The 60,948-nt window shown below is 36.3% G+C and overlaps 6 protein-coding genes across 8 annotated transcripts; 1 reads left to right on the plus strand and 5 right to left on the minus strand.

Annotated features, from left to right (window-relative positions):
• Positions 1-3,047: 3,047 nt before the first annotated feature.
• LOC122291504 (tropinone reductase homolog At1g07440-like) lies at positions 3,048-6,149 on the minus strand. The gene is made up of 5 exons (XM_043099237.1): positions 5,844-6,149; positions 5,405-5,612; positions 3,867-4,083; positions 3,626-3,732; positions 3,048-3,461 (listed from the first exon to the last, which is right to left on the minus strand). The coding sequence occupies exons 1-5, from the start codon at positions 5,918-5,920 to the stop codon at positions 3,285-3,287; spliced, it is 786 nt and encodes a 261-aa protein (XP_042955171.1). The 5' UTR covers positions 5,921-6,149; the 3' UTR covers positions 3,048-3,284.
• Positions 6,150-14,999: 8,850 nt separating this feature from the next.
• LOC122291506 (tropinone reductase homolog At5g06060-like) lies at positions 15,000-17,226 on the minus strand. The gene is made up of 5 exons (XM_043099238.1): positions 17,015-17,226; positions 16,625-16,832; positions 15,934-16,150; positions 15,700-15,806; positions 15,000-15,331 (listed from the first exon to the last, which is right to left on the minus strand). Exons 1-5 carry the CDS (start codon positions 17,083-17,085, stop codon positions 15,158-15,160), a joined length of 777 nt encoding a protein of 258 aa, XP_042955172.1. The 5' UTR covers positions 17,086-17,226; the 3' UTR covers positions 15,000-15,157.
• Positions 17,227-37,316: 20,090 nt separating this feature from the next.
• On the plus strand, positions 37,317-38,137 carry LOC122290815 (transcriptional regulator TAC1-like). The gene has a single exon (XM_043098478.1). The coding sequence runs from the start codon at positions 37,419-37,421 to the stop codon at positions 38,031-38,033; it is 615 nt and encodes a 204-aa protein (XP_042954412.1). The 5' UTR covers positions 37,317-37,418; the 3' UTR covers positions 38,034-38,137.
• Positions 38,138-43,744: 5,607 nt separating this feature from the next.
• Positions 43,745-46,261, minus strand: LOC122291630. The gene is made up of 3 exons (XM_043099442.1): positions 45,273-46,261; positions 44,295-44,858; positions 43,745-43,954 (listed from the first exon to the last, which is right to left on the minus strand). The coding sequence occupies exons 1-3, from the start codon at positions 46,200-46,202 to the stop codon at positions 43,850-43,852; spliced, it is 1,599 nt and encodes a 532-aa protein (XP_042955376.1). The 5' UTR covers positions 46,203-46,261; the 3' UTR covers positions 43,745-43,849.
• Positions 46,262-48,319: 2,058 nt separating this feature from the next.
• Positions 48,320-52,542, minus strand: LOC122292942 (protein PLASTID TRANSCRIPTIONALLY ACTIVE 16, chloroplastic). Its single transcript, XM_043101516.1, has 6 exons — positions 52,407-52,542; positions 50,370-51,260; positions 49,620-50,072; positions 49,414-49,482; positions 49,223-49,281; positions 48,320-49,112 (listed from the first exon to the last, which is right to left on the minus strand). Exons 2-6 carry the CDS (start codon positions 50,787-50,789, stop codon positions 48,578-48,580), a joined length of 1,536 nt encoding a protein of 511 aa, XP_042957450.1. The 5' UTR covers positions 50,790-51,260; positions 52,407-52,542; the 3' UTR covers positions 48,320-48,577.
• Positions 52,543-53,131: 589 nt separating this feature from the next.
• LOC122292941 (serine/arginine repetitive matrix protein 1) lies at positions 53,132-58,496 on the minus strand. 3 transcript variants are annotated; one of them, XM_043101512.1, is made up of 13 exons: positions 58,309-58,496; positions 58,035-58,124; positions 57,741-57,863; positions 57,286-57,453; positions 57,107-57,193; positions 56,836-56,966; positions 56,170-56,217; positions 56,022-56,078; positions 55,054-55,842; positions 54,574-54,762; positions 54,351-54,488; positions 54,045-54,245; positions 53,132-53,949 (listed from the first exon to the last, which is right to left on the minus strand). In XM_043101512.1, exons 1-13 carry the CDS (start codon positions 58,327-58,329, stop codon positions 53,322-53,324), a joined length of 2,670 nt encoding a protein of 889 aa, XP_042957446.1. In that variant the 5' UTR covers positions 58,330-58,496; the 3' UTR covers positions 53,132-53,321. The 3 variants fall into 3 exon arrangements, with proteins under 3 accessions (XP_042957446.1, XP_042957447.1, XP_042957448.1); XM_043101513.1 differs by having other exon boundaries at positions 55,054-55,836; positions 58,309-58,495; XM_043101514.1 differs by lacking the exons at positions 57,286-57,453; positions 57,741-57,863; positions 58,035-58,124; positions 58,309-58,496 and having other exon boundaries at positions 56,836-57,017.
• Positions 58,497-60,948: the final 2,452 nt, after the last annotated feature.

Below are 60,948 nucleotides of genomic sequence, written 5' to 3' on the forward strand. Positions count from 1 at the left end.
ATTTTGTTGTCGCTCATTTCTACCTACCACGTCCTAGACATGACATTCTTTGAGATTCCCTAGCCATAGGATCGGAGGGGGTCGTCGACGCCACGGTTCCGCATCACACGTTGCCCTCTTTCCTAGCATGTTTTCATGTGGGCTGAGGTTATCTTTCCCTCGTCCTATTCATGAAGTTTTGGGCTATCTCGAGCTGGCTCCCTCCCAACTTCATCCGAGTGCTTGGAAGATTCTAATAAACAGTTGTATCCTGTGGTGGCACGCGCTGTTGAAATCTGACCCGCAACATATCTACATGACCTACCGCGAGTTCCTCATGACCCACAATGTTAAAAGGGGTGCCGGGGATATTTGTAGCTTCAGGGCAATAGATGCCCTTATCACGTTGGAGCCACGATATCACAAAATTAAATATTGGACCAACAAATTTCCTTTGTGTTTAGCCGGGATGGGAATTTCCCATCGGGCAAATTAACCGTGCTGAGTTTCCCATCAAGGCCTAGTGGGGCATTGCATTGTTCCCAGTGACAAGGCTGTGTGGCCGACGGCCACTCTCAAGGAGTTATACCATATAGCCATTGTCAAGAAGTGGGTGGAAAAACATCCCTTCGCTACCCACTCGGAGGTTCTTTTAGGGAAGGAGAACATTGTAGTGCATCTTCCTCCTATCGGTTACACAATTCATCCAACTGTGACAATTCCATCCAGCCGCCAGTGGCTTCACCAAGGAAGCATTCCCCAAGCCTTACCCTTGAAGGTAAGAAGAAGAATTCTCGCACAGAGAAAGCCAAAGTCGATAGTGACCCTAAGCCCCCTTCTTGACCTCCTCTGGGTCAATTGTTAAGGGTGGTTGACGTTCAGCGGCTAAGGTCCGTGACGCCTGCCCTGAGTTCAATTTCTCAAGTGTTTGCCACTGGTCCTACACATAGGCAGTTGGAGGAAAACCTTGTTGGCCTTAGTGTACCGACCAAAGTTTTGAATACCATACCGGAGGTTGTACAGGTCAAGGCACTGAAACGAAATATTTCGGTACCAGTAACGTTTCGGAATAGTCTATATATGTATAAATTATATATATATGCACATAAACTATATTCTAAAATAATAATAAAATAAGTCATAAACTCAATAATACTACTTCTCAATACAAGTCTTAAGTTTTAACACAATACACATACTTGTAAAATTAAATAAGTCCAAATCCAATTAATAAAATAAAAGCACTCATCTTGAGATCAAATAAAAAATAATAGTGCCAACTACAATAAATAATAAAAATATTGATTAAGATCACATAAAATAATAATACAATTATGAACTTTCAAGCAAAGAAAAATGATTAAAAGACATAATATATTTTTATTATTTTATTTAGAATAGAAAATATTCATATCTATTTTAAATTAATTAAAAAAATTAAAACACTATTTTCAATATGAGGTCAGACATGCCATAACGTCCACTTATCTTTTTTACTTTTCTTTTCGTAAATTGAGGTGCAATGCCAGTAACGTAACAGTCCGAAAATGCCCTTGCCATTTTAACAAAATCACAAAAATGTCCAAATGACTCCAGTCCACCCCTATTATACGTACTAGCCGAAATTAGCGGCCATTTCGGCCGAAATCTGACATATTGGCCAGTACAAGTTGAAACATACCGATACAGTCGATATTTTAATTGATATAAAACAGACCCATTCTATATACTAATTAGGGTTCTGGTACGCTATATTTCGACCGTACCGACTGGTACGATACGAAATTTAAAACACTAGTACCTGCTGCTCCTTTAGCTATTGTTTTAGTCGTTGAGCTTGTGTCAATCGTTGATCCATAACATAATAAATATAATTATAATTAATTATTTTTTAATGAGTTAGTTACATAATCCACATTAAAGAGTTTATTTCATTTTAATTTAATTAATTTTTTATTAATTTATCTACAAAATAAAGAAAATAAGAAAGAAAATGTTTCTAACTCATGTGGACTCTCGGATAGGTAGCTAATGATCTGGTCTGATCCTTAGATCTAATCGATCTAGTCTAATCTAGAAAACTGATAGACCAAAATTTTTGTGATCTAATATTGGACCGAATTGGAATGGACCGATTACACCCAAATTAAATATGGAAAACCAGCATTTCTTTGTTTAATATAGAAAAAAAAAAAAAAAACAAAAAGCACTATTCTTTTAAAAAACTTCAACATAGATTGCAATTTTCCGTATAAATATAAAATAATAAGAAAAAGAAATGTATTGTGCAGGACACAGCCAATAAGTTCCTTATCAAAGAACTCGACTATAAATTTTGTTTTGTCCAAAATCAACCCCAATTTCAATCAAGTTTCCCATATTTAAAAAGTAATATATACATATATATATATATATATATATAGTTTTTCTTATTGATATTATATAATGTTAAGATATAAAAGAAATAATAAAGTTTACTTATTTTTATTAGTTAAAACTTTTGAGACAAGTGATGATTTAACATAATATCATAAAAAAATGTCTCATATACAAACTCTAACTCTATATATTTTTTAATTTAATTAAATATTCTACTTGTTGAACTATATTACTAAAGGAGAGTCTAGCCCACACATTAAGAGAATATTAAGATATAAAATAAATAATAAAATTTATATATTCTCATCAATTTAAATTTTTAAAATGACTAGTGGTGATTTAACCTACTACATTGGCAACAGAAGAAATGAAAATAATTAATTATACAGTTTTGCTATATATTAGAGATGAAGGGGAACAAGGCGTTGAAGCCATCGAAATCCAGGCAAGATGCGGTGGGGGACACATGAACTCACCCACATTTTTTCATGTTAAGAATGCAATATCCTTCAAGGCAGGTGAAATAATAGGATTCAGATCCCCTCAAATTTTTACTCGAACTCACGCAAATTCATGAACATGCGTTTTTTTCATTTATTTTTGTAGTCTCAAGAATGAATTTGATACAAGAAGGATGGCCGGATCATACGACATTAGACAAGAAACCAGCAACCCCAAAACCAAACACATTATAAACGTTTCTTTTGTTTTTTCTTTTATTAAGGTAGATGATATCATTTAGTAGATCTCACTTTTGGCCGAAAAAGACCAGTTACAGACAAAAACTTGAAAGTTACAAAAAATGGCAGAACTAAACATGAAACTAGACACAAACATGCTAGGTGGAGCAACTTGAATATGGAAATGTTTTATTTAGTTCCTGCATATATAATTGAGTAGGGAATTGGGTCTCCGGCTCTTCACTATTATATGGAGAATCCATTCACAGTCATCCCTCCATCCAAGTAAATGACCTGCCCAGTTATGTAAGAGGCTGCTGGCAGGCAGAGAAAAGCTACCATGGATGAAACCTCCTCTGGCTCTCCAGGTCGTCTAAGAGGTGTCCGGAAATTTACCAGTTCCAAAAGCTTTCCTTTAAGATCCTGCAATGCTCATTACAAGTACTAATGTCAAGGATCTATTTAATCACGATATTTAAGAACTATACGAGAATTTTAAAGATTGGTGATTCGAACGTGTTAAGCAATTCAATGATTAAAGATGCAACTAGTCCCAAATTCAGAAAACAACCGGAAAGACTGTTTACATTTTCAACTAAAGGAGTTCTAGTGGCCCAAGGTGCAACGCAATTGCTCCTGATATTATCTCTTGCCCACTCGCAAGCCAAACTTTTTGTAAGCTGGTTTACAGCTCCTGCACAAATCAACACAATTCCAAGTACACTTAATAATCCTAGTGATTGCAGCTCAAACTTTCTTCTGCACCCCCGAGATTAGTCAGGGACTTCATTCGGGACACCCAGTGCCAGTAAAAATAATGATAAATACCTTTGCTTGCTTCATAAACAGATCCAGTGCTTATAGACACATGTCCTCCAACAGAAGAAATGAAAACAATGCTTCCACAACCTGATGCTTTCAGCAGAGGATGTGCAAGTTGGCTCATGTGGTAAGAAGATTCGAGGTTTGTTGTGACAACGAATGAGAAATCCTCCGCTGTCGTGTCTACGGTTGGTTTCTTTATGTTGGTTCCCACATTGTTTATCTAATTACACCAAACAAAAAAAAACAGTTAGGAGGACAGAACCGCCCCAAGGAAAAGCTAGCTTAGTTGTAAACTTTTAATAAAATCTTTTTATGAGAATAAAAATATAAAAAGAATCTAATATAGCCACTATTGTGTACTCCTTAGACACTCTATTTATGTAATTGGTCAAAACAGTTATTTTATATTAAAAAAATTGATGTAGCCAGTGGAGTGGGTAAGGAATACGTAAAAGTGACTACACATAGAATTTTTGCTAAAAAAATCAACCTAGGAAAAATCCCTAGTGCCAATTGCAATAATTTAGAAAATTAAGGAATTTGATTGAAAAAATAATAAAAAAATGTAGGACAAAATTAAAACAAGTTGGAAATTAGAGTACCATAGGCCCAAAAGTATATTTAACAAAAAAAAAAATGGACTCTTATCTTGGCCAAGTTAATTAAAAAAAAAAAAGAAAAAAGGACAAAAAATCATATATCTATATATACTACTAGAAAAATGCTTGTTTATTACTAGTTATTTGTAAGAATGGTTATTTACTACTGATAAGCAACTAAGGCACCAATTGCCTCCAGCTGTAAGGAGATACTGCCAGCACTAGATCCAAACAGATTTGGCAAGTTAGTCAATGTTTCCTTCAATTATTGCATAGCCACCAGGTATATGGCCTAGCATATTGATCGACTTATCCTCTATCTGATTTTCTCCTCCTTGTCTGTAAAGGTATGAGTGAGATTGTTGGTCTCACCTCCTCCTACGACACATGGCAAGCCCTTGAAGCCTATTTTTTTCACAAATCCAAAACTGGGGAGATTCTGTTGAAGGATGAACTTTCAACTCATCAAACCTTTACAACAACTATTCTGGTAGTAAATGGCCATTCTCGTTGCACTGGCCACAAATAATTTTTTCTTTTTATAGATCATCATCCAGAAACAATTGAAGTACTTTATCTTTATCTTCATCTTTATCTTATCACTAGTTTCAACTGTTCTTATGATTTAAGACACAGAGAATCGGCCAAAAAACCAAAGATTTCCCTACCCACTTCCAAGCTCAGCACTCAGCAGACGACTCAAATTACTAACCTACCCACTTCTCCCCACCCATCTTCTCTCGTTGATCTTAAATATAGAAAATACAATAAAAAGAAAGAAAAGCCGTCATCTACACCTTTATAAATTATCTCTTAGATATTTGATCGAGACAGAATATAGTTCATTGTTCTGATAATTTTACTCTGTTTTATCATATTCTTACGCTTTGCATTTAAAACTCTGTGATCTAGACGAGCAACACTCAAAAGGTAGGGACTTACAAGGATATTGAGTTTGCCCTCAAAGTGATGAGAAACTGTTTTCATGAGCTCCTCTCGTTGGGGTCGAGACACAAGGTCACACACCGAGCCGGTGACTCGGAAACCTTTCTTCTCCCACGCGCGCAAGCATTCGTTAAGCTCGGCTTCATTTCTAGAGCATGTATGCACAGACGCTCCTAGCGCTGCCAGTTCCTCCACAATAGCATGCCTAATCGATCACAACACGTAGAGAATTAAACTATTGTTACCAACAATTACATAAGAACAGGGTTTGTTGTACTGCTGCATAAAGCAATGATCTTTTTCTGGAATGAGAACAGCTTTGAAAAGAAAATTTATATTCAAGATAAACTAGACAGGACAGAATCATGTTGATCATTTTGCATTCTGGGTATTTTGGAAAGATAAGGGATCGAGAGATGAGGGAGAGAAAAAGAACCCGATTCCTTTGGTTCCACCAGTGACAAGAGCTGTCGTTCCCTGAAGAGACCATCTTCCGCTGAGATTTTGAGCCATTTCTCTCTCTGCTATATAAGAGGATCACCAAAAACACCAACAACAGTTCTGGTTCGATCTAGTACAATATTCTTACCTTTCCAAGTGTGTTTATATTGTGACCAACGCCCCAGGGTTACTCAAGTGGAGAATTAAAAAAGGAAAGAAATACTTGGTGGTGGTAGGTGATCATGGTGTAAGAGTCGTAGCCGGCCGTTGTCTGCAAAATAAACAAGTTTGGATTCAAGGTTTGACTTTCCACGGTATTCCTCCGCCTCAGGGTTTATTAATAAAATTGGAGATTCTAAAAGAAAAAAAACTCGTGTTAATTGCAAATTCAGTATTTTAGTAAATTACTTGTTATTCTAATTTTTATCATTTTCTTATTATTTTATGATGTAATATTAAATCTATTTATTATTTAAATTTTTATCATTTTCTTATCATTATATATGAAGTATTAAATTTTATCAAAAAAATATATATATAATGTAGTATTAAATAATTGGAGACTACTTATTATATTTTATTTAAAAATTTATTATCTAATATCATATCATAAGATAATGAGAGGATGATCAAACTTAAGATGTTGAATAAATTTTTTCTTTGCTTTTGTCCATTTGTAAAGAATCACCTCAGCTGTTCAACTCTTTACATTTATATTTGTAATTTTAAAATTTTGCAATTGTAGTTTATGTTGATTAAGAATATAATATAATTAATTAATTTTTTCTAGTCCAAGAGATAAGGAGTAATTTTGTATTATCTTAAAATAAAAATCCTGAATTTGATTCTTAATTTTATATTTTATTCTATGTAATTAAATATTCACATAGTCTTCTCTTAATATTATATATATTCTGGGGTGATTTTGACATGTTATCTATGATTCAAAAAGGTTAAATAAGATGCCGAAGGCCAATGGCCTGATGGCATGAAGCCCCACCTCCAAAACTGAGGTCTGGGTACGATCCCCTCCCAAATTCCCATATCAAAAAAAAAAAGGTAAAATAAATAAAATGAATAGCATCTACCAAAATTGACTTAAATATTAGAAAGTATAACAGCAGTCTGGTTACATGCATGAATGTTTTCTAACTTTGACCATCCATCCTATGGTTATGCTCCAATCCGCAAAATATAAATGTTCCAATAATTTATAATCGAGCATCTAAAATATTAAGATATAAACTTGTGGTCCCCCAGTTGTACTGAAAAATATTTTTTTTTACAAGTAGTAAATTTGAATATTTAAAGTCGCCTTTTTTATTTTACATCCTAATGTAGGTTTTTTTTCATCTTGAACCAAAAAACATTTCTTTCCCTTATTTTTGTTTGTCCCAAATAGATTACGTCTTCTCCGGCACATAGAGATTTGTTTTTTTTTTTTAAAAAAAAAAATAGATATAAAGGGGGTTAACGTCGTGTTCCACATACCTTTAGACTAGACTCCAACGACTCGAGTCTTTGTTATTGGGCTTGCAATCACAAGGAAAACATAAGGAGATGGGGGCCTTCATGGAGGCCTGAAAGTTTTCGATACCTAAGTCAAAATCGTCTTAGCAATTTATGCGAGTGAATAGAGAGGGCAGTGAGAATTTTTCGTACATAGGGATTGCATTATATACCTAGTTTCTAGAGGTTAACTGCCCATATCTCATGTTAGGAAGATGTCCCCTCGCTAATTCATTTAGTCAGATTCCTTTAATGCGACATGGCTTCTGGGGTGGCATAATTAATGCAGCGTAACTCTCTATCCCTTCTACCTTGCGGGTGCATATTGTCAAGCTCTTCCTCCCTTACCTGTCAGATGATCAAAGGCTCCCTGCATTTCGCTCTCACCTGCCTGTACAGTGGTATATGAGGTTAGGCTCCGTAAGGGAATGCCGAGGTGGCATGTCCCCTCCTTCCTTGCGTCATGGGGGTTTCCCGCGCATTTAGGGTAGTAGGCCAGCCTCTGCTCCAGGCTAGGGTCCTCTGATGGGCCAGGGTAGCCCATTTGAGCTGGGGTCCCTGTGTTTGGGTTTGTTTTTTGGGCCTTCGGCCTAATAGAAAAAATCTCCTTACAATTATCCCACCGACTTCTATCGACTAATCCTATAAAAATTTATTCTTGCCTTTGCCTTCATGCCTTTATGCAACCACCATCGTTTGGTATCTTCTCTTTTTGGAAGGGGAGACCATTTTGCTCCCCGACTTTTCCATGTGTTAGGTCCTAGGGCACCTTTACTCGGTTTCTTCATCATTTGATGCGATGTGCGATGGTTTCCATCCCGACTTTATTGGCACATTTTTTGAAGGTTGAGTTTCGGCACTTTATTGCGTCTATTCTGTCCCTTCAACATTGATAGTGTCAAGCGACTCTCCCACGTTGCATTGTGCCACGTAGTTCACGAGATTCAAACCGTTCCGTATCCCTTGTCCAGTTTGTGGGCGTGGAAAACCAACCATCACTTTCCTATTTAAGCTTCATCTTGTCCTTCTTGTTCCCCTTTTACCACATTGCACTCTCCTTGCATTACAGTTTCCTCACTCTTCTCCACTTGATTCCTTCTTTTGGACACCTTTTTTGTTCTCAACTTCAATGGCTTCCAAGAACACCTTCCAACCCAAGGTCCTCAGGGAGCTAGATTGGCTTGAGGTCTGTACCGTGAAGCAAACCTACGCTGGTTACCAATGGCGCTCAAAGGCCACCCCAAGTTCTTGGCATCGCTGATTTCCACCTACCATGTCCTAAAGAAGATGGTATTTGAGGTTCTCAGGGCAAGGGAAGTAGCAGTGGCTTCACCTCACATGTTGCCCTCTTCCCCAGTCTGTTCTCCTGCAGGTTGAGGTTGCCCATTCCTCGTCCCATCCGCGACGTTTTGGATTGCCTTAGTTTGGCTTTCCCCTAGCTTCATCCAAACGCTTGGAAGATTCTGATGTGCTGCTACATTCTTTGACAACGTGCCTTGTTGAAGTCTAACCCGAAGCACGCTGACCTAACTGGCTGCGAATTCATTCTGACCCACAACCTCATAAGGCTTGAGGGGAACCTCTACAGCTGTAAAGCGATGCATGCACTTGTCATACTGAAATGCGCTATCGTAAGGTCAAGGATTGGACCAACAAGTTTTTCTTCATGTTAGGCTGAGGATGGGAATTTCCCATTGGGAAAATAAATCGTGCGGAGTTCTCGATCAGGGCTTATGCGGGGTTGTCTCTTATGACAAAGCAATATGACCAACGGCTTCTCCTGAAGAGTTGTGCCACATCTTCATTGTCAAGGAGTGGGTGAAGAATCACCCAAATGTTGTTCTCTTAGAAGCCCTCCTCAGGGAGGAAAACATAAAGGCGTTTATGCCTCCCCTTAGCCATACTATCTTTGGTGACCGCAGCATCCCCATTCGTTCTCTAGCCATTCCGATGAGGAAGCGTTTTACGAGCCTTTCCCTCATAGGCAAGGGGAAGAAACCCCGCAGGGAGAAGGCTAGGGCCGATAGTAGCCCTGAGCCTCCTCCCCAGTTTCTTCCAAGTCAATCGTCGAAGGTGGTAGAGGTGCGACGGCCGCCGCCCATGATGCCTGCTCTGCCCCTAGCTTTCCCAGTATATCCTTCAAATCCTCTACGTAGGCTGGAGAGAGAGAACCTCGCCATTTCTAGCTACTCCTTCTCCCGTCATTGCCTTAGTCACAAAGCCCATGACTGTCATTGCTCCAGAGGCGCCTGTCACAGTGGCGAGCCCGCGCAGGCTATCTTGGGTGCCAATTTGCTCTCATTGCATTTCTACGAGCCCCTCCTGGAGCAGGCTCCTCGGTGATCAACCTTGGTGGAGCCCCTCCTAGGGTGAACATGGGATGATCCACTCTTTCCCTCCACTACACAATCTACGATCAGGGGCAAGATCTTTAAGGGCATTTCTAAAGAGCGTAGCCCAAATGCAGAGAGTTCGCCTTCAACTAAGCCTCGTCGTGCACAAACTCCTAAAGAGGGTCTCGCTCCTACTTTTCGTAATTGAGTAACCCTAATCTTAGGGAATTAAGTCGCGCCAATGGGAGACTAGGCCTCCATTTCGCTGGGAGAGAGGCTAGGATGTCTTGGTCCAACCTCTCCTATTTGGTCTCCTCGAAAGGCGAGTTGTCATGCAGTTGGCTACTTTAACACATAGTTGAAGTTGGGTTAGAGGTGGTTTGCTCGTGACCGGTGATAAGCTAGGTAGTTAAAGTGCATGTGACTTGCTTTAAGCTTTCAGTGGGGGTCGAGCAACGCATGAAGGTTAAACTCACCCTGTGTCCTTGGAGAAGGTCGAGTAGTGTGTTAAGACTAAACTCGTCTCATTAACCCTTACACTTGGAAAGTGGTTTAGTGCACACTAAGGCCAATTTCGCCCTGAGCTACGTCGGGTAGTCGGGAGGCTAAATCCGCACTTCGCCGTGAGGCAGGTCGGGCCACCTTGAGACTGGGTTGACCTGTTGGTCCTCAAAGAAAAGGTAAGTAAGAGTTATTTGTTCAAACTATGAAAGTGAAACCAGTTAGTGTAAATAACCCTCAAAACTTACAAATTTGAGTTGCCTTGTTGTGATGTGCCAAAGGTTCGAAGTGTTCCATTGTGGGAGATGGCATTCCAAAGCTATGTCGAGCAGTTGAAGGACTACATCCCTTAGCGGAGGGGTAGGGATGCCTTAGTCCAAGCCCTTCCCTTTAGTCCCCCAATGAGGTAATTTGTCGGACAATTGAGAAGCTAGTCAACACTTTGTCGTGATGGGGACAGGGTAAGTTGTTCGGGCAGCCAAAAAGCTGGATCCGCTCTCTTCCTTTGGGAGGTCAAGTTGCCACAGGGGTTGGTTTCAAAGTTTTGAATACCATATCGGTGGCCGTACTAGTCAAGGCACTGGAATGAAATATTTCAATACCGGTACTGTTTCAGAATAGTCAATGTATGAATCAATTATATATATAAATTATATTCCAAAATAATAGTCTATATATGAATAAATTTTATATAAATTATAAATAGTCTGGTCTGAATTGGGAATCATAAAATGAGCTTGCAGTTTAAAGAAATGAAAAAGAAAAAAAAAGTAAAAGCTGAGAGCCAAAATATCGATCGGTACGGGCCGAAACGGCCAAAATTCTGACCGGTACGAAACAATGATCTTCTCTACACTGGCTACCCGGTACTGACCAGTACGGTACGAAATTCAAAACCTTGGCTAGTCTTGCCTATTGTCCCTCATGGAGAGGTAGGTTGTTCGGGCATTTTGTGATTGGACCCGCTCTCATCCGTTGGCATTATAGGTAAGGTAGGTGAGGGTCAGGCTGACACTAATCCTACTCTGTGTCGTGCAAGAGGTTGGGTAAGTTATTTTGACAGCTGAGAGGCTGGAATTGCTCTCTTTGTTGGGAAGGTTAGGCCACTATGAGAGCTAGTCTCGTCTATCGATTACGAGAAGGTAGGTTGTTCGGGCAGTTTGGGATTGAACTCACTCCCACCTGTCGAAGCCCATGAGGAAGGTAAGTTTTCTGGCAACTGTGCTGGATAAAGCTGCCTTAGGCATTATATTCATCCCTTTGGTACCCCTTGGGGAAAGTAGATGTCGGACAACTGAGCAGCTAGTCTGCACTCTGCCTTGATGGGGACGGGGTAATTCATTTGGGTAGCCGAGATGCTAAGCCCGCTCTCCTCCATTGGGGAGGCTGGGTCGCTTGTGGGCTGGACCCATCTGTTGACCCTCACGGGAAGGTAGGTTGTTTGGATAGTTTAGAACTAGACCTACTCCCATTCGTTGGCATTACAAGGAAGGTAAGTGAGGGTCAGGCTGGTGTTGATCCCACTCTTCTTCGCGACGAAAGTCATGGTAAGTTGTCGGGTGACCAGAGGGCCAAACCCACTTTCCTATGAGGGAGGGAAAAGATGGCCTTAAGGCTTATCTAGCTCCCGCTTGTTGACCCCCATGAGGAAGGTAAGTTATCGAGCAGCCGAAAGCTGTCCCGCACTCCACCATGGGAGGGATAAAGCAGCATTTAGGTGTGACTCATCCCTTTAGTATCCACACACAATATTTAGAGAGTTCAGAGAGTGTTTTTTATTTTTTATTTTTTATTTTTTATTTTTTTTCTTTTTAAGAAGAGCCAGTAGTCACACACATAGCGATATCGTCCCAAGTTGAGAGAGAGTTCTTTGTACATGGAGATTGCCTTATATACCTGGTTTCTGGGGGTCAACTTCCCATACCTCATGTCAAGAGGATATGTTCCCTCACTAGTTCCTTTAATCAGATTCATTTAATGCGGCATGAATCCCTATCTCTTTTACTTTTTTGGTGTACGCCATCAGGCTCTTCCTCCCTTGCTTGTCAAATAATCAAAGGCTCCCCGGATTTCACGCCCACCTACTTGTATAGTGCTATCAGAGGTTAGGTTCCATAAGGAAATGCTGAGGTAGTGTGTCACCTCCTTCCTTGCGTCACAAGGGTTTCCCACATATTTAGGGTCATAGGCCAACCTCTACTCCAAGGCTAGGGTCCTCTTATGTACGGGGCCGGACTCCTCGTGTTTGAGCTTATCTTCTAGACCTTAGGCCGAAGGAGAAAAACCCCCTTACAAAGAGATTACACAAAATTAATTATTAAAATATCATAATATTTTAATAATTACTTTAATTTGTACGTTTATTTTTGTAAAATGGTTAAAATACTTTTTAATATTTTGGATCTCGCTTGATTACACAGATGAGATGAGATAGAATGAAAGTTAAAAGTTGAATAAAATATTGTTAGAATAAAAAATTTTAATATTATTTTATTTTGAGACTTAAATAAATTGAATTATTTATTATATTTTATAAAAAATTAAAAAAAATTATAATGATTAAATAAAATAAAATAATTTATAAAAACACCAGGCTTATAATTATTAAAATATCATATAAATCCGCCGTCAGCATCTAGAACTGTTCAAGTGATGTTAAGTTCTTTGGATGGATTTATATATTTTGTTAGAGTCAAATCTTCTCATTTTTCTTTCAGCCTTGATTATGACGGCTTTGTACTGAGAATACTTTGTTATTATTATTATTATTATTATTATTTAATAAATGGAGGTAGGTTACACTCGACGGGGGTGGCGCAAAGACACGACAAATGGGTAAACGCAGTCAACTTTGCGCGCTGGTCACTTTCATGGAAGGTTTCTCCGTCCCTAATCAGCAGCAAGTTGAGTCCAGCAAGACGGCCGTAGACTCGACTCAATGAGTCAATAATCCATGTTTTCTTGGGTTTTGACTGGCCGACTGCTTTTCATTCTTATTTGTTGTTTTCTTGAACATTTGGATCCGACATAACACCCGTTTGATTAAAGCAAAATCATTATCCATCGTTTTTAAGATTTTTAGATCATTGATTAGGACCATGTCGTGTACCATTGAAGGGATGACGGATAATCGGAATTAAAATGTCAATAAAATACAAAATGATTATTACTAAATTTATAACTTTTGTATCAATGTTTAGTCCTTTACCATAAAATAGTGAGTCTAATCTAATTATGACTATTGTTTTAGTATAATAGAAAATGATTTTTATGATTTTAAGATATACAAATTCCGTACAACCTATTTGAAAAAAAAAAAATTAAACATATTTAGAATTTTTGTGAAAAAAAATAGATCATACTTTTTGTCAAATGCATTGTGCAGAACTTTCACATTTTAAAACTGTATTTGGCATAATTCTTCTAATATACTCCGCATTTTATACAAATCAATGTTGTTTTTCAATCACATTTGTGATGTGTCATGTTTTAGTACTGAGTAGCATTTTAAATAGTTGGCATATGAAATCCAAGTAACATGTGTCACCTTAATAAATATAATCAAAGATGAGAAAACCTATAATAAATATAATCAAAGATGGCAAAATATGACACTATTGTTATTTATTACAAGAAAAATTCTCCTTATCATCTTTACACAACGTATAATTTTTTTAATTTTTTTTCTCTTATCAAATATATAATCTATGGTTGATGAAGAGATGAATTTAAATAGTTTAGAAAGAATAAAATAAAATTAAAAGATAAAAATAAAAAGAAATATTATATGTGGTGCACGTACGTGGATAATGAGTTGCCACAAACATCCCAATTTACCATGTTTGGGTACCAAGAGTACCTCAACTCTGTTCAATACTTCTCATTATTATTCATTATTTTATTATTATTTTTTACCTACTTTTATTACTATTCATTACTTTTTACCTACTTTTTATTACTATTCATTATTTTATTATTACTTTTTACCTATTTTTATTACCATTCACAACTCTCATCAACACTTCTCAACACTCCTCCCTCTCGGTTGAGATAAAGTGGCCACTGATTATGCAGCTAAACGGGGGCTTTGCAAGACGAGCTAGAATTTTCATATAAATCGAAAGAAAATAAATGGAAATATGTTGTCTCAGTGCTATTGCGATTGAATTCGTTCAGAAAGAGGATAAATTCACCTTCTCCACTTCTCGGTTCATGTTCTCCCTCTTTCTGTGAAAGAGATAAATGAAAGCTATCTATATGTGCTTCGAAAGGCCCACCCAGAATCACATTTGTGGGATTCTTCTGTTAAAGCTTTTGCAAAACAAAGGAGTAATCTATATGCACGCCAATTGCTTGATGAGAAGCCCGAACGATATGTAGTTTCTTGGACCGACGGCTCAATTGCTGAAGCATACGAGGATAATGAGTGGAGGACCAAGGCGTCCTTTTGATATGCGCATTGGATTTGATTACTGTTCTAAAATTGATGTGATCTCCAATGAAGGATGTAGAAAGAAGACAGGCCAATATATCTTAATTTCAGTCACAAAAAAGAGCTTCAGAGGATTTAAGATTTCCGTTGTTGCATTGAGACTGGTCAATTAATCTCTTATGGGAACTGAAGAGACGTGTAAAGTGCTTGAAAAATGAAGCGGAATTAAAACATATATAGCAATAGAGATGCTGTTCAGCAATTTATTATTGATCTCAACACCCTAGTTCATCTCTGCCTTGAAGCTCAAATATACTATGATAGATATTTAAATATACTAGACGGAAATGAAAACAAGAAGAAAGAAAATGGGAGATAAATTTTAACAACTATATCTTTATTATTATCCGATTGAATCCCACAAGCTGTCACGAGAGCACAAAAAACATACAGGGAAATCTAAAGTGGAAATTTATCTGTTCCGAAATACAAAGTAGAGAGGTCGGTCTTATGCTGTTGCCAAAAGTCATGGTTTTAGAAGCCACACACGGTCATCCCTCCATCAACAGAAATAGTCTGTCCAGTTATGTAAGAGGATGCGGGCAGGCAAAGGAATGCCACCAATGATGAAACCTCCTTTGGCTCGCCGGGCCGTCTGAGAGGAGTTCGTGAAGCTAAAGCTTCCATAATCTGTTCATTAGAAAACACCTGCAATGGAATGACAAAATCACAGCATTGATTTTAGTGGGGCTGTCCTACATTTCATGAAATTAAGTGAGACTTGCTTCTTCTTGAAATTTAACATTTGCTGGTTACGGATGTCAAATGTTGTGATTGCCCAAGACAGATCAAGAGTTATAGCTTTCTTGGTAAAAGAAAATTCAAGAATTGTGGTTGAAAAATCCTTTATAATACTCATTCATCTCGACCAATTTAAGAATTTGTATGATGAGATAGACTAGTTAACATCTTAGTATCTCTGTGATCAGCTAACCAAACACCACGACTCATTTGTATGTGGATTAATGAAAAAAACTCAATGATGATAATGAAGAAGCTTGGAGAAAAGATGTTACAAATTCAAGGAGGGGAGTTTTGATCCACCAAGGCGCAACGCAGTTAGTCCTAATGTTGTCTTTTGCCCACTCGCATGCCAAACTTCTAGTAAGTTGGTTTATTGCTCCTGCATAAAACAAGACAATTCAGAACCCTTTAGGCCGCAACCAATATACTTTATTTTGTCGACAAAAATCCCACACATTTACCGAGAATAAGATGTCAATAGAGATAAGTACACAAGCAAAGTTTACCTTTAGTTGCTTCATAAATAGAGCCACTTTGTGCAGACACCACTCCAGCAGCAGAAGAAATGAAAACCACGCTTCCTGCCCCTGATGCTTTCAGAAGAGGATATGCAAGTTGGCACACGTGGAAAGCAGATTCAAGATTGGTACTCACGGTGAAAGCGAAATCTTCAGCTGTGTACTCTACTGTTGGTTTCGGAAGGTTGGTTCCCACGTTGTTTACCTAGAGCCATATATTGGGCAGAGCCAAACCCCAAAGAGAGAATTATTAATAAAAGTTTTTGTGAAATTTAACAGAATGCTACTGAGAAGGCACGGAAGGCGTCATTTTAGTTTTAGTTATTTTTTTTATGAGTCAGTGTCTCACAGAAAATAGTTATCTTAAGGTATATAAAAATTGAAGGATTATAGACGGTCAAGAACACAAACTCGTGGATAACATTTTTCTGAGGCCGGCACCAATAGCCAGGAATAGGATGATCCTTTTTCCCTCAAACCAAAAACAGAATATGTATTTTTGTGCTATTACGCTAAACTGTCGCCGATGACCCCATCATTACAAAACTAACTACACCAAAGCTTGATTAATTCCAGGCTTCAACTTGTAATCTACCTCTATCTTCACCAAGTTTTGAGAATCCTCTAAAATGGTATCCAAGAAATGCAATTGGTTTCTGGAAGGAACTAGAGAACTTACAAGGAGATCGAGTTTGGCTTTAAATTGATCGGAAACTTTGTTCATGAGCTCCTCTCGTTGGGTTCGAGACGAAAGGTCACAGACTGAACCGGCGACGCGGAAACCCTTCTTTTCCCAATCGCTTAAGCATCCATTAAGATCAGCTTCATTTCGGGAGCATGTATATACAGTAGCCCCCAAGCCTGCCAATTCCTCCACAATAGCATACCTAAACACAACATACAGTTAAAAACCAAAATTAACAAAACGAAAACTCGAAAAATAAATCACCAAGGCCATATGGCAAGAAAAAGCTCAGTACTGCCATTAAAAATCAGAGGAATATTCCAATTTTTTTCTTAAAACAGAGAGTTATAGTAAAAGAGTAGTCAAGGGGAGGGAAAAACCCACCCAATTCCTTTAGTTCCACCAGTAACAAGAGCGGTCTTTCCCTGAAGAGACCATCTATCAGTCTCTGCCATTTCAATTTTCTCCTACTACTATCACTGCGGTGCCGAGTGGAAGTGATGTAGTTTTCCGTATGGGGTGTGTGTGTGTGTATATATATATATAGATTATGATCATTCGGCCGCCTTCATGTGGACCCATCGAAGTAGTTGAACATATGGATGCAGATTGATCATCTTGCAGTTTTTTTTTTTTTAAGATTCTTTTTTCGAGTCTTCACCAAACGCATTGCAAGTTTTTGTCAAAGTTGGCTCTTCCAACCCGTAGATTTTCTTTATTGTTTTTGCGTCATGGCCTCATTGGTCGTTGGAAAACTTTTTCCCCACCTACCATGTGGTCGCCACACAGATTGATCCAAGAAAATAATACAAAATTCGAACATGCTACCAAATGACAACATATTCGACAGAATTTATCAATTTTAGTTCGGTTTTTCTTTTATTTTTTTATATATTCCGAATTGAGTAATATTATATATAATTATAGAGTATATAATTAATTAAAAAAGAATAAAGTTTATTATTAAAAAATTAAATTTTTTTATGTAAGTCTCATATTTATTTATTTTTTAAAAAATAATTATGAGACATTTACATATTCATAACTGTAATTATTATTTTTTTCTAAATTTATTAAAAGGAAAATCAGTAGAAAAAAATATAGAAACATTTTTTTTAACTTTAATTAAATTTTATTATGAGAAGCCTTCCTCCCATCCTTTTTGCCTACTCACATAAAATTTTAGGTCTCGTTTAATTATATAGATAAGATAAATTAATAATTAAATAAAATATTATTAAAAGTATTTTTTAATATTATTTTTATTTTATAATTTAAAAAATAAAATTATTTATTATATTTTATTTATAATAATGAGATAGAATGGAATTATTTATGTAAATAAATCGAGACCTTAGAAGATATTTATAGTCTACTTTTGCCTCTTAAGTTGAAAATTTTACGATATATTGCTTTACATCAATCAATCCACTATCACGGACGCACCTCCACAAGACTTTCCGGCCGTTGTCCAAATCCATTTCACCCACCTGTTTTGACCATCATAAGAGCCTCTTGGGCGTGGCGGTTAATGATAGGCGTAGCTTTGATTTTCGTGTTATACCCAGTGAGGCAGTTTAATTCAGAATGCGTCTCATTTCTTATCATTATTTTTTTAAATTTTTATATAAAATATAATAAATAATTTAATTTTTTTAAATTTAAAAATAATAATAATAATTTATTTAATTTTTACTTAAAAATATCTCATTTTATCTCATTTTTAAATTTAAACCAACCTTTAAAATATGAGGATGGTTACAACAAGATTAAATAGCCTTTTTATTTTTTTGCTTTATTTCATTTATATTTTTCAAATATTAATATATTTTTTAAAATAAAATTCAAAATATCAATAAAAAATTATTTACTTAATCACTAAATAAAACAAAAAATATATATATCGAAAAAAATGCTCGAGACGCATTATTGAAATCTAAAGCATGCCTCTTAATAGTCAACATTTCAAAAGGAATTCAATATAGTCAATTTGAAAACCTTCACTTTTTACATTTAAGTAGGAATTGAAATTGATCGGTAGGATGTGAAAATTTTTAAAAGGTGCAAGAAAAAGAGTGAAATTTTTCTTTTTTTTCAAATTTCATGAATGTACATGTAATTTTGGTGGGGTTTCCAGGCAGAAAAGTCTCACAACCTTATGTTTAAATCTTGAAATTCTATTTGTAAACCAAAGTCCATGGGTAATTTGGGTATTAGACTAGTTTCTTATTTCAATTAAATTTTCCTTCTCTAAAATTTGATGGCATATGCTTACTGGTGTCAATGCCATTTGGTGATAAGTTCTCGCAGGAAAGTATCAAAATAGATCATTTTTTTTTTTTTAAATACCAATCACAAATCTATTGACTCTTGGATTTGGAAGGATATTCTCAAGCATAAAGAATTTCTAGAAAAATAGCTTTGTTACCGAATAAACAATGGGGTGGATACAAGGGTATGGATTGATTCTTGGATTCCAAATAAACCAAGCTTCTCTCCAATTTTAAAGTATACAAAAGTTCCAAAAGACCCTTCTCTTCAAGTCTTGGAGCTAATGATGGAGGTACCTAGGAGGTGGAACATCATCCTCTTATAAGCCCTTTTCCATCAAAATGTTTTTAGTGAGATTGAAAAGATTCTTCTTGCGCAGCATAACTTCCACAATCTTCCTGATAAACTTGTTTGGACTCATCGTGTGCTTATATCATAAAGTTAGCTCATGCTGCCATTTGTTTATCCCATGCCTACGATAGGATAGAAAATAACATCACTCAAGTTGATATCTGGAAAAATCTATGGAAGCTAAAGATCCAGGATAGGCTCAAATTCTTCTGTTTGAAAATTCTAAACAATATCATTCCAACACATGCTCGTATAAAGAACTTTGTCAGGATGAATCATGAGAATATAGACTGCCTTGTTTGTAACACAGGAGAAGAAACCTAATCTCGCCTCTTTTCAAATTGCACCTTTACCAGAATTTTATGGCGTCATTCTCCCTAGCCCTTGAACATTTCCTTTTGTACTCAAGATGACACTAGCCTGTGGATTAAGTGTATTCTTAACCTAGTTAGCACATCCTTTCCGAATTTTTGCTATTGTGGTTTTGGATGATATATGGTTTCCTAGAAATAAGGTTCTTCATGAAGTTGTTAAACCTAACTTATCTGCTTTTGTGTCTTCCATTAAAAGAATTTTCAAAGAACACTGTCATGCTTGGGGCAATATTCAAATTAATTTTAGCAAATCATTGGGGCCTCTCTCTATGGACCATCGTATCCTCACCTTTGATGTTGTGGTCAGACAAAGAGGAAGCACAACAGTAGCTATTTGTCGGACACCAGCTGGCTCTATCCTTTTTGTGATTACCAAACACTTTTGCAGTACAAATCCAAATCAAGGGGAAGCTACAACAATGCTATTAGGAGTACAAGAAGCAAAAGAATCCCAAATTGAAAAACTTGTGATTGTAGGAGACTCACTTACTACCCTGAAAGTTGTCCAAGATTCAAATTATGTCCCTGACTGGAGTGTGCAACCACTCATTCAAGATATAAGGATTACTCTCAAAGGCTTTCACAGATGGGAACTTTGAAAAATACATTGAAATGAAAATTGATGCGCACATTCCATTATACAGTGGGCACGCTGCCTCCAAAACTCTATTTGGAAATATTCCACTTACTATAATCTCTCACTTTTTGTTAACTTTCCATAGTGGGAAAGACCCACCGGCTTTTATAATTTTGCTTGCTAAAGCAGCGGATTTTATCTATTTTAATATTAGATGCTTCTTTAAAAAAATACTTCATTAAATAGAGTCAACGTCAAACTCAAAATTTTGACTATATTTATATAATTTTTAGGTAAGTTTTAGCAAGAATTATATCTATGTCATGATAATCCTAGCTTTCATACATGAAGTAAGCTTTCTAAGGCAATACCTATGCTTAAAATTATATTAAATAAACGTATTGAAAACGAAAACTCAAAAAAAAAAAAAAAAAAGAACAAGTTAAAAAATAAATAAATAAAAACAAGTTAAGTAATCAAGAGGAGGTTCAATAAAATGGCCCATGTGGAATGATTAGTTGCGTACTACATGCAAAAACTGATCACAAAACATGACCAAAATTCAATGTACTTTTTAAGTTGTATTTTGTAACCTCCAATTGCAATGGCGTCTCAGGAGGCTGCAAAGGAGGAAGATGCGGTGATTGGTGTGTCTATGACACATTTGATGCTAAAATCAGAATATGTTTTCTATAGAAAACCAAAGAGAGATTAGGGAGTTGTGACAATCCAGACTTAGCCAAGTCCTCGCCTACCTTTTGTCAAGATGTTATATTTAATTTTGGGCCGTGCAAAAGGTATAGAATACTTTGAAACCTTGGGCTTTAGTTATTTATTTATTTGTCTTGATGTATTGAGCATCTAAGCCCATAAGAGAGGCCTAGTAGGCCTTAGGATTTTGGCCAACCCTGTTGTGCTAAAGCCTAAAACCCTAAGGGAACAAGAGGCACACGCCCAATACACCAAAGGTTTGGCCACATGTCACACACAAGGATCAATGAACCTAAACTTGATTAAGAGAAATATGTGTGAGAGACTTTAGGATTTCGGTAACAAAAACCCTAGCACGCTTACCATGACAAAGTGGTCTGTTGGGTGATGCAGTAACTAGCCAGGAACCAATGGTACGTAGGGGAGCCATGAGGTATCTTACAAGAAGTGTACAAAGAAATAAGTTAAAGACGTGTTATTTGAAATGTGCAAATGGAAAAGTTGTTTTTATTGAAAATCAAAAGATCTCTGTAATGAGTTTTTGAAAAAGTCAAATTGCATGAACTAAGTTTTGTGTCAAGTGCATGTCCATACATTCATTTCATGGTTTGTCTTTATATGCTTATGTTATCTATTGTATGTTATCTATTTACTTACTGAGATTTCTCAAAACATCACCATGATAGTTTTCACTACCATTTCCTACATGGAATGGTAGAAGTTGAGAACAAGAGACCGGATATGGAAAAACACAAGAGTCCAGCACCTCAGATAGTCAAGGAGGCCCCAAAGAGTTTTGAGTGCTCGGCGGAGCCATCCTTAGTGGAGAGGCTAGAAGCCACTGATCAATTTATAACGAAAGTGCTACATCTCTTTGAGGAGTTAAGGAAGATAATCAACAAGGACAAAACAATCTAGATAATGGCCTTGTAGGATTTTGGGATGGATCCTAAAATTTGTAATTAAAAGAGGGAATGGTTTGAGTTGTTATCCTTTGGACCCTTTTGTATTTTGGGATGTTCAAACAATGAAATCTTTTTGAGATATTTAGTTTTTACGGTACCATGATATTTTGCAAAATTGCTCTAAATCTTACTTAGATTTATATAAATTTCCACTACGACTTATTGCATACTGCTAGAAATATAATAGGTACATTGCATCTTAACTATCATGTATGTTGGGGTATGTAGCCTTGAGTTACATGTCTGGACACTTCGGTCACCGTCCAATCCCAAGCAGGGGCTAGGGACATTACAAGAATTTAGAGAATTGTCAACCTAGCATGGAGCATAACCATAAGGAACCAGGCAAAATCTGAAAAAGATCGGGTTGTGTGGCAATTAGTTGATGAGGTACTAGTGCGAAGCATAGCCTTAAGAAACCAGGTGGGATTTGAAATTGACTGTGTTGGCTGGCAATTGGTCGCCAAGTTACCAGCTAAGAGTATGGCCCTATGGAACTAGGGGGATCTAGAATTGACTGTGTTGGGTGCGAGGAGGGACCACTGCACTTAGGAGAGGTGTTCCCTCCTTTGATCGCTAAGTTTCAAGCGTGGAGTATTGACCTAAGGAACCAGGCGGGATTCGAAATCCACCACGCTAGGTGAAGATTGGTCATCGAGGTACTATTGCGGAGCATAGCCCTAAGGAACCAGGCAAGATCTAAAATCAATTGCGCTAGGTGGCGAGGAGGGATTGGGGCACTTAGGAGTAGGGGTGAAAACTGATGGATTTATGACATATTTAGAACCAACCGATTAAGGGAGAACAAATTGATAGCCACAGTGTTGGCGTGACTCCGGTCAGTTAGTCAGTTTCCCGTCGATGGCGCCGTGAAGGAGGAGGGAAGTGGTGGGCTATGGGGCTGCATGCAAGAGAGGAGAGAGATTCTAAAGAAAGAAGAAGAATTGGGAAGAAGAATAAGAGGAAGGGGAGGAGTAGGGTTATTAAACCCTAGATCGAAACAACATTTTTTTATATAATCTTTGGGTGTAAAACAACGTTGTTTCACTCACTTACGGTATCACTTTATATACGAATAATATATATTATCAACTAGTTTTGCGGTTTGAACCAGGTGCACATTGGGACTGAACTGGCTTACGTCGGTTTCAACATTTTCCTACCACTAAACGATCGGTTCTCTATCAGTTTTAGCTGGTTCCAGATTCCAACAATCGGTTCATGTCAGTGACGACCTGTTTGGTTGGTTTATGTACAACCCTACTTAGAATAGGTGTTTCCTCTTTTGAACATCGAGATTTGAGTACAAAGCATCAACATGAGGAACCATGTGAGATTTGAAATCGACCACACTGGATGACGATTGCTCACTAAGGTACTAATGCAAAGCATAGCATTGACCTTAGGAACTAGGTGGAATTTGAAAACCGGTTTCCAGGCCGGGTATACCCGAGTACCCGGTTTGGAACCCGGTTAAATAGTCTTACTTCGAATACTGCTATAAGCCAATTAAGCATTTGTATGCCTATAATTATGAAAGGCACACCACACCCATATATCCATGATGCATACAATTAGTTTATGTGTGTGCTTGAAATTCGATTCCCATTGTTCTACCAGTAAGAAGAGCAATCATGCACTCCAATTAGAGACCGACTGCATTGCTGCTAATTGTTCCCTTTTGGCCGATTGTTTGGGATTCCATAATTTAGTTAATTCCACTGCTGGGAAGACTATGCCATCTTCATCTCCCCAAAAAATCTCAAATATTGTTACATATTTTCAATCATTAAAGATGTGTTGTTTTACTTTCAAACATATGACATACAAAACTATCATCTATTCATGACCAAAATCTTTTTTACTTCTTTAAATGTTTTTTTAGAAAACATAAAGAAATTTATAAAGTAGATGATAAGAACTCGATCAAGTGAGGGAGGAACTTGAAAAACAGAGGAAAAGAAGAGAATTCTGAATTGCATTAATGAAAGAAGTGCTTTTACAAGTCTGCTATGGAACTCTATTTATAGTAAAATAACAGATTTAACTAACTATGACATATTGACTATTTTAGCCTTTTCTTCTTTGGATTTTAACTCCATATTTTCAATATGTGATGCAATACTCCAACACCCCCCCTCAAGATGAACATGAATGTTAATAATGTTCATCTTGCGAAGAGTATGGTGAAAAGGCAATGATCCAAGTGGCTTTGTGAAAATATCTGCCAATTGCAGCCGAGAGGGAATATAGAATAACTTGATGAGCTTTTCCTGCAGCTTCTCTCGAACTAAATGGCAATCAATTTGTATGTGTTTGGTTCTTTAATGTTGGACTGGGTTTGTGGCAATGGACATAGCAGATTTGCTGTCTGTATATAAGAGGGTTGGTTGAGAGTGGTCAATCTGTAAGTCTTGTAGTGCATGGAGTAACCACTGTATTTCACAAGTTGTAGTTGCAAGAGCCCTGTACTCAGCTTCAGCAGAGGATCGACTAATAGTGGCTTACTTCTTAGACTTCCATGAGATCAAAGAGTTTCCCAAGAACACTGCAAAACCTGTTATGCTTTTCCTAGTATCAATGCAGCCTGCCCAGTCACTGTCTGAGAAGGCTTTCAACTTAAGTTCTGAAGATGAAGGGAAGAGTAAACCCTGTCCAGGTGTGGCCTTTAAGTATCTAAGTACCCTTATTGCTGCTTTGTGATGATTGACTGTTGGTTTAGCTAGAAATTGGCTCAACACTTGAACAGAATATGCAATATCTGGTCTGGTAATTGTTAAGTATAACAATCTGCCAACCAGTTTTCTATAAGATGATGGATCTTCATATGGTTCTAAATCATCAATAGCTAGTTTGAGATTGGATTCCATAGGAAATGCTGTAGGTTTGGAACCAATGAGGCTAGTATCTTGTAGAATATCCAGTGTATATTTTCGTTGGCAAAGAGAGATCCCAGTGTGAGATCTTGCTACCTCTAGTCCAAGAAAATATTTTAATGGCCCCAAGTCTTTGATTGTAAACTGTTCATCCAGAAACTTCTTCAATAGTTCAATATCTTATAAACTATCACTGGCTAACAATACATCATCAACATACACTATCAATGCCATAAATGATGTTGCTGACTTTTTGATGAATAATGAACAATCAGATTTACCTTGAGAGAAGCCATAGCTGATGAGAGAGTTAGATAGTTTTTCAAACCACTGTCTAGAGGCTTGTTTAAGACCATAAAGACTTTTTTGAAAGTTTACAAACTTTGTTGTTCTGATTTGGCAGACCAGGAGGCAAATCCATGTAGACCTCTTCATGTAGTTCACCATGTAAAAACGCATTGTTCACATCTAACTGATGAATATGCCAATTCTTAATGGCAACAACAGCAAGTAGAAGTCTAATAGAAGTAATCTTAGCAATAGGTGAGAAAGCGTCAAAGAAATCTAGACCTTCTTGTTGAGTGTAACCTTTTGCCACTAATCTTGCCTTATGTTTCTCTATAGTTCCATCAGCTTTGTATTTGATTTTGAACACCCATTTACAACCAATGGTTTGTTTATGTTTAGGTAAAGTAACAAGGTCCCATGTTTTGTTTAATTCTAAAGCATTAAGTTCATTTTGCATAGCTTTTTGCCATTCTGGAAATTGAGCAGCCTGTTTATATGTTTTGGGCTCTAATGAAGTTGTGATAGAAGCAAGAAAGGCTTTATGAGATGATGAAAGTCTATTTGCAGAAAGAAAATGAGAGATAGAGTAGAAATTACCTTGTTTAGAACCATCAATAGAAGAAATTGAAAGAGCTGCATTTGAAGAAACTTGGCTACAATAATCATCCTGCAGAAAATGAGGTGCTTGTCTAAGTCGAGTTGATTTTCTGAGTTGTGGAGGATTGTTTGAAATATGATTGTTCTGAGATATAGAAGAAATTTGATGATCATCATTGTGATCATCATTAATATGTGGATGACTCATCTGTGAAGTTGATAATACAGGTGGATTAGCAACTGGATTACTATGGAAAGTATCATAACTGTATGAATTTGCTGATGGAGGAAATAGAAATGTGTGATTTTGAGGATTAGATGGTATAGCTGTAAAAGGAAGAATGTTTTCATGAAATATAACATTTCTAGAGATGAAAACTTTCTTAGTATGGAGATCCATTATTTTGTAGCCTTTTATATCAAAGGGATACCCAAGAAATACGCACTTGACAGCTCTAGGATCAAATTTTTGTCTATGATTTTGAAGTGTTGAAGCAAAGCAAAGACAACCAAATATTTTTAGATGAGTAAGTTTTGGTGTTTTATTAAAAAGCATTTCATAGGGAGTTTTGTTTTTAAGAAGAGGAGTGGGGATCCTATTAATTATATGAGCTGCTGTGAGAACACAGTCACTCCAAAAAGATAATGGAATATTGGCTTGAAACATTAAAGCCCTAGCTATACTAAGCAAGTGTTGATGTTTTCTTTCTACTAGGCCATTTTGCTGTGGGGTTTCTACACAACTTCTTTGGTGTAAAATTCCATTTTCATGATAAAAATCTGTTAGTAGGAACTCGGGTCCATTGTCTGATCTTATTATTTTGACAGCAACATCAAACTGAGTTGTAATCATTTTGCAGAAACCTTTAAGTAGGAATGGAACTTCAGATTTTGTTTTAAGCATATAAACCCAAGTACAACGTGTAAAATCATCAACAATTGTTAAAAAATACTTATAGCCTGAATAAGAAATGGTTCCAAAAGGACCCCATATGTCACAGTGAATCAAATCAAACATTTTATTAGATTTGCTATGTGATACAGGAAATGACAGTTTTCTTTGCTTTGCTAAGGGACAAATATCACATACATTTTGACAATCCATAGAGATAGAAGGATCAAGATGTTTAAGAGAAGAAAGTCTAGAAAGAGATACATGGCCTGATCTGTAATGCCATAAGTCCAAGGATTTTTGAGATGTAGCAGAAAAATGAGTTGGATTAGCATGGGAATTTTCAGAGGCAGAATTGAAGTAATATAAACCTTGTTTCTCAAATGCAATCCCAATCATCTTCTTCATTGATTGGTCCTGTAAAAGGCAATGAGTACGAAAGAAAGACAAAGAAATATTAGAATCTTTGGTTAGCTTAGAAATAGACAAAAGGTTAAAGGTAAAAGATGGTACACATAAGACATTTTGCAAGAAAAGATTGGTATAAATGCAAAGTGTTCCTATGTGTGTTGTTGGTATAACTTGTCCATTGGGTAAATTGACAGATATATTTATTGGTTTAGGAGGAAAGCAATAGAATGAGGGTGAACAGATCATGTGATCTGTTGCACCAGTGTCTAATATCCAAGAACAATTAGTTTTTCAATGGTAGAAACTGAATTGCAAGAAGAATTACCAAAAAATTGAGAGGAAGTAACAAGATTGCAAGATGATAAATTCTGGGTGTTTGAGGGGATTTGAGATGACTGAGATGACTGAGAGGAATTGGCAATAGCTAGCAGCTTATTGAAATCTTCAGAACTCAAAGAAACCATGTGAGACTCATTATTGTTTTGTTTACAGACATCAGTAGTTGTAATTGCAGCATGAGCAGCAGAATAAATTCTCTTTCCTTTCGGTCCAGTCCACCCAGGAGGGTATCCATGAAGCTGGAAGCATTTATCCACTGTGTGTCCATTGTATTCACAATGTGTACAATGAAGAATAGACTTCTTGGATTTTTCTTTGGAAAATCTATACTAATTTGCTGCAGAAGTTGACTGTTTAACCATCAATGCATGAGTTTCAATAGAAACTAAGTTGGTTAGCTGTCTTTGGCTCTCTTCTTTGAGCAACAAACAAAAGACCTTGGCCATAGGTGGTAATGGGATTGAAAGAAGCAACTGACTTCTTATGGATGCAAAAGAATCATTTAAACCAACCAGAAACTTTAGACACATAGTCTGATTGTTGCCTTTGTAGTAAAAAAGAGAAAAGATCACATGTACAACTTGACATTTTTCCACAAGTACATGTTGGAAAAGGACGAAAGCTTACATATTCATCCCATAATGTTTTAAAAGCACTGAAATACTCAGTGACAGATGAAGAACCTTGGTTGATGCAACTCAAAGATTTTTCAAGGTGAAAAACCCTTAGTCCATCACTTCTTAAGTATCTAGTCTTCAATTCATTCCAAAGATCAAGAGATGAATTTACATATAGCAAACTGTTTCGAATATCGTTGGAAATTGAGTTTATAAGCCAAGAAAGTACCAAGTTATTTGCCCTTAACCAAGCTGTGTGAAGAACAGATTCAAAAAAATGTGGAGGTCGAATTGTACCATCGACGAATGCCACTTTGTTCTTGACAGATAAAGCAATGGTAATGGATCTGCTCCAAGCAACATAGTTATCTCCAGTAAAGATCTCTGAGACAAGAAGGGCACCAGGGTTATCACTAGGGTGCAGATAGTATGGACTTGATGAAAGGTCTGATGGATTTATGCTTGGGACAGAATCAACAGAAGTTTCATAACCCATTTCAAGAAAGATCAAGAAGCACGATCTTGGAGTGTGTAATGTAGAAAAATCACTACAAATTCTTGAGGAATCTGTAATGCAGAAAGATCACTACAAATTTTCTGAGAAATCTGTAATGCAGAGAAGAAAAATCACTACAGAGAACAAAGTGTAATGAAAAGAGAAGAAAGAAGATGAATCGAATCCTAGAAGAGAAAGGTGCGGAATTTCTAATCTGATACCATGATAAGAACTCGATCAAGTGAGGGAGGAACTTGAAAAACAGAGGAAAAGAAGAGAATTCTGAATTGCATTAATGAAAGAAGTGCTTTTACAAGTCTACTATGGAACTCTATTTATAGTAAAATAACAGATTTAACTAACTATGACATATTGACTATTTTAGCATTTTCTTCTTTGGATTTTAACTCCATATTTTCAATATGTGATGCAATACTCCAACAGTAGAAAATCTCTCACATGTTTTATCTATCTAAACACATTCTTAATTAATACTCCTTACAACTTTCACAAAATCTTATAAATTAAATTTCCTTCAAATATATATTTTCCATCCAAACGAAAAACTTTGGGTATCTAAACATGCAGTAATGAAGAGGTGAGAACTAGCCTAGGCCTTAACTGGGCTGGACTTAAATACTTGCTTAAATGAGGTAGGAATATGAATGCTAGGGCCTATAAATCATTTCAATATGGATGCAGTATCGGCAGCGCCCTCACAAGCAGTACTTACTTCAGGCTTGACCCACAGAGAAAATGGCCACCGAAGCCCAATCCAATATAAGATAATTGGACTGCTAAATGATACCTAACAAGTGTTATATATATATATATATATATATATATAGAGAGAGAGAGAGAGAGAGAGAGAGAGAGAGAGAGAGAGAGAGAGAGAGAGAGAGGAAAATGTTAGTATGACTCTCAAATGTGTCTACTCATATATTTTAATTTTTTTTATTTTTTCTTAATGGTTGATGATGTTTAAAAAAATACTTAAAGGAAAAAAAAATCATTTGCACTGTGTGCATATTTAGCATGCACATTTAGTGTACACCCTAACATTGTCCATGTGTATATATATTATATAAATAGCATTGTTATGTGACAAAAGTCTAGTTACTTTTGTAAGATGAAAAATATATCATTTTCAAAAGGAAAATTCTATAATCCACAATATCATCCTACTTTCATCCCGCTAAATAAGTGACACATTTATCACCTCATTTATTGGCTGATACATTACATTTATCATCCAATAAATAATGTGATAAATGTGTCACATTTTACTTAGTATGATAAAAGTATGAAGATAGTGTGGTATATAACATTACTATTTTATTTTAGAATTTGAAAATTTTGAATTACTTTTTGTGTTTTGTTTGGAAGTTTGAAAAAGTTGTAATGATTAGTTTGAAGGTGTTTAAGTGATATTTGAGAAGGAAATAAGGTGAGATGAGATGAGATGATATGAGATGAAATTTTTTTATAATCTTTTAATTCAAATACACTCTACAATTCAAAAAAAAGATAGACACATGAACATGTGGGCCGGTTGATCAACGGCATTAAAGGGTAGTTTAGAAATAATTTTTATCTTATTTCATCACATCTTATCTAATATCATTTTACCTCATTTCCTTCTTAAATATCACTCAAAAAATTTTTAAACTAATCATTACAACTTTTCCAAACTTCTAAATAAAATACAAAAAGTAATTCAAAATTTTCAAATTTCAAAATAAAAATAATATTAAAACATTATATTCTAACAATATTTTAACTTTATAATATTTTTTATTCAACATTTTCTATCTCCTTTCCTAAAACTCAATAAATACTTAACTCAAACTATCTTACTACTAATCATTCATAAAATTTTCATCTCATCTCATATCATTCTCCAAGCATCTCCTAAATGCTACCATGGAAAAGATCATTTAATATTGCGCGCAAAATTCTTACTCATTAGTTAAAAGAATGAAATTGGCTAATACCATAATACAACATTTAATTAATGTAATAGCGTCCACATGATCTGTCTTATCTCTTTTAAAAGTTGTGGAAAATTATAATCCTTCCGTAAGCCCAGTAGCTAGGCAGACCACACGTTTTGATACATTTTTTCACTATAATCTATGATTCCATCTGTCTATATATATATATACACACACACACACACACATAAACATAGATAATATAATATAATTTTTTAGTTTACGACATAATTAAGCTAGCTATAGATACAATAGGATGACGTGTTAACAATGGCTCGTGAGCTTCCAAATGGCGGACGTGGAGAGCTGGATATTGGTGCCGCGTTGGCATACCCGGACGTTTTAGATGAGCAAGCTAGACATCCTCTCTGTCAATTAATGGTTCATCGGAGTTGCAGGGCTTCCTTGGCTTCCATGGTACTACGTACTGGCCAAATATGGATAGAGACTAACAAGATATACGACAGATTAACGCGTGCACGGTTACGTACGCAAAAAGTAACGCTACAAACAATAACCTCATTTCATTTTTATTTCATGATTACGCTAGAATTTGGGTATGCATATATATCCGGGAGCCCCTAAGCAAAGGCCACATATCCATTGCTTGTGAGATCCGAACATCAAACTTGGCACATCTCGATTAATTAGACAGATGGAACGTCGAAGTTGCTCTCAGCGTAAATGGGGTTCAGTTCCAGGGGAGTGATCGGCATCCACAGGAGTTTATGATATGATTTTGTGTAAACCTAAGTTTGCGCTTATGCTACCTGTTTGAAGAAATGACCGCATGATTTTTTGCAAGACTTTGTTTGGGTTGTAAGGTAGTTCGAAGGAGTTTTTGCCAGGCTTGGAAAACATATTTATGCTTTGTTTGGTAACCCAAAATATAACGTCGTTACCAAACTGTAAACATGCAAGGCTTTGTTTGCTGACTCTTTGGACCGGATAAGGTGAACATCAATGGTTACACCCTCCAATAGAATACAACTAGGTCATGTTTATTTCTTTATTACAATAGATCCAAATTAATATAGCTTGAACAAGCTGAGAACCTTTTTCTCTCAAGCTCCACAGGCGGTTTTCCTCTCTACCTAAGAAACCAAGATCCCTTCGTCTCAACCCAAAAGGGGATGGAGCTTTTGCTCCTCCCTCCCTCCTCCCCTTTGCCTGTCTAGCAATACGGTTTATTTTGTAAAAGTTTTTTTTTTTTAGTTTTTCATCCATATCAAGGAGAAGTGTCAATCTACTGCCTTCTGGCCCTCATCCACTACCACGCACCTCACTGCAGACCCCCTTAGTTGCCGATCTATCTTGCTACAAAAACAGAACGCCAATTGGAGTGGCACGTGAGCCACACACATGGCTCAAAACCGTTCATGGGTCTCACTAGCCTCTGCACCAAGGGGACCTTGTGCCGCCAGGTGTGACATTTTCGAAGCTAACGACCTCGAATCCTTCGGACTAGACTATTCCTCTCTCTCCTAGTGCGGCGCATGGCTCCCATGCACCACCACTGTCCCCAACGGTTATCTACCGAGGAATTGGTGCATCTCCAGTTTGTAATTTTCCTATATTTTTGCTTCTCCTAACAAGAGATCGTGGAAAATAGGTAGTGAAAGTCTCCGACAACCAGTCCAGACTAGCAAAATACAGTACACAACTCTCCACTACAACTTCTAGTCGCAGGCTTATAGTCTGTTTTTGGATTGTACCAAAACTGCTCCATGCTTTCCTTGTGGGAAATGGGTGGAGGTCAAGTCATTGACCCCAAATCCCTCATTTTTTTTACTTTTTTCTTGTGTTGTATTTGTTTGTTTGTGATGAATGTTAGGGCCTCTCACCCTATTGACTATTATATTTTGTAACTTTTAATTTTATCTATAAAATGCTTACTTAGGAAAAAAAGAAGAAGAAAAAGAAAACACCCAAATTAATATAGTGGAATCCCATCTCAAGCCCCTCTTGGCTCTCAAATGCCCACTCGATCTCTCTCCAAGCCGAAACATAAAAACCTTAACTCCAACCTGAGGGATTCTTAGAAATCATGCATTATCATAGAGATATCTGGATTCAAGACCTTGCCAAATAGATCTTAACACCCCCATGTAAGGGTTGAGTTTTAAATTAAAAACTCAATTAGTAACAAAAATAGAAGGATCAAGGAAAAATAAAAAAGAATTGAACTAACTATATATATACTAAGAAGCCAGAAGAGATCGGGGGAAAGGGAGAATAATACTTATACATGTAGATGTCACAACCAGGGACCAATCGGCGCTTGTAGAGGGAGCAAGACCTTAAGAAGTGAGCCAAAGTGGCCTCTACAAAATGGGTCGAACTCCGTCTGAGGTTTATTGGAGAGACAATGGTCAGAAACTGCTAATGGTCTAGCCCGCCACCTGGTTGTCTCTGGAAGTTTGAGGGTTTTTCATGATTGGTCAATAGTAAAGAAGCGATCGAAGCACCATCAATGGCGCCGGTGTTTAGATCGAAGGTAATCTTTTTCATGCTCGTCGAGTGGCAACTAGATTAGAGAGAGGAAAGGAAAATGGACTTAATAATTTGCATGTGGGTCTACAGTAAGTATAATAGAATCATGATGTGTCACCCTTCCATTGGAGGGTGTAAAACTCTCAAAGACACCACATCCAGTTTGAAGATTTTATCTTTCCTATTTTGTTGATCCATTCTTGGTTCAGTGCCTGTAATTTTGTGATTGGATTGTTCTTGTGTATTCAAAGAGGAAGTTGATACCACTAGTTTGGCTGAAATTGTGAGTTGTCGGGTGGTTTCCAAGAGTTGATTTCATGTTTTGGTATTGGTAGGAGCAACTGAACCAAATCAGGGGTTTGGATTGAGGATCTGATTTAATTTTGTGCTTTAATTTTGTGTTTAAAGAGAGCAATAAGATAGGCATATTGCAGCCACAAGGGTTAGAGATTAAGGTAAATGTAGATTAGTTCATTGCAAATTAAAGATTTGAAGTTTTAACCTTTTTGTTTCCTTCAAATTCCTTTTATATTTGAGTAATTCCATATAATGTGGTGTTATTACTAAATTTATCTTCTTAAATAGGAATGCATGATGTGTTTTAAGATCACTTAGAACTTGCAATAATTTCATGGAAAGTGGTAGGGGACAGGAAAAAGAGGGAGAAGAGTAGGGACACACACATAAATTGTACTCTTCATTAATATAGTGTTCATCAATTTATGTGCGTCGGTGCTCTTCTCCCTTCTTTTTGTCCGTTCCCCTGGCAAGACTCCTCCATTCATATATGATTATCTCTAACTTGCAATATATCCCTATCAAAAAGATGCTTTAATTCTATTTGTCATTTTCGATCAAACTCATGTCATCATCATTTTAAGACATTAATACATAAGTAAAGCTATCCATGCTCTCCTCGTATAAATGCTAGGAATTGTCGCAGATGAACCCAAACATGGAATATCATGTATTTTCCATGCATTTAAAATATTTTACGAGCAATTAATGCTTCCGACCATTTTCATATATATGAATGGTGAATCGTGTTGTAATTTACATGATCTATTGGACATGTACATGAGCTCTACAATTCGTTAGGATCAAGGAACTTCACAATCTTGTAGAGCTACTTAAATCCTAATAATTAATTTTCAAAAGAATAATTCATATATACTTTCCAATTTTAGAGTTTACCAATGCGATATGATGTTGCAAGATTTGTAACTTTTCTTTACTTGATTCATAATCTATGTTATAAAAATTGAGATTATAATGCTATATATACATATATATATATATATATATATATATATACTAGGTGGGAGTAACGTGCAAAGCACGTTTGTCTAATTTTATGAAATGATTATTTGTAAAAAATAATATATATTTTATAAAAATTATTGATGTCACTTAATAATTTAAAGCATGTTGGAGAAAATAAAAAAATTAATTCAAAGTATCCTATAATCCAATACATGTTTATAACATCTATAATTTTAGTAAAGATGTATATGAAAAATTTAATAAAAGTTTAACACAAACGGTAGTTCAAAATATATGTCGTTTGATGTTTGTATTATATTTCATCAATTTATGTCATCCTGTAGACAATCAATAGAGACAACATTGAAATTCTTATTTTGTTGTTGGTTGAGTCGATCAGGGACAACATAAAGTTAAAACATAATCTTTTTATAAAATTTGTGGTATAATATTTTCTATATATAGCATATATATAAATCATAAAATATATTTTGAAATTGTTGGCCGAATTTACTCTTTCTTGATTAGCTCAAGGATCACGGCCTTTGTCACGTGCCTATCATAACAAGCCCACGTATGGAATATGACTTAGCGGAAGCTATGCCCTACTACCATGGAGAAAAAAAAACACTTTGATTAAACACACTTATATTATATATTATATGAGATTTTTAAATTTGAAATACTCAATAATTTGAGTTAATGAAACGTATAATACACGTATATTATATTTAGGGATTCATTTCTTATCCACCTAATACACGTGTATATGTTAAGGAGAGAGAGAAAAATATAATAACTAATCTTTAATTACTTATTATTATATAAACTATTAATATTATAATTATTGAGATTAATAAATCATATAACAACATTGAATGCTATCTCTCTCAACATTTATGTCTTCATTTTATGTGTCAAACCGTTAAAACAAACGGTGTTAACTTTAACGGAAAAACAAGATTTTCCGTTTCATACACACTTTTTATATATAGAAGATACATATATGAATCCCGGCCAACAAGTAGTGGTGACACATTTGTTTGCATATAGTGTTATGGATGTTCGGCAACATGCATAGGTTAATCAATATGACTCGTTTAATTAAATGGACCAGATCACTCAACCATAATACAACCTAATTAAATAACGGATGGCTTAACTAGACTCAAATAACCAATTTAATAAATAAATCATGTTGAGTTAACTCGAACATGCCAGTTTTGAGTTTTCATATTTTTCTAAGCATAAGTACTTGTGAAAATATATTTTACAATCATAAGCTATATATGAGTTACACACATTCACAATTACATAAACCTAATTATTACATATCAAACCAATACATTTGGCATGCACGTTTTGCAAGTTGACCGATACGTACTGATACATTTATTAATCGTATCTAACCAAATTCACTCATTCGGACTAGAACTCGATAATATTAGAGGTTAATTCTTTATTTTAATTCATGTTGGATTTTAGTTGTATCAAATATATTGTCAATCCTACATGTAACTAGGGGTTGGGTATCACCTAGTCCTCCAAATATCAAACAAAAGATAAAAGAGGAATACTTTTGGGTTTATAACATGATTTCCCTTAGAATAAACAGTGCCTCTGTATTCTAGCTCCGCCCATATCTAAAAGATGGAATAAGCTCTTAAAGATCTTCATCCAATCTTGAATCAATGAATATTAATAATTCGATAAATCCCTATACTTTTGATCGAGATTTAATGGTAAGCATATTGAAATAATCTATCCTGTTCATGAGGGTTTAGTCTGCATTAAATTATTAATTGACCCAAAAGAAAAAAGACACAGATCGAAAATAAAAAAGAGTAAGGGATCGAGCGGAAGTAGATATATATTCATTCATCATTAATATATGTAACACAAAGGCATATACACACACTAGTACTAATTGTGTCGCGCGTATGTACCATATTTTGAGCAAGAAACTCCATGCCCATAAATCAAGTTAAGAGATTATTTGGGAAACAAAATCCAAGTTAATTAATCATATTGTTTGACGTACAGGCCAGGAATAACTCGATCGGGTGCTTAAATTAGTTTGGGTGCATTGATCATGAAGCTCATGAGAGTGTATAATAAACAAGTGCATGCATTCAGATAGTATTCAAGTTGTTATATATATTTTGGGTGGCTCTATAGCCACCGCTGGGAGTTCCCGCTGGAGGCTTCTACTAGTTCATTTTGTGTAGTTTATTCTTTGTTTTTTTATGTGATTTTTAAACACTTTCAAATATTTTTTAAAAAATAAAAAAATTCATAATATTATTAAAAATGCGTACTTAATCATTAAGTAAATAATAATAAAAATAAAAAGTCCCAACGGAAGTTACAAACGGGAAGAATAACATTTTCCATATATTTTTACCTCTTCTAATTTGGTGCCCTTTATAGTTTCGATCGAGATCATAAACCTTTGGAAATTTTAATTTTTGTTTTCTCAACGAGTAATGATCATATATTATATTCACACGATTTTTTATTGGCCATTTTATTTACAATTAATTAATATGCATGCGTCAAGAGCTTAATAGCCTAATAGCATATGATCTAATTTTTCAAATAAAAAAATTTGGGTTCGAATCCCCCACCCTGTATCAAAATAATAATAATAATAATAATAATATGCATGCTAGTATACTGTATTACTTTAAAAAAATATTAAAATTCTTATTGATTTGAATTTCAATCAAATAAAGCTATAAAAAAATTAAAAAATTTACACAACTTCCTACTATTCATACAACCTCCACACATCACACTTTTTTTAATTTTTTTTATTTTTTTATTTTATCAAATATTTAATATATAAATAATGAACAGAAAAATTGAATTAATTTAATATTAAATATTTGATAAAAGAATAAACTCAAAAAAAAATTAAAATTTTGAAAAAAAAAAAACAGTGGTGTGTGGAGTTAAATTGTGATATGTATATATAGGTAGGCTAGACACGTATGGATGTTTGTATAAAATTAATATGAAGACCAAGTTGGAGGCCATAATATTTGTCCTTTTGTATAATTTGAATCGTATATCCGGGAAGTTACAGATCATAATTAATCTAGAAGCAGGCCTTCTACCCCTCAACAAGACACCATCATCATCACTACTACCGCCCAGTGGACAATTTCTCTCACGACCATCATCACTACTGTGCCAGCCATCCAGGCACTTGGCAGTCGGCAATCCCTCTCCCTCCCTCACTCTCTCTCTCTCTCTGGAGATTGTTTGGAAATGGAGTCGGACCATCCAACCGGATCGACCCCAGAAAACCTGGACCAGGCCGCAACCTCAGATATTCATGACCAAGGTGCAAGCCAGGGCAGGTCCTATGACTGCACCTTCTGCAAGAGAGGCTTCTCAAATGCACAAGCCTTAGGAGGACACATGAATATCCACAGAAAAGAAAAGGCTAAACTGAAGCGATTAGTGAATGAAAGTCAACCGTCTTCGAACATCCCAAGGGTCACTCCCTCGTATTCTCCAATACCTAGGAATTCTTCATGGCCATTGGAAGCCAAGCCTGGAGACGGAAGAAGTCCCACCAAATGGCCTTGGCTTAATCCCAGCCAACAATATGGTGATCATTTTCGTACGAGGTATGAAACCCGTGTTGGTGACGTCGTCCAGCAACTTCCACTGTTTGTTGAAACACCAATGTCGGACAAGGATCAAAGGTCATGTAGCCAATTTGATCATGGGAAAACTGACGAGGGTTTGTCATCGCCATCCACCCGCCGTGAGTCGTCAGGTTCGGAGATAGACCTTGAGCTCAGACTGGGGGCACCTGAGCCTGATCATGATCAGGATCCATATTCAACAGCAACGGGTACTAAAAAGTTCTTCTGAATTTGAACATATATATATATATAGTGGAATTTTCGCATCTATATTACATACATAGAGCACTTTTTTGGTAATTATATTGCATCCTACAGTAAAGCTAATTTATTATTTCCCCTATATATATATATGGTATTGTTGTCATTTTTTTTATTGTCATTTTAAACCTCCGTGTTCATATATGTGATTTTTCCGAGTTTAAGTTATTGCACGCATTTGGTGGTTTATCAGTATTACAGTTTACTTCTGTGAAATATTGTTCAGCTAATTATAGATTATAAGTTCCCAGCTGAATTGTTTGCACTACAGAGAGAATAATTATCTGATATTCCCAATTCTGAACCTGTAAATTAAAAGCTGCTAATATTGATCGATGGATCATCAGTACTCAAAGCAAAGACATGTAAGTGATCACGAATGGATGCCTGAACGGTTCCAAACAAGAACCTCTCAGTTAAACCCTAGTCGCATTTGATCATCGGGGGAAAACCAGGGCTTATTATAACTTAATTAATAGCTTTCTTCATTCACAAACAGGAAGATCATTTGTATGTACGAGGTAAATAACTATTATCATCCTCACTGTCTATGATTATGAAGATAATCATCTTCTCAAATACCTTAAGTACCAGCAAAGCAACACATCCCCCCCAAAAAAAAAACAAAAAAGGTCCGTTAATTAATTAATTTGTTGTGGTTTAATTTTTCATAATATCGTCATGAGGATAAACAATATGATCACTAATTTTTATGGACACCTATAAAAGGGTGAAATATCACTTCATGAATTTGATTTCCTTATACAAGATCACAACCACTAGTACTGAAATTAGAACGAGTCGATGGATCGGATGCGTTGTCCACCATCATTAATCTAACATTTGAAAGGGTGAGAAATAGGTTAACTTTTTTACCGAATAAAACTCGATTAATTTGGTTAAAAATGAAATAAAGTAAATAAACGATCACAATTAAGGATCATGTAAACATTGTAAAGATTGTGTAGTCCTGACTCTAATTAATAATTTATATACACTCAGCTTAATTGCTTCTAAAATGAAATGGAAAAGATAGAACTTTATTGCAGGTTTGAGTGAGGTGATGATCAATATTACATGTAACTTAACCCTTATTTTCTTAATTTTCCCGAACGCAAAGTGGGTTAGAGTCAGGTAAATCGTCTCAATTCTCAAACATATAAGATCCACAGCTACCAAGAAAAATTAGTCGAGTGTCATGCATGCATGATATATAGCTAGTCCAGTACCATTATATATATAGATATACATATACATATACCGTACGTACGTGTTTAGATTGAATGTCAAGGGATAAGGTACTTGTTTCTTTATCAAGTAATACATATGCTGTGGTTGATCAAGTGGTCATAAACCGCACAAATTAGAATTGAAGTCAGTTTGATTAATACATCGGATTCGGAGTAGTACTTGTTCGCAGAAATAGTTTTAACTTTTACCGATGACAGAGACTCAACTACCTTGGATGACAATTTTTAAGATTGCCTTAAGTGGGATGTGACTAGCTTGTTCAAGTATTTATATATAGCAAAAGCATCGAGAAAAATTAGGTCGAAAGTGAAAGGTGTAGTACATATATTAATTCTGATTGGTATCATGCATTCAATATATGTATGGTACATGTACATATGAGTGGATGGAGCATATTGCTTGAGAAAAACAATAGACAGCCCTATTAATTACTTTTATGGACAGTCTGTACTGATCTGTACATTCCTGCCTTGAATTGACTTCGTTCTATGTTTTGGATTGAGCCAAAAATAAATTCAGGAATCCCGATCTTAGCGTTCGTACGTAGGATTTGAAAGTTGAAAGGTTTTCTTTGGTTGATCATCAACGCCAGCTACCAATTTTTAAAATTTCGAAATATGCAACGTCCACACGTACTTACTATCATTTCACTCTGATCTTGACAGTAGTAGTGTCAAGATTTTAATGATGACAGCTTAGACGTTTCCTGGCAATTACTCCTCTTATATATATTTGCAGGGAATCCGTCATAAGGCCTTGAATGCCATAGAAATCGAGGTAAAATTATTCTAGGTTATGATGCATGCAGTTCCTGATCTCCTGACATTCTTCATTAATATTTCAACTTTTCAGCTGAACATATATAGTTGGAAGAAACTTAAATCCATATAGATTTATGAACCCTTTCGATCGATCTGCTAAAATTATGAGGCACGTATAGATTTTGATCTATCTTATTTTGAAGTGCCTGATCGATGGCATGATGTGAAAAAGAAAATGACGGACGACATACCTGGTACGGCCAATTTCTGGGTATTGGCAGCACTGCCTGTCAATAAAGATTGGATGGTGCTACGGCACCGTAGGTGGCTCCCGCCACAGTTAGGCAAAAAGAATTTTTTTGTTTTTTTGTTTTTTTTTTTTAAATCATTTTTTAATAGTTTTAAATATTTTTAAAAAATATAAAAAAATTTTAATAATATTAAAAAAAAATTTTAATCATTAAGAAAAAGAAAAAAATTAAAAAAAATTTAGACCAGTAGTAATTATGAGCGAGAGCCACCAGCGATGATTTTAGGCTTTTTAGCGTTTTCCATAAAGATTACGATATCTAGTTAGGCCGCAATAAAATCGGACCCAAGAAAAAGTGGGAAGTGGGGACGTCGATCGACGTACGTACTAGCTAGCATGAATTAATGACTGTTTTTTTTTTTTTTTTAACCAAAGTAAATCCAACACAGCAAGGATGATAATCGACATCGCGTTAATTTGTGTATTTACTGCAAGGGGTTGAAAACAAGAGATATATATATATATTCAAAAATTTTATTTATAGCTACTTTTATCTATTTTTTTTTAGACACTTCATTAACGTAATTAATTGCATATTAAAAAAAATAAAATAGTCAATCATATTAATAAAAATATATAAAAAATATATATATAAAAATAACTATACGTAATATTACTCATATATATCTATGGTTATCATATATTTGTGATGTAGAAATAAATTATCATTGGACAGTTATAAGGTCCAGCTTCTATTAATTAAGGTCCCGTTTGTTTATCTAAATCTAAATTATCTCATCTCAGCTCATCATTACAATTTTTTCAAATTTTTATATAAAAATAAATAATTTAACTTTTTCAAATTCTAAAATAGAGGAATGCTACATATCATCCCACACCACACACTTTATATATTAAAATATTATTTTTTATTTTTTTATTTTTTATTTCATTTTATTCTTATTAAACTAATTGAATTATTTTATTTATCATCCACACACTATATATTTATTATAGAAAAAATGAAAAAAATTAAAATAAGTGTAGTGTGTGAAGTGTGAGGATGATAAGAAGAATTTTTCTCTAAAATAAAACTAATATTAAAAAATTATATTATAACAATATTTTATTTAACTTTCAACAAAATATTACATCTCATTTCATCTGAACTGTGTAACCAAACGAGATTTAAGAGAATTGCTACAGATAAGTAACTATAGCAAACCCCACTTGATCATGTGGATTTTCTTTTTTGTTCTCTTAATGCTGAAGCGTCATTTTAAAGAGATGAAAATAGGCATTTCGAAATGTCACTGCAAATTGAGCTCGGTTCGGACTAGAAAAAAATGACCACAGCCACACTCTCAATTCTCTTGATTCGTACATCAGCAAATCATCGTACATTTGTTCCATTTCAGGCGCTACCCCTTCGAAACCTCTACCTCTGAACCCATGGCATTTCCAACTCCTTCAACCATTTCACATTCGAGAAGAAGACGAACATGAAGCAGCTCTTAATAATAATGAGGTTTGTGGAGGGAGAAACCGTACCGATTCCGAAGGAACAACCAGAAGCACAACAGGAGGAAGAAGGGAGGGGGAAATGAAGCAAATTTAGTCGACATACAAGAAAAAAAAATCAAAATTACTAATGAAGAGAAGGGGTGATGAAATCACAAGATGGAATTGGACTGAAGCCAATACCTACGGTTTGAAGGTGTTTCAGTCATAGCTCTGATACCATATTAATGGTTGCGCAGAGAAGAAAATAACTGAAATGCCAAAAGTGTGAATAACTGAATTGTACTCGGTAACCATTTACTGTGTACAAACGTGTATTGCTATTTATAGCTTACAAACCAAAAATAATGAAATAAATAAAAGAATGATTTACAGCTCACATCAATGTAACATAATAATATTCTTCATTTTGCCACTCTGTGTTTATCAGGAGGAAACGTAAGCATTGGCTTCAGTCCAATTCCATCTTGTGATTTCATTGGGGGGGGGGGGGGGGGTGGTGTGTGCCAGAAGGGAGGGGGGAAATCACATAGAAGAGAAGAAAAAGGGAGGGGGGAAATCAAAAAGAAGAGGAAGAAGGGAGCACGGGGAGTGGAGGGGGATTATGTGCAAAGCACGGGGAGTGGAGGGGGATTATGTGCAAAGCACGGGGAAAGGAAATTCGAAGGAAATACAAAGAAGAGAAAAAAAGAAGAAGGAATGGGGGAAATCAAAGAGTAGAAGGAAGAAGGGAACATGGGGATTCAACGAGGAGGGGGAAAAGCGTAGAATCGGTTCACTTCTTAGTGAACTTGGTTGACACGTAGGATGTGGGATGTGAGGTGTGGGGTTTGGCATAGTAGTTGATGAGAAGATTTATTCATTAATTAAATCCTACATTAAGATTGTGTCGTCTGATCATCAGCTATTATATATTTCGCATTCATACATATAAATGTAGGAATTGGCTGCAAGAGATCAGTGCATGGCACGGTTATTTGATGAAAATGGTAGTTCAAAATTAGTGCAAGCTAGCAATCAAAAGTGGTACGTAGTTGGGGTACTGTCACTTTGTAAAATATAAGCTGGTTATCCCAACATCATGTGGCCTGATGGCGCAAGACCCACATCAGGCTAACGATAGAAAGTGATAAGAGTTCCTGCACAAGACCCACAGGCCATGCAATATATTAAGTTAGTAAGCCACGTGTAGAAGCCACGTGTAGAAGAGGTTTAGTTAAGTTAGTGTTAAGTTAGTTAGTTTGTATATAAATAGACTTGAACAGATAGTAACAGAGACGTAATTCATTTTTCAATACATTTTGGAATACATTTTCTCTTCCTTGCATATTCTGATACAATATTCCGAATGGCACGAATAAGTAGTACTGACAGTTTAAAAAGGGTGGTGGTTCTTTTCTATCGTTGTTAAAGTAGATAGCTAGCTTGTGTTAGAATAGAAGTATTTCTATATTATTAGGTCATGATCGATCAAATAGAATGGTACTAATGGTGTCAAGAAAACAAATTAAAAACAAACAAACAAACAAACAAGCAAAAGATCAAGGAACCAATGTGTGTGGCCGGCGTTATATATAGTTCAAAGTCGAAAATTTGGGGTACTCGTGTTCCATCTACGTCGACCGAACTAGCTAGTAAAACTTTGCATGTAGACGCAATAAAAATTTGGGGTACTCGTGTACTTACAAATTACGTTAATGCTCCAGCTTCCGATCCATTCTATCCCGAGTGATCTCGATCGATCGTACGTTACTTGATCAAAAGTTACACCGTCAATTACCATGTAATTTAATTTTCCGTACTGTAACATCATGTACACGGTTTGCGTGCATGCATATATAGTAGTAGTACAAGTAGTACCATATAATATTAACCAGAGTCAGAGGCGGCATAATATTAGACAGATTAATGTAATTACTAATTTGTATTAATCCAGATCAGGAACATTCAAAGTTTCAGTTAATTCAATATCATGGGTACGTATAATCTAATATTATTACATTATGCCACTATTTCATCCTTCATGCAGGCCCTAATCTGGACCTCGGAAAAGTTGTGTGTATCAGCTACATGTAGAATGTCGCAGCACTCTCTTGTATTACCAGCCTGAGAATCATGAAATAAATGTGTTTAAACTTAATTAGTAGGATAAGCCAGCTAGCAGAAGGAATTCCGTATGATCCTTAATATAACATGCAGCTGCTATATATAATTCCCATTAAGAGTAGTAGTACCTAGTACTACTGCAAAACCTCAGTGATCTAGCTAGCTAGTATAAGCCATATGAGTTGGATTTACATCCAATGAAAGAATAACGTTTTTTATAAGTTTAGAGCCTACAAATCTCGTATATATATAGTCATTTAAAAAAGAAAAAAAGTGGGTTCTTTTTTTTTTTTTTTTTTGAAAGATTTGCTTAAACCTGTACAAATCCTTTATTACTTACCTCACCATGTTTCGTAGCCGGTGAGAGGACCTGGATTTCGGAAATGAAGTCAACATAGTGACTCCCACTACTTGATGATGTACAAGCCACTGATCTGCTACGAGGTGATGATCTTCTAACATAACTGGTAACAATTTGGTTGATCCCCTTGGTAGTGGTCTTGTCTATGGCCTCGAAGAAGAAAACATGAGGAGCTTCACATGGATCGTTTGAGGGAAGGGGTCGAGTGTTAAACATGAAGGGAGGCTTAGCCGACTTCTTCCACGGAATAAATGTTTGTAGGGGTCTATGCAGAATGCTTGGTGGGTAAATTTTCTCGTAAATGTAAGCAGAATAACCCCATGATATGGAGAAAGACCAGTTGTTTTGCTTATGATAGCAGATTGTCTGCTGCAATAGTCGTGACTGATCCGCTTTTGCAGCTTCCATGAGGTGGTTTAGTGATGCGTAGCGGTTCTTGATGAAAGGGAAAATAGGGTCGACTGCGTCTAGGTGATGAAGCGAAACGGATGGAGACTGCGGGAGAGCTGATAGCAGTCCTGAAATGTCACCGTGTAGATCAATCTGTAATGGAAAATATTAATGTTTAGGAGTCGTGAATAAGAAATTCCTGATGTGCCAGTACGTTAAATATTATATTGTTGCTGTCTTGCTTATTTTTATTAGTAATTAGTTATTATTTTATACTTTTCTCATTGTTTCATCGCTAGCTGTAATCTTTCACTTTCAAGTACTTGACCATGGCAAAGAGATTCATGTACGCATTTGCAGAAACTGCTGCTGCATGACAAATGTTTAATAATGAAATACATAAGGGTCACTATCATGGCATGAAATAATATATGTTTTCTTAAAAAATAATCATCCATGTTGCTTAATTAAGAAGACTAATGAAGGATGTTCCGCTTGGTTAATTAGTAATTGAGTACTTCAAATTAAAATGCAAATGTATAAAAGTAGTTGGGAATGAGTTTATACCTGATGAAACCCCTTTTCCTGGGTCAGAGAGACACCCAAATCAGCAATACAGGACTGCAAAATATGATCACTCCCATACAAAGTGGGATATCTCTTAATGCAGACATCTAAATTCTTCACAAGCGCCTGTGCCAAAGGATAACTCAAAGCATATCCAGCCCCACCAAATGCCATTCCAAAAGAATGATCAAAGTTCGATGACACACACTCTGAATTGGACCCTATATAAAAATACTTATTGTGGTCATATTTGGCCAAAACCTCAACAAGATTATCCACAAAAAAAACCGTGTCATCATCCGCCATGACATACCATCTAACCCCTTTGTTTACCTCTCGAAACAATTCCAAAACTACCCGTGCCATTCGGATTGCATGCGGATCTGGGTGTCCGTTGTATTCTTTGTATCTAGAGGTATCTTGCGAAACTCGAAAAGGAGGAGAAGATGGAGGCCATTGCTGTAACTGATCTGCAGGAGCTCTATCAAAAAAGACAAATCCCTGTGTTTTGTTAGGCTGCCACCATGCTTCTACGTAGGGTCTTTTATTTTTCCATGTATTCGCAGAACTCGCTATTCCAAACACAAGGTGGCTAATGTTAGTCTGAGGATCTGCAGTAGAAGATGAAGTACTCCATAATCTGTATCTGAAGTTTGCCAAGAGCACAGAGGAGCGGCAACACGGATGGATAGAGAGGATAATGTAGAACGAGTATAGGACTATTCCTGAAATAGCTACAGATTTCCATAAATTTGCTAAAAATTTACTGTATAAAAACCTTGATTTTTTTCGCGCGAATCGCGCTAGACTAGACTTGGAAGCAATCATGAGTAATGAATTCATGGTGAAAAAATAAAAAACAATACTTGAAAATAGGATTGCTAAAATGATGAATAGTCGGAAAGAAAACCTTCGGTTCTGAGGGTGCATTGGTTTCTGACCTTCGATCGTTATATTGATAATTAATATGATTTTTCAGTTGCCTTTTGAAATTTGGTTGTGCAGCTAATAATCACTCAGATTGCGTTTTACATGCAGCGTTGGAATTGCTTTAACGGCTATAAAGATGGTGTATTTGGGCCATCTCGCATGCATCCAATACTGCTTATCGTCGTGACTCGTGAAGAACACGAGAAAACGTCCCACCTCTGCCCTGTTGATTGGGCCCCTTATTATACAAAATAAGGCGCCATTGGATTGGATATAGAAATCTTTATCATATTTTATTTTATCTTATTATTATAATTTTTTTTCAAATTTTTATACAAAATATAATAAACAATTCATCTTTTTCAAATCTCAAAAAAATAATAATATTAAAAAATAATATTTTAACAATATTTTATTCAACTGTTAACATTCATCTAAAACCATTTCGTATTATTTCACTATCCAAACAACTCATTAGTCTTTTTATAGTATTAAAACTATTTTAATTATTACTCTATACTTCTAATATGTTTTAAGACACACCTCACTTTTTTTATTATTTTTTAATTTTATTCTTCTTAAACTAATTGAATTATTCTACTTATCATCCACATATCACACATTTAGTAAGAAAAAATAAATAAATAAATAAGTGTAGTATATTGTGTGTGGTGTATGGAGATAATAAATAGAATTTTTCTAAATCTATTACATAAATAAGTTATTCTATTCACAAGTTAGTATGAGAATATACCATCCATATCATTGATGGGATACAATTTAATTTGTAAGATTTAAATTTATAAATTTTTCTTACATATCAAATCCTTCCACACCGACAATATAAAATGTATATTTTATGCACTGACTTATTAATGTAATTTTTCTAAGTACATAACAAAATGGGCTTGGTCCCAACAATTACTTCTATAGCCTCCACTCCATTTAAATAATTGAAAGAGCCTTTAAGAATTTATCTTTGAGAGGTGAAATTTTATTACAATAATATTTATTTGCATATAAGGTAATGGGTAATAATATCTTTACAATTTCTCCGCCGAACTCTGCTACCCAACCCACATGGCTGCCGGCCTTTTTCTTTTTTATCTTTAATTTGCGACCTTTTTCTGTATGAGATTCAAGTCGACCAAGAAATGTAAGACAACCGCTACTTCTGAATCCGAGAAGGTATCCAAATAACCCAAGAAAGCCCAAACTCGAGAAAGATGAGTAATAGAAAAAGCCATTTTCTTTTAGTATTACAACAAGGATGGCGGTTGGAGGAGTGGTTTTGTATTTCCATTGGGTTTCCCATTCTTTTCACAAGTTTCTGGTGCGGAATTGTATATGGTAAATTCAAAATAAGTTAATGGTAAATTCAAAACAAGTTTTTTTTATACAATATATTCCTTCCCCACAAATAAGGATTTATCAATAAAATTAAAGTTTTGTCTTCTTCTTAAAAAACCAAAAAACAAAAGTTAATAAAAAGCTATGTTTTTCTTATTTTTGTGGGTGCCCAAAAGGCGCCCTTACTTCTTGCGTTTTTTTTTTAAAAAATTTTATGTGGAGTCATTTTTATATACTCTTTACATATTCTACTAATATGATTGTCTGTATCACTTTTTTTAAATATAAAATAACCGATTTGACTAAACATAAATAGAATATACAAAGAATATGCAAAAATTACTGTATATCACAAACGACTAGTGTTTATTTAAATCTCATAGTGCAAAAGGCTGAAAAATATAAAACCATGTGGGCTGTGGGTAGTACCGAGCGATAGTAGAGGAAATATAAGAGTATCATTATCTTTAATGTACATCATTTATATGCATGATAAAACAAACTTTAGCATTATAAATACAACTTCAGATGACTACTGTACTATCATGAATCTTGATGACTGCTTTACTATATGTAGAGCCTAAAATATGTTTCATCTTCAATAATTTTAATATATTATCTTATAATCGTAAATTTATGCTTTGACCCTTCCTGATAAGAAATCTAGCCTCTTAGAGTTAGCCTCATAAATGCCTTCAGCTCTTGAACCTTGTTTTGTAAGTTGTAAAATGAAGCTGGGCATCTCAAATAGTTTCAAAGCAATAGGATTAAAGTGAAACCCAAGAAATCTGCATTTCATTGTAATACACATGCAAACAGGGGAGGCGAAGATATATTGAACTGAGGGGAAAATGCAAACACTAGACATGATTAGAGAAATTCATTGTCAGCCTTAAATTCAGTACGAGTTTCTTGCTGAAACTCATAAAATTACCACCTTTCAACAACAATAAAAATTACAAATATTACACCAATCATAACCAAAACAGCCTCAAGGAAGACAGGATCGATCACAAAGTCACGTCTTAGTCCTCATCAACATATATAGTTTCTTGTGAAAACAGGCCGCCAAATACCTTCCTGACTTCTTTCTTGTCCTCAGGCTGTTTGCCTTTTGGCTTAGATTTCTCCTTTGGTTTCAAATCAGGAAGCTTGAATATAGGCTGTTTAACAACCGCTTTCATGGCTGGCAAAGACCGAGCCTTGGCCTGTCCCCTAACAGTTGCAAGCTGCACTTTCGGTTTCTCTTCAGGATTTTGAGCTGCGTTTGTGAGCTGGGAACTAAACTTTTCCCAAGACAGCCCTGCCCCGAAGTCTTTTGCTTTGCTCAGAAGGGTTTCTACTGAAGCTCCAGCAGCTTCTGCCTGCCCTTTTGCTTCTTGGGCAAGAGTTGCAGCCCGAGCTTCTTGCTCAGATAACTTTTTCACCTCTTCTTCGAGTTTCTTTGTTGCTTCAACTGCTTCTCGAGCTTTCTCAGCTGCTACCATTGCCTCTTTCTCTGCTTTGGCCTTGGCAAGAGATTCAGCATATGCTTTTCTTCTTCCATCCTCAGGAATGGCACTAAACGCAATTCATTCAGCCCCCCAAAACAAAACTCGTATTGTTTTATAGTACTATTTTTTAGACGTATTTGGAACTATTTTCCAGCCAAAAATTGTTTTAAAGTTTACCTGAAAAGCTCGTCTACACGCTTTGAGGGGGCTGATGGATTTGCAAAAACTTCCACAACCTATATATCCAAATGATCATAATCTTAAATCAACATATCAATGAACAAAAATTTTCCCAATTTATTTACCAAACTAAATATGCAAAACAAGACCAAAAAGAAAAAAAAACATCAGCTTGATCGAAAATGTACCTTATTTTCAGTTACTGCTGTGTTTGAGAACACTCCGGCTACAACAGATGCTATCTTCGACTTGGCTACCTAATTTAAATTTTCGAACATAGACAACAAAAGGAAGATATATTAATGCATTGAACCGTATCGATAATTTTACTGCTCGTGAAAAGTTGGATGAAATTTACGATAAAATACAGATATTATCGCATACATTACATTACTTTGTAGTCGTTTGCACCAGCGCTTCGCTCGGCTGCCACCACAACGTTGTAGGAACTCTCGGGCAAAAAGTCTTCTGTCAGACTCGTCTTCATGAACGTATAGCTGACGTCCGTTTCGATGACTTTCTGCAAAAACTCGGGCACGCTCAACGGCTGTGATCGCGAGAAGAAGTTGTTAAAGAAGGTGGAGATGCCATCCAGTACGTTGTATGTTGATGCACCCCCGGGGCTCTCGTCGTAGATAATAGCCACGTGGCTAACTCCAGCGAGCTGGGCTGCCTGGATTACTTGTAAGGCGTCCAACGTGGAGACTTCGGATGTGGGACCATTCTCGGCGGAGCCTATCGTGACGACGACCTTGCTAGCGTTTCCAATGGCCTTGGCTATCGATTCAGCATCTTGGAAGGTGGATTGGACGGCATTAAGGCGTTTCAAGTCTTCGTTTGATATGATCTAAGGTGTTTATACAGTTTTTTACAGGAAAAATCAGCGTGCAGGAGTGCATGGTAGTAACATTATATCTTTGTAATGGATTAATTTGCAAATCTTATAACAAGTGAAGAAGACTTCCCGAATTCTCTTCTCAACATTTTCATATTTCTTTACATAAATAGCTTACATTTAGACTAAATTAGAAAAAGAGTAATAAAAAAAATCCTACTTCCTCTACTTCTGACTCTGATATTGCTGCTTAAACAGTGCTACGTATAACCCCTGATATAGCAAAATTATGCTAAAGAAATTAAATACCTTGTATTTGGCAGCAAGACTAGCCAACTCTTGGGCAGAACCGAGCTCCGGCACACCAGCCCTGACATTAAAACCTTCGCGCAGCAAAGTCTGCGCAATGCGAATGCCAGCCTGCCCAGTAGCGCCAGCGACAAACACCGTGCCGGGATCCTTACGTCTTAGGTAACTAAATGACAAGGCCGAAGAAGGGTTACTCACAGCTGGGACCAAAGCCTTGACGTCCGGCACCTTCCCGAAGTTGAAAGAAAAAGGGTTGCTATTACCCGAACCATCCGGTTGAGTCTCTGCGGAGGACGCGGAGTCGTTACTCTTCCCAAAACTAAGTGAAGGGAAAGGACCAGACTGCTTGGAGAAAACTGTGAGCCTCGAGCGCGGCGTTGGGATCAGAAGAAACGAATTGGCCGTGAGGGTTGGAGCCATCGATAAGAGAAAGAGAAGCCGAGGAAGCCCACCCTCTCCAATTCAAGGGTCGAAATTCTATGTATTTTGTCGAAGCACAGAGTCATGCCTATGGCTATGCCAAGCAAACTTGTTTGGTTGTGATATTATCTGGATTGGGGAAGTAAGGGAGGCATAGCAAATGAGATTAAGCCACGTAGTGAGGGTTTATCTACTCAGCCAAGACTGACACCAAACGTTCTGGATGGCACACAGCGACAGCAGAAAACGACATGGCCACAAGGATTAGTACAGGGAGGGAGGAAGTACTTGGGAGTTTGGGACGGACGTGCTTTGTAGGAGTTTATCCACCACGTTACCACAGAATTCAATGCGGATGGCCCACGTAAGCCAGTTCGAAATTCACGAATGGATGTGGTAAAGAAGGGACGAATCGACGGCTCACAACATATGGACCAATTTTTATTTTTATCAGATTCCGAACAATTTGCCCTGGGAACTTGAATATTTTAAATTCTGTTAGGTGATATAGAAATTCCAGATTAAGTATTAGAATGAAATATCTTTTTGTCAGTGCATTCAGATGTACCGTTTAAGATTAATATATATTATCCTTTCAAAAAAAAAAAAAAAAGATTAATATATATTAAAAATTTATTTATTATTTTTTTTATCATCTTCTCTTTCTTATAATTATAATGTGACATTAAATGATATAATATTATTATATTTTACATATTAACTTATCATTTAATGTTACATTAATTAAAATAATGAATAATATATATTTATTGATAATTAACAAGACGTGTGTATAAATTAAGTGTATCGTATATGTATTTGTGTGAATATATATATGTGTGAATATGTATATAAAAGCAATTATAGGTACATATATTTTTTATATAATATAGATATAGAAGAATTGAATATTTATAAAATGTATATTCGTTGAAAACATTAAAAAAAGAAGCCAAGATATTATTGTCAAAAGATAATACTAAAAAAACTACAAACTTGAGTTGAAATAAAAATAAATAAATAAAAATTAAAAAGACCCAAGAAATTATTAAAAATAATGAGATTTGAAAAAACGATTGGAAATATTTAAAGTTACAAAAATAATTAAATTGTGTAAATCTCTTTTAGATTTTAAATTTATATGACTGACATCTAGATTTGAAATTTACAAAAATACTATCTAAACTCAAGAAATTTACAAATTTCTCATTAAAACAATCCGGAATGGAATGTAATCCAAAATTAATTGAAATTGGACAAAATTTGAAACAAAACAGATCGAGAATGTAAAATATACCAAATACACACTGAAAAGATAAATTCCAGCCGATGCAAACCATGCCAGGGAACAGGAGTGCGGAAAAATCATGACTATTTTTCTACTAATAGATCACACAAAGCGAATGCACAAAAGACGCAGACACGAGAAATATAGATTAACATTCCGTCCTCCACGGGGGAGAAAGAAACCACTGATATCACTGTGCGTGTGTGCCAAACAGCATGTCCTCCACGCCATAATTAAAAAATACTATGAGATATTTCTTAACTATATTAAAATGAATCATCTGCACAAACCATGGAAGCAAAAGCAACTGCTCATACAAATATTATTACCTATTCCCACACAATTAATCCTCATATATGCATATATGATGCCATCTCTGCAGACTTTATAGCAAATATCAACATCAGGACAGGATGAGTCCAAGAGCAATAGCACCATGAAGTATTTCACAAAACAAAGTCCAAGCTGCCAACCATACAGAGGTTAAGACAAAGTACAGTGAGAAGGGATCTACCATACGCATGCAAAGAGGATTCCCCTACAAGATAGAGTTGTTCTTCTTAAAGAGCCCATAAAAGAATGAAAATACTTCACCTGAATTGATGTTCAGAATGTGGATCTGCATATTGTCTGCTCAACCAAATCATCTAGTTGACATTATTTTCATCTACCAATTGACCAGAAACCCAATTTAGTATCAACTTCAAATTATCGAAAACTGCAGGACCTTCAGGCTAACTTTGGTCTTACAATCGCACAAAAAAATAAAATAATAAACAAATAAAGAAAAAGAAAGATTCACTACCAACATAGTTAGATTCCCCTGCAACGTTACTTTGAACCACAATTGACACCACTGAATCTTATGGAATGAAAAATTTTGAAATCTAAATCAACATACAAATAAAACTAGCATCCATCACAGCAGAAAGATGATGCCTTGTATCCAATGACTAAAATATCCTACAAAACATTTCAAGTCCCCAACCAAGGGAAGACAATTATTACCAGAAAATCAAGCAGCAAGTTCTGCATAAAGTTGCACTCAAGAGAATAGCTCAGGAAATCCTCATTTATCCATTTCCGCTGCCAGCAGTAAACATAAAATACATCAAACAGTAACCAATACCATTTCGAGCATAAACTTCCTAGCAAGCTTGAAAACATAACGTTCAACAGAAACTAAAGACAAAAAAATGACATAAGAAAAATAGCAGCTTAAGGTTCCAATGGCAGCAAAAATTTTAGTGACTAATGCCCTTCTTTGCTTTAAGTGATTCGAGAGCCTTCTTCCGTAACTCAATCTCAAGCCTCTTCTGCTCAGACTGCATCTCTTCATCATCGCTTGGATGAGACTCCCTCCTTGCAGTATGTTCAACCTCAGAACTGTAAACATCATCCTGATTCTTCACTTTCAGCTTCCCCGCACGCCGCTCTTCCCTTCTCCGACGCCGTTCGTCACGCCGTCTACGTTTTTCCTCCTTCCGCAGTTTCTTTTCTTCCTTCCTCCTCCTCCTCTTTGCCTCCTTCCTATCCTCCAATTCAGAATCGTAACTGTCATCATCATCTAAATCAACCTCCTTCCTATCTGATCTTTTATGCTTTCTCCTTTTCTTATATTCACTTTTGTGTTTATCACTTTTCTCAGAACTGGAATCATATGGAGCAGTCTGATTATTATGATCAACTTTTCCAATTGAATCTTGAACATCATCTGCATCACGTTGATTGCTATTAACATTGTTGGGACGAGACCGATTCTTCTCATCAGTACTTTCTCCAGGGTATGATGGATGTTTCCCATCACCCAGAGAAGAGTCTTTATACAATGTTGGAGATTCGGGAGGAACCGCCCTCCCAGAAGATTTATCACTGTCAGAAAAGTTTCATAATTTCAGACGCATGGGTTAATGCATAAGAATAGGTGTCAGGTTGGCACAATAATATACGTTATAGAAAAAGTATACCTTCTTATCTCCTCTCCTTTCCTTCGCAATTCCATGATATCAGGAGCAGCCTGGGATTCAGTAACCTGATGATCTGCTAATCCTTTAGGAGCAAGTCCATCCTTGTAACGTACCTTGATAGGTGAATCTTTCTGTTTGTTGACAGCAGATGAATGCACGGACCTTTTCTGTGACAACTTTGATGTATGATCCACATCCTCCCTACAAAACCAGCATCAGTCAAGCTACTTAACAAACTCAAAGCATTCCATTGTGGTGAGACACTGCTAATGAACAACCAGAAAAAGGTCCAAGTTCCAATTTAACCTCGCAAAGTTGGGTTCTTCCCTTTCTTCACTTGTTTCTAGACTGTCATAATGAGGATTTTGTGCAGAACTGAAGCTGCCATCACGGCTCACTTGCTTCCCTGTTTGCCTAACAGGACTCTGACGCGGACTAAATGACCTATGCAAGCAACCAAAGTGGCCTAAGTATACACCAAACAGAATAGTCAAAATAATAATGCAATAACTGGAGTTATGAAAAATACTTCCTATCTTCACTATGAACCCTGTTTCTGGCCAGTGGTGGGGATTCTGAAACAGATAAAGACCTCTCTGGTGAAGACTTTGAAACTGACACTTTTTTGCGGATATCGCCTCGAACTCTCGGATCCCTCTGTGGAGACCTCAAAGAACTAGAAGATCGCCGTGCCAGGGGTGGCAGTTTTTCATGTGTCCTGTAACACAGATTTACACAAAATACTTAAAGCTTTCATACATTGACCACAAGATATCAATAAGAAATCAATTAAGGCAAACACAAAAGCCAGAACCCATTTCAAATGCAACAGGAGCTGCTATAAGAGGTTTGAGCTTTGAAATATCTTCTACTTCCACAACAAAAGCATAAATACGCTCCTTAAACCTAGCCATGCAGCCTCACCAACTTGAAACCCAAAGTATACAGAATAAGGGAACCTAACCAAACAGAATATCTCATAGGAAACAAACAATCATGTCCTAAATACCTGATTCTTTCTCTGGAGGATGGCATTGGGCTCCTACGTTGCGTTGGAGATTTTCTCCTGATTGGCGATGGAGATGTACGCTGTATAGGAGATGAAGAACTTGATCTGTAGGGTGAAGGAGACCTACGCAAGGATGGGGTCGATGATCTCCTACGGATGGGTATAGGTGACCTACGCCGCATAAGTGGAGAGATGCGTCGGGGAGGAGACCTTCGATATTGTGGTTGTACAGGAGAACCTCTTCGAAAGGGAGATGGTGATCTGTGTCGAATAGGCGAGGGTGATCTACGTCGAATAGGTGATAGTGATCTACGGTGCACAAGAGAAGGGGATCTTCGTCGAATAGGTGATGGCGACCTATGTCGTCGCACAGGTGAAGGTGATCTTCGACGCCTAATAGGAGAAGGTGATCTTCGACGCCTAACAGGAGAAGGTGATCTTCGACGCCTAATAGGAGAAGGTGACCTACGGCGACGAAATGGAGAAGGAGATCTACGGCGTCGAACTGGAGAAGGAGATCTACGACGTCGAACTGGAGAAGGTGACCTGCGGCGAAAAGGAGAGCGCAACCGACGCCTCACCGGAGAGGGTGATCTACGATGTGAGCGTGATCTAGATCTTCGTCTTGAATAAGATGACATCCGTCTTGAAGGAGAGCGGGAATGCAAAGGCGAATGCCTTCGATGAGGTGTCACAGATCTGAGTGGGGAACGGTACACCCTGCCCACAGAATTAGATCTCCCTCGAGCTTTAGGTGATCTAGATGAACTCCTTGACTTGTGCCTGTCACTGAAAATAAGTCAGAAAATGCATTTGAAGGATGAAAAAGAACAACTAACACTATGATTGTTAAAAATAATCAAGTAATACATCAAATGCCCACTAGAGACAAAATGAGCAAAAGAAGTCTTCTAGCCATAATAAACCGATAATGAGTATGATTACTGCTAGAAAATAAAGAATCATACTCTGAATGGCTTTTGGCATTAGAAAAGGATCTGCTAATTGACCGAGATGGAGAGCCTCTGCACAAGAAACAATAATGTCAATGATTGTCCCTCAAGCAACATAAAGCAAAGAATGAAAGTAAAAGAAGTAACAACAAATAGTAAATACCGAGGGGATGAAGGGGAACGTTTGGCTGGATGTGGTGATTCGGAAACCCTAAAGAGATTCACAGATTAGTAGTATTCCACATCTTCATCAAATATAAAAATTCTGAAGTTACTTTCTCTAATAGATTACAAAATGAGAAACTCTAACACACAAATGGTAACTTTTTGCCGTACACAAAAGGGGAATTGACCCTAACAAGCACAAATGGTAACTTTTTTCCATACACAAAAGGGAAATTGACTCCTTCCCTCTTTGATAAAAGAAAAACCAAAGAAAACAAAAGACAAAAGCACCACCTGAAGATGGCTCAGTATGCATGCTAGCAAAGAAAGCATGTTGTAGATATATTAAAGAGCCATCTGCAAAACTGTACGAGGAATGGGAAGAGGGAAATTAAAGAAATATAAAGAGGGGGACACAAACAGAATTTTTGGCAGACATAACAGATATGTGGTAAATGCATGCGCAGAAGACTCAACATACTACAAATGCAGAATGTTGATATATATGATGGGTGTACCATTAAAAAGGGATGATGAAAATTACTGACAGGAAAGGAACAACAAAAAATTTGTAACACAGAAGACCTAGTAGTAAAAATGCTTCCCTGTCCTTTGCCTATACCAGATGGAAAAGCTGATAGTAAAATGTTTTCCTATCCTTTACCTGTTCCTTCCTCTCACGCCATTATTCCTCTTGTCAGCTAGTTCCTCATCCTTAGAAAGATTACTCAAAGCCCTGGGCTTCAAGTTTGGCTCCAAAGCAGAGTTAAGTCCACTCATTTCAGCCATGTCGTCCTACAGTAGTTTGAGGTAAAGGACATGAACCCAAATAATTGCAGAAGCTAGCTGAATGCCATGAAAAACACAAACGAAAGTTAAAACCAAACACCCAGATCTAACGAATGCAACTCCAGCATGAAAAATAAAAGTCTAACCATTTTCTTCATTCTCTCTTGCTCAAGTTCTCTACTTTCTTTAGATTTATTCTTCTCGATCTCATTCGCTATCCTATCTGCCTCAGCCTGAAACCACCCATGAAAGAGTACAACTTTGTCATGAAAGAGACACAGCATGGTCAAACAAGAAGCATTCATGACTGTGAAAAAATTAATACCTTCTTCTTCTTATTTTCTTCTTCTTTGGCATCCAAAAACTGCTGAGGAACACCACTTACATTCTTCTGCGCACTAAGGAGGAGCGTCCAAAGCTCTTTCATAAACTTCACAGTATTCTTCTCCATGAATCCTGTGAGTGATATTTGAACCTCCTTTCCATTCACTTCCTGCATCAGGATAAACAACATTGAAACACTATTCTTAACACAAACTAACATGAAAGCAGAAGCCCTAGTGTATCAACTAACTCTTGGGGCAGTTGGTAACCAAGTGTTACTGCTTCTATTTATCTCACCGTTAGAACCCTATCTCCGTATCTCGTGCACCATTGACTAGTAGTTATGATATAAAAACAGCCTGAATGTCGTATACAAAATAAAACTACATAGAAATAACTCATTTATTAAGATAAATGAAGTTACTAACAATATATATATTATATCATCATGACTACCTTTTTCTCCAGAAGACCATAAATAAAGTTAATAAGAACTTCATCTTCGAACCCGAGAAGTTCTGTCACCCGATTAGCAATCCACGGTTTGATAACATCCATCTTGACCTTCGTCATGTCCACCTAATACACAAAGCACATCACCTATGCGCAATTAACATAACCAGGAAAAAAAATTGAAACAACCAGACATAGAAGCAAAATTCAGTCAAATACAGAATATGCAGTTCTTGTTCCCGCAAAACGCAAAATGAAATGAAAGAGAGACATCCATTCAAGGCAAAAAAAACAAACCAGATGCTCTAATTCAGGAGAGAACTTCTGCGATTTCAACAGCTTCGCTTGTTTGTTAGAAAACCGAGTGTCTTGATCGGCCGAAGTACCCTAAACATAGACACAACTAGGGTTTCGGTTTGCAGGTAGATACATAAAGAAAATTATATAAACCAAAGAGTTACACAAGAACCAGTGGTTAAAGCATTCAATTGCGAAGATCTGAGTAATATAAATGCAATTAGGTTCGGATCTAAGAAGGGGGGGAAATAAGTTATCGTGTATACAAACTTACCCGGAAGAAGCCGCCCGACATTTTCTAGGGTTTGTGAGGAAGTGCAAGAAGTGCTTGGAGGATGGTGTAGGAATCTAGGCGATTGAGTGAAAAGGGAGTGGGTGACTTTGGCGTTTAGGCCATGGAATGGGAGGGCGAGGGAACTCTCTTCGATGCTTACAATTGAGGAGTAAAGAGATACGCTCGAGTGCCCTAGTAATGTGCCGCAATTACGTTTATACCCATCGACACGACATTTTTGCCCTTGTCTATGTGTTCGCCTGTTATTTTTTCTTTTCTTTTTTTTTAAGAAGGGCGACTGATAATAATCGTGTACCTACAGCCTACCAGGTAATTGAAGATTATATTGCAGTATATAAAATCAAAATAATTAAAGATAAATGAATAATAGGTTTAATAAAATAAATCTTAGCCCATGATCATTAGCCAAAGCCACTTTAATCCTATTAATTGATTCTAGGATCTCACCATTAGGAAAAGGAGCATTTACATAAAACTGTTTTGGAGTTGTTGAAGAATTCAACACACATTTGCATAAAACTGAAACATAGCTCGATATCTAGAATTGGAGACCTAGATTGACGACGGTTCTCCTGGATACAAATGCGGCGGCCGCACGTTAAGAAAATCACGCAATGGTGATGGGTGGGGCAAAATGACTCAAAGTCGAAACATCTGGAGGTGGAGATTTCACTCATGCCATGTATGCGATCGCTAATAGTTGAAATCAGCGTCAATGAGTAGAGAAAGCGCACGGCTTGGGAGGCATGTGCGGTCCATACACTGATCGTTTGTTGACACTTCCAATGAAAGTTTTGAATATTGGTGACTGGCGAATATGGTGGCCTGATGCGTGCGGCAGTCCAAGCACTAGAAGGCGATAAATCACAATGGAAATCCATTGAGAGATTACCATTTTGCGAGGCACAATGGATAATTATGCACTTGGCTTGATTAATTTAGAGCATCCAACGAAACTTTTCAAAAATATTACTCATCTTTATTTTATTCATCATTTTCTATCATTATATAATGTGACGTCAAGTTATTAAAAAATATTTATTACGTTTAACTTATTTACTAATTTAAGACGGAGGATTGGATTCACATCTCTTTCGAGTGCTGAACAAGATCAGTATCCACCCAAAATCATTTTGTAGGGAGGTTTATGTGAGGGGGTAAAATATTCAGACCCAAGACCAGGCCGAGGTAAGGGAGAATGGGAGCTCATAAGGCAATAAGAGAATGTCAGGAAGTAAAGGGAGTGTCAAGAAAAGTAGAAAAGGGAGAGACGATCAAACACACAAAGCAGAATCTGTCTCAACACTGAAGGGGCACGCGGAAAAAAGGAATCAACTTAAAAGGGGACCTCTATACAATTGGCAGGGGGCTTCTTCTTCGACTTCAACTTCTCCTTCAATCTCACGAAAAGGAGTTTCAGCGAAGGTGTCTTCTCCAGCAAACGTATTCGAGATAACTATTATACAATGAGAAATGAGAAGTTATGAGAAACTGTAAACAAGAATATTATAGTAGATTTTTCCTTGTCAAACACCCATGAATGCAGATATGCCGAATCAAGTAAATGTGTGTTCATCTCTTTCTATTTTCTCTGCACTTATTCTTCTTTCACTGTCATAGATATACGCATCGACACTATACAGTTGAACTGGACAATTGTCAGAGGCACTAGACCACACTAATCGAGGCTTGAATGGTCATAATGGGTTAGAAATGACTATTTCTCCCCTTCAGTCTGTTGTGCGATTTTTCAAATTGCAATTTTTATATACATATAATTCTCTATTTTTTTGTAACTCTTTTCGTTGATGAAGTATATCATTTTCTCCGTTTTACCTTTGGACATGGCACATGTTAAGTGTTGCCCAGATGACTAACATAAGAGGGGGGTGAATTGAGTTGTAAAAAGAAATAACAATTATAAATCAAATATATAATATAAAATATAAACAAAATATGAAATAACAATAAATATAAAGAGTAAGGGTAAGAGAGAAGCAAACTCAGTATGTTAACGAGGTTCGGCCCCACTGCCTACGTCCTCGCCTCAAGCTACCCTTTGAGGATCCCCAAATTCACTATTCAACCTCCTTCAGGTGGAGATAGAAACCTATTACACCTTTGAACAACACCGCTACAAAGGATCCATGTAGAACACCCTCTACACTTGCAATCACCTTACAAGTGGTGATTCAACTATTTCCCGTATAGAATACTTTCTACACGTATAAGGGTTATACACACCCTTTTTCTAATACAAAAGCTGATGGTGGGTAGGTTATCAGAAAACACTCCTCAATGAGTGAAATAAGAACAATACAGTACAAACTATATCTCTCAAAATGAATAAGGATTAAGGCTCAATGCTTAGAGAAGAGAGAATGAAAGTTTTGAATGAATGTTGTATGCTCTGGATGTTGTGAATGTGAAGCTCTCAAATGATCTATTTATAGGCATATGAGACTTCATATTCAAATTTAAAAAGATTCACATGTCAAAGACAACATCATTCACTTTTTCAAAAAATTCAAATAAAAGGTTCTTCTTTTTCAATTGTCAAAGACAACATCATTCACTTTTTAAAAAAATCAAACCTAATCTTTTACTTTTGGCATATGA

The sequence above is a fragment of the Carya illinoinensis genome, chromosome 13, assembly GCF_018687715.1.
Source record: "Carya illinoinensis cultivar Pawnee chromosome 13, C.illinoinensisPawnee_v1, whole genome shotgun sequence".
Classification (NCBI taxonomy): domain Eukaryota; kingdom Viridiplantae; phylum Streptophyta; class Magnoliopsida; order Fagales; family Juglandaceae; genus Carya; species Carya illinoinensis.

Bases quoted from the DNA above. Each gene is read 5' to 3' on its own strand.
- LOC122290815 (XM_043098478.1), top strand. From the start codon at position 37,419: ATGGAGTCGGACCATCCAACCGGATCGACCCCAGAAAACCTGGACCAG.
- LOC122292941 (XM_043101512.1), bottom strand. From the start codon at position 58,329: ATGTCGGGCGGCTTCTTCCGG. The intron at 58,125-58,308 runs GTAAGTTTGTAT...GTCTATGTTTAG, and splicing joins TGTCGGGCGGCTTCTTCCGG to GGTACTTCGGCCGATCAAGA. The intron at 54,489-54,573 runs GTATTTTTCATA...TTGCTTGCATAG, and splicing joins GTTCATAGTGAAGATAGGAA to GTCATTTAGTCCGCGTCAGA.
- LOC122291630 (XM_043099442.1), bottom strand. From the start codon at position 46,202: ATGCACCCTCAGAACCGAAGGTTTTCTTTCCGACTATTCATCATTTTA. The intron at 44,859-45,272 runs GTATAAACTCAT...TTTCCATTACAG, and splicing joins AGGAAAAGGGGTTTCATCAG to ATTGATCTACACGGTGACAT. The intron at 43,955-44,294 runs GTAAGTAATAAA...CATGATTCTCAG, and splicing joins CGGCTACGAAACATGGTGAG to GCTGGTAATACAAGAGAGTG.
- LOC122291504 (XM_043099237.1), bottom strand. From the start codon at position 5,920: ATGGCTCAAAATCTCAGCGGAAGATGGTCTCTTCAGGGAACGACAGCT. The intron at 4,084-5,404 runs GTAAGTCCCTAC...TGGTGTAATTAG, and splicing joins AGGGCAAACTCAATATCCTT to ATAAACAATGTGGGAACCAA. The intron at 3,733-3,866 runs GTATTTATCATT...TGATTTGTGCAG, and splicing joins TGTTTATGAAGCAAGCAAAG to GAGCTGTAAACCAGCTTACA.
- LOC122291506 (XM_043099238.1), bottom strand. From the start codon at position 17,085: ATGGCAGAGACTGATAGATGGTCTCTTCAGGGAAAGACCGCTCTTGTT. The intron at 16,833-17,014 runs GTGGGTTTTTCC...TGTTGTGTTTAG, and splicing joins GGTGGAACTAAAGGAATTGG to GTATGCTATTGTGGAGGAAT. The intron at 15,332-15,699 runs GTAACATCTTTT...ATTCCATTGCAG, and splicing joins AAACTCCCCTCCTTGAATTT to GTGTTTTCTAATGAACAGAT.
- LOC122292942 (XM_043101516.1), bottom strand. From the start codon at position 50,789: ATGGCTCCAACCCTCACGGCCAATTCGTTTCTTCTGATCCCAACGCCG. The intron at 50,073-50,369 runs GTATTTAATTTC...TAAACACCTTAG, and splicing joins GTCTTGCTGCCAAATACAAG to ATCATATCAAACGAAGACTT. The intron at 49,113-49,222 runs GTAAACTTTAAA...AATTGCGTTTAG, and splicing joins CGTGTAGACGAGCTTTTCAG to TGCCATTCCTGAGGATGGAA.